Source organism: Periplaneta americana, chromosome 2, assembly GCF_040183065.1.
Source record: "Periplaneta americana isolate PAMFEO1 chromosome 2, P.americana_PAMFEO1_priV1, whole genome shotgun sequence".
Lineage (NCBI taxonomy): Eukaryota > Metazoa > Arthropoda > Insecta > Blattodea > Blattidae > Periplaneta > Periplaneta americana.
Window position 1 is genome coordinate 141,508,521 of NC_091118.1, and position 72,089 is coordinate 141,580,609.

The window sequence follows — 72,089 nt, forward strand, 5'->3', positions numbered from 1 at the left end:
GAGAAATAACGGTTCGGAACAGATTAAAATATGTTTACTATTTGTTTAGTTCAGTGTTGCGTTCCCTTTGGTTGGCAGTAGTGGTATAAGCAAGACAAGGGTAATTCCCTCCGGCCCCATCGTCCCGTTAAAATAAGAATCAAGAAAAGTTTAGCGGGTAATATAATTTACTAGGATTTAAAGATCAAATGCATGTCTACTGTATTTCTGGCGTGTATGAGTGCAGTTCAGCCAGCATTTGGAGAAGAGTTGAGTCATACATGTACAGTAGGGGCAAAAAAACCGGACTGACCCTTGTTGTCCATATCAGAGCCTTGTTCACTCCAGAGCACGATAGACTGGTAACTAAGACTTTCGTGGTTCGAATCCTGCTTGGGAAGGAAACTTTTTTTTGTTCCTTATTCAAATTTATTACCAATACCTTTCAATTGCTGGTAAAATTCATGTTCTGGGAATAATAAATTAATTAAGTAGTAAAATATCACTGCAATCGAAAAGTATTGGGAATAAATTTGAATAAGGAACAAAAAAAAGTTTCCTTCCCAAGCAGGATTCGAACCACGAAAGTCTTAGTTACCAGTCTATCGTGCTCTGGAGTGAACAAGACTACAAGGGTCGGTCCGGTTTTTTTTTATCTTGCCACTACTACACATTCTACTCAGAACTCAGTTCTCATTTTTATTTTTATTTTCACTGTGTTTCGGCTCAAGTGACAATCACGTAAGAAGCCGCAAAGTCTGCTGCAGTATCGAATGACACGAAAGATCACTAGGCCTACAAGTTCGAAGATGTGGAGATTATGAGGAACTGGTGGTTTAAAGAAGGAAACGGATATACCAACAAGAAAATCCGTGTCAATGCATTTTATATCAGATATTTTATTTGACTTGGCCGGGAGTTGATTGTAGATATCTAACGTGATAGCCCGATCTAGTAGTCGATTGGCTAATAGTGGAGAACTGGGCCTGTTATTCTAATAAAAATTTATCTCGTAGAAATAAAATGTTCTTACTGTGTTTAGGCAGTATAATATTATACCAGTTGTAGCAGCCGACATCTTCATAGAGTTATGTAAACAGAATAAAAAGAAGAGAAGAAATAAAAGGAACTTGTATCTTAAAGAATGTACTCCGGTTCAACACAAAGGCTGTTGGCCTCGACTATTTGTGCGGAACCTAAGATTCGCAGATACCTCATGTGAATAGGATGTACATCACAGTAATATCTCTATCAAACCGCACACGTCACTATTGAGAATTAAGTCTCCTGATATTTATCAAGAAATCAGGATGTTCAATCTTAGTGGCGGACGTTCATATTTTTATAATATTACCAAACATTTATGGATTTTACCTCATGGCCTTCATTCATCCATAGTGTTCTGCGCAAGAGCAGGTCTTTCACTGAAAAACCAGCATTTTCCAATCTTTCCCATTTTCTGTCTTCCTCTTTGTCTCCGCATATGATCCATATATTTTAATATCGTCTATCATCTGATATCTTCTTCTGCCCCGAACTCTCCTATTCACCATTCCTTCCAGTGCATCATTCAGAAAGCAGTTTCTTCTCAACCAGTGTCCCAGCCAATTCCTTTTCCTATTTCTGATCAGTTTCAGCATCATTCTTTCTTCACCCACACTTTCCAACACAGCTTCGTTTCTTATTTTGTCTGTCCATTTCACACGTTCCATCTTTCTCCATATCCACATTTCAAATGCTTCTAGTCGTTTCTCTTCACTTCGTCGTAATGTCCATGTTTCTGCCCCATACAATGCTACACTCCACACAAGGCAATTCACTAGTCTCTTCCTTAGTTCTTTCTCCAGAGGTCCGCAGAAGATGCTCCTTTTTCTATTAAAAGCTTCCTAGGCCATTGCTATCCTCCTTTTGACTTCTTGGCAGCAGCTTATGTTACTGCTTATAGTACACCCCAAGTATTTGAAGCTGTCAACTTGCTTTAGATGATAGAGAGCATCCTTTCATGGCTTTAAAGAATTCAAATGATATTATTTTAATTATTGTTTATAATAATCAATGGCACTGCATCTCTTTAAGGGCTCAGACCAACCAGCCGGCTGCTGGCCTGACGTCCACATGCCGACGCAGAGGTGGACGATCATCGAACGAGAATGGAGGTATAGTGTAGTTAGTACGATGATCCCCAGCATTTATAACCGGCTTTCGTAACTGGATTTTCTACCTAACGTAGCTTCCCAAATGCACCACAATGCTGTGTAGGCACCGGTACCATACATTGGCCGAAATTGCATGAGAAAATTTCTTCCCCCCTTCCCCTCCCTGACGATCCGAACCAGCTCGCATTCCGAAACGCGAGTCCTTGGCAGGATACTATAGATCACGCTTTCCACACTGGTCAAGGGAACCGAGTTCTTAGACTGAGCGAATGATGACCGAAGAAGCTAGTTGTCGTATAATTTCTGGCGACTCTTCGATTTTTATCTCGCTACCACCACTTCCATTGGAACTAAATAACCTAGCAATTGATACAGTGTCATTAAACAACCAAGTAAAAATGAAATAAGCTCACCCAAGTCTCCAAGAGGGCACCGATTTGTTGAGCACTAATTTGGAACATCACCGAATCTTTTGACGGGAAAATTATGTCGACTATTACCGTAAAGTTAAACAAAGCACTTAAGATTATTCTTCAATGAATGTAAGATTTTCTGAAGATATTTAACAAAGATCAAGTTTCATAAATCCCTAATTCTGTTAAGATATACTGACTAAGGATGATGTAATATTGAAAAATACAAAATAACTCAGGTCTATGTAGCAGTGCCAATTACTACGAGTAGGCTAAACGGAAATGATTTGATAGCTAGTGAGGCGATTTTCGTCCCATCAACTTCAGTTGTTCCGTCAAAGAATGTTTTGTTATTCGTATTAATTTTTTGTAGAGGGTAAAATAGTAATGAAATTAGGTCTTCTCAACTTAAAATTCCCGGAGAACACTCAATTTTAATACTAATTGCCGTATCCCTAAAATATGTTAAACAAATTGCGGCTTCTATCAAGGGAACCTTTAGTGTCACTAATAAGATATGGTAATATCAAAATGGCGGCAAATTAAAAACGTATATAGCATGGAAAACATCCCTCATTAGGATAGAATGTATCCGGATCTGCTTTTACGTTTCAAGAAAACGAGACATATCTCATGAAATTATCTCCAGACGACGTCCTCTGTCCAGATAGCTTCTTTTAAGACACTATTCCAGGTTTATAAAATAGGTTGCACGTATACAAAAAGTCCAATTTCTTGAGTACACCTTTTTTATTGTAAGTCGTTTTTTGTCGGTCGGACCGCGAGGGGACTGGGTCATTCGTCCCATCGCATCGGATCGCGTGCGTACGTGCCTCGGAGCTATCTGTCAGTGGTAGGGTCTCATTGCGTCAGCATCTTCCACCTCTAACTCCTTGCTCGAGGCCCAGTTTTTCTGTAGATGTCGGGTTCGGTATGTACTTAGTGTAACGCCCTTGTGTCTATTCGTTAAACTGATGAGTTATTTATTCCATCATGTATCATGAATTGTTTGGGCAGTGGGTACGGCCCTCTTTGGTACTATTAGCCCTGTAGGCCCACTCTTAGAGTTTCCTTCTTCATACTAGAGGGGAATTAAAGAAACTTGCTTGAAATTCGTACTGAAGTAAACAAATGCAGTTGTGGCAAAAATAACCGGACTGACCCTTGTAGCTGATTTCAGAGCCTTGTTCACTCGAGAGCACGATAGATTGGTAACTAAGACTTTCGTGGTTCGAATTCTGCATGAGAAGGAAACTTTTTTTTTGTTCATAATTCAAATTTATTCCCAATACTATTCGATTGCTCGTAAAATTCATGTTCTGGGAATAATAAGTTATTTACGTAGTAAAATATCGCTGCAATCGTAAAGTATTGGGAATAAATTTGAATAAGGAACAAAAAAAGTTTCCTTCCCAGGCAGGATTCCAGCCACGAAAGTCTTAGTTACCAGTCTATCGTGCTCTCGAGTGAACAAGACTCTGAAATCGGGCAGGGCATAGTTGCGCCCCACGGTCAGGTAAGATGCAGCAGATAAAAAAGGATCCCAGTTTTGTGGGCATACTTGCGCCCCGTTACCATCAGGTAGAGAAAAGGGGCATGGCACAGTTGCGCCCCGATGAAATAGGTAAAGAAATATACACTACAGAAACTCGAGCCCCGTAATCAACCAACCTTATTGATTTCTTATTCGATTTAATATTCATTATCGATACCGAACACCATTAAGTTGGCATTACTTTATTAACTGTTTTTCTACTGTTTATGCAGCGATTATCGATAGCCTACCGTAAAAATGAACATCATGAAGTTGGCAGTACTTCATCAACTGTTTTTCTACTGTTCATGCAGTGATTATTGATAGCCTACCGTAAAAATGAACATCATGAAGTTGGCAGTACTTCATCAACTGTTTTTCTACTGTTCATGCAGTGATTATTGATAGCCTACCGTAAAAATGAACATCATGACGTTGGCAGTACTTCATCAACTGTTTTTCTACTGTTCATGCAGTGATTATCAATAGTGAACACCATGAAGTTGGCAGTACTTTATTAACTGACATATTCAAACGAGTGAGCCGTTGGAATATGGGGCCTTAGCAGTTAGCAGTCTTGATATTTTATTAGTGATTTTCACACCGTCTGTGGCGTATAGTGAGGTTAATTTAAAATGAATGTTAAGTTTAGTGAAAAGGGTAAAGTGTTAATAATTCACAATGGTTCTAAGTTTCAATTTTCGAAACCCTGTACCGCAGGGTTAAGATATCGGTGTACAAACAAAAAAAGCAGTTCATTTATTGTGTATGATCGATAAAAAAGTGTTATTTTAAATAGAAAAATTGATCATACAGTATGCTAGGCCTACCTGATTTCAATGCAGCTACCATTAGGCCTATAATATTTTTAAATAATTTATTTATTTTGTGTACTATGTTCATCGGAGCGCAACTATGCCATGTCCATTCTGCTACCTTATTTCTTCGGGGCGCAACTATGCCATGCCTAGGCCTCCCAATTGACCGCGGGACGCAACTATGCTATACCGCTGAAATCAGCTACAAGGGTCGGTCCGTTTTTTTTTTGTCACTACTGTACATAAGACAAGAGTTTCACAGCTCACATAACTTGATCACCTACATATAATTCTTAAATTTGTACATTCTTTAATACGAAAAATTTTCGCTCTGCTGTAGCATGTATTTGCTTAAAGCGGTGGTTTCCAAGAGCCACGCATGTCCCGTCAGGTGATGCGGGAACGGAAATTCGTTTCCACGCAAAGACATCTCTTATGGACATTACGTTGTGATTATTTCTAATATACCGCTGCGACACTCAGTCTGCACAAGATTGCGTCACGGTTCACTTGAATAGCCGGCAACTGATCCGGTATCTGACGACGGAATTTTTTTACAAAAATGGGATCTGAGTTCAACAACGATATGGGTGCAAAATTGATAGATTTACATGTAGTACGGAATCATCCCATATTATACAATTTATCGAATAATAATTATAAAACTATGACATTAGAAGAGAATGTGTGGCAGATGATTGGGAAAACCTAGTACGTTTACTGTAACTTAATAATTCGTTTGTTATTACTATGTATTTTTATAGGTTATCCTAGTTTTTAATTTGGCACAAAACTAATATATATATATATATATATATATATATATATATATATATATATATATCCTCGGGCAGTCAGAAATAGTGATGATTAATTTAAAATAAAATATTAACCTCAGTTTGGATTTATGTCACATTGATTCTTCATTGATTTTTCTATTAAATCAGACATCACGATACATTTTATGCGAAATTATTTAATGCTAACTTAACTCCTTGAATTTCTAAAAGTTATTTCAAATACAACACACTATAGTGTTAAAAGAAATACATTTTATACGGGTATTTTGTTAGGTACTTTTCTCGTATAGATGTTTCATGCAATCACTGTCCCCTTTGAATGTTTATACTATACTCGGTGAGGAGTTGTTATTAACGGGCTGTATGCCCCTCGTCATACTTCTTAACTATGCTATCATACAGTAAATGTCTGCTGCAGACCACCAGTTGATAACCCAAGATTCATTTTGCTTCTCAGAAGCTACATACGATTTCAATGTCTGATGGTCTTCCTTCTATAGTAACTTTTTTGGGGTGGGGGGAGGAGAGTAAAAAGGGCAGCCTTTTTAATCACTTTAATAATCCATTGGCAGACGTTACACCAATCTGACATTCTTGAGTAAAATCTCTCTGTGACACGTTTATGTGGTATAAAGGTACAGAGGTGGTTGTCGGGTGGGACATGCACTACAGCCTAATTAAGTTTTTTATACACTCATGCTGAAATGAGTTGCGTGCCGACTGTGCTGAGTGGTTAAGCCTCTCCCAGCATCCGCCACACTACGCATTCCCTTTCATCCTTCTAATTCTTTTACCACACCTCTGGTATTTATCTGCAGTTCCTAATAGGTCAACATACGTACGTGTCGTCATATCCTCCCCTCCTCCAAGTTCTTATATAGACCTACTTTAATTCTGGAGGCTCATATCCCGTGGCAACATTCAACTTATTGGTGCAAAATTTCCCCATTTTCGTCACTGAGAGCACCAAGAATTTTGCTGAAAGGAATCCAAATCTGCTGTAAGAAGTGAATCTTAAATAAATACTGCACTCTATTATTTCAAACGCTGGCTGTCTCTTTTGAAGATTTTCTGATAGTTATTTCATTTATAATTTCCGAATGAATGCCTGTAAATGTTAAGTTCAGTATCTCTGTTCTATTATTTAAACTGACGCATTATTTATTAATCTATTTATAGCAAATTATTCGAGCCCTGTGTGGTACTAGTTTCTCCCCTAGGTCATTTTTAAAGTTGTCTTCATATTAGAAGAGGTGAAAAGTGTGTTTAAAATTTACAACAGAGCAAAACAAAGGCTGAGGTACTATGAATTCATCGTAGCTCTCATAATCTTATTTTATCATACACATAAGTCAATATTCAACTTGTACTTGTTCATACCTCAGCATTACTTAGGTTTCACTCGTGTCCGTTAATTTGCTATTCAAAGTGACGTAAGCATCGAGTAGCTTAATATTGGAGTAGTAATTTATTGCTATATCTTATTATTTTTCAGACCAAAGACATTACGTAAACTCGAGCCTCATAATCAACCAACCTTACTGATCTCTTATTCGATTTAATATTCATTATCGATACCGTTAAAATGAACATCATGAAATTGGCAGTACTTTATTGATTGTTTTTCTATTGTTTATGCAGTGATTATCGATAGCCTATCATTAAAATGAATACCATGAATTTGGCAGTACTTTATTAACCGTTTTTCTACTGTTTTTGCAGTGATTATCGATAGCCTACCGATATCGATAGGCTCCGTTTTTTAAACCACGAGGTCGAGGAATTCAGAAGCGGTAAAATAGACAGATGTTATAAAAATGCAGCTATCACTATAATATTTTAAAGTAATTTATTAATTTTATGACAATCACTTTCGTGTGTACTATGTCCATCGGGGCGCAACTATGTCATGTCCATTCTGCTACCTGATTTCTTCAGGGCGCAACTATGCCATGTCCATTCTGCTACCTGATTTCTTCAGGGCGCAACTATGCCATGCCTAGGCCTCCGAATTGACCGCGGGGCACAACTATGCCATACCGAACTTCGAGTAATTAATACAGAATACCTACTGCGTTTCGGATTTTCCACATTTATACTTCACCGTTGTTGCAATACTTAGTATCAAATCGTTTCATAGTAGTTTCTGCTGTTTCAAAGTTACGATACAGTGAATAGAAATTGCAACTACGACGCACGTATTAATAGAACTGGATTCTTATGGAAGGCATGGATTTGAAAGGAATGTGTCCTGAATTATGAAAGAGGGCTTGACGACAAGTTTACACACCTTCAAAGAAAGCTTTATGCTGTTTTCTCAGTTTACTCGTACAGTGAACTAAACTTTACAGCAGTGTTAATCTTCCTTTTCGGATTTTATAATTTTCTGATGAATGAACCGTCTGGTATCAGGCAAAGTAGGAGCAGCTGGTCTCCCTTCATCTTCGCCTCGCCACAGATAGGCTACCGGTAAAATTTACACTCCTTCTAATTGTTTAATTTATAATACTTTGTTAGCAAGTTCCCATAATGGAAATGGAGCCGAGACTGACCCTGGGCTTGTATAGTCTTTCTCCTTTTATCCCAACCCCAGTCTTTGACTTTGATTGATCTGCTGCTGAAGACAAAGAATTGCTTCCTCTCAACAGCGGATGTAGCATACTAGTTCTATAAAATATAAATAAACTTGCTATCAGATCAACCCTTAACGTATTATATTCTCAATACCGTTGCATGTTACATACTAAAGAGGGAGTGGGGGACTTTAAATTACTGATTTATATCAACTGAATGAAGACTCACGTTGTATGAACAAAACTTGTGTTTTTTCTGCAGAATCAGTGTACAGTGTTTCACCTTTTAACCTCAGAGTCGATTTAAAAAGTCGATTAGAGGCGTTAATTTATACAAGGGGAAATTTACACCATTATTTTGCTTTTTTATTATTATTGTTTAATAGCTCCTACCAGTTGGAGAAGCTTGTAGGCATTGTTTATTAACACTATCAGATATTTCTGTAATACGCAGGCGACTAGTTTTTTCTGAGTAAAGTTATTTTATTTTACTTGAACCTCTGGTTCATCTGATATTCGTAGACATCACAAGACCAGGAATACAGTAACGGGCAATAAACTTTCATCTCAAGAAAATAGGTGACGACTAGCACGTAGGGAGTTTAAGAAGCCTTAAATATGTTTCTACTGTAATTTATTACGATGAAATGAGCCTATTCTATACTAAGATTTTTTTCACACGTCTTGGTGGTATCATTAACAAATCACCTGGACAAGGAGGAATGATCGGGTACAGATTATTAAAATTGACACATTCGAAAACTTTTGAATTTTCGAACAGAAAGGGACATAAATATTGTAATCGTAAACAATTTGCTTTGTATATTTTTAGGGAAAGTGGCTTTTCGTTTGGCCTTAACAAAGTTTAGCAATAAGGTTATTGTAATAGTGAAAACGTAAGAAATCATAATTTAGAGGGGAGAGATTAAAATGCTTAAATTCTAATATAGACAACATGCTTTTTCAAACAAAAATGAAATCATATTTACATATAAGTACATTTGTGGTTTTTATCAGATAACAGGAAAATTCTCCAAGTTTCCAACGTCATATGCTACTTGTTTCTCAAAAGTTTTAAGACTTAGGCCGTTAGCAATTAAACAAAATGGTGACTGCCCAACATACAAAACTGGTCACTTGTTAAACAAAAGTGGTTGTTTCCTCATCTAGACGTTGATACTGGTGACTTCGTTTCCACTAAGACGGCGCCCAAATCCATTTTCATCAGTAAGTCCGTAAATTTATTAATAGAGTTCTCCCACATCGTTAGATCCGAAGCATCGGTGGTAGCTGGACACCTCTATCTCCGGACCTAACACTACGATTTATTCGTGTGGGGCTGTATTAAAGACGTTTTCTACATATCATTCCGATTCACAAATATTTAACAACTAAAAACCAGAATCGTAGAAGCTATGACATGAATAACAGGGGACATATTGGATCGTGTGTGGAACGAATTTAACTATCACCTGTATGTGTGTAATGTGACCTGAAATGGGAGTTCTGTGATATTAAATTTGGAGAGTTTCTCTGCAACTAATACAAACCACACACTGCCATCTAGGCAAATGTTCTTGTTATTAATGTTTGAAATGGGTATTTGTTTATGAATATTCTTTTACTGCAATATAAATTGGTTTCTTAAAAGTATCTTTTTTTTTAGACCTATCCATATAAATTAATTACAAGTAGAAGATGGACCGAATGCGTATTTAGGTAAATCATATCTCTAGAATTTAATTTTGACGTGATCGGAAAATAATTCGGAAATTTTTCCGGCAGCCTTCTGATTGATATTACAGGGTTCTTTTTGCATGTCATAAATCTACTATATGAGCCCTTAAGCTTTAAGAATTTTCACGCTTCTAGAAAGCTCAATCGGATTTCAACGTCGATCTTGGACCCAGCAATAGATAGCTATGGAAACCTAACAGTATAACCTGTACAGCATATATTTTTTCATACTTTCAACTTCAGTTTTCGACCATTAAATTATACATAGCTACTTGCAAAAAATTATCACATCAACTTTCTTCTTTCTCAGATAGAATTTAAAGGTTGTACGACCTTTAAAGCGACGTATACAGTATTAGTTTCTTATTTAGAAATGTAAGAAATCCATATTAAATCATTCATTAACCCTTAAACAAAAATAACTCTCTCAGTCACCTTCCATTTCTTAAACCGCGTTAGACTGCGAAGAAAATACTTCAGAAATTTAAATCCTTTGACATTCTAAGAAAAATTCATAACGGTTACAGTAATTCTCCCGTATCCGTGGGGGATACTTTCCGAAAACTACAACGTATACGCGAAACCGCGGATGATAGCAAATCCTATAAATATTCCGTTGGTAGGTTGCTACTGCAGCACGTGTCTCGACAGTGAAAATTAAATAGTGGGGGTAATGTCCCTAGGGACAGTGTTAGTGACTGGTATTACCACAGTCTTTGAATACAGAATGCGACAAAATTCTACATATTCTATCAAGCTCTTCACATTAAGACGCCAGACGCTAAAATAAATTAAAAAAAAAAATATTGCCGAGGTTAAAAGCGGATACAGATTCCGCGGATAAGGAGGGATTACTATATAGGCCTATTCATGCTACCAGAGGACTATGCGCCGACAAGTTGCAGTGTTTAGAGGAGCTAGGAATTGATGAAAAAGAAATAACAAATAAAACATCTGACAACGCTTATGTAACGAAGTAGCTCTTCTTGTTTTGCAATCATTTTGCGAAATCATTTATGTGGTATAATGTACGTAGTACGAGAAAACCGAACCTATACAACATGATGTCCATACGCCTATAGAACCAGGAGATATTGCACGTCAAGCATGCTCTGCTAAGGTCAATAACTTTCGGTATAAAATAGGAAAAACGACCTTAAAGAATATGCACTGCGGGTTGCTTACGCTAGGAATTATCTCGTAGGAGTTATAATGGGACATCTATGCTATACAATTTCTCATAATCTGCGTTCTATTTAAGTACTAATTTTTCAATTTAAAAAAATGTCATTATGATGTGCACGTTCTATTTAATGTAGGACTATTTATTTTTCTGTTTCCAAACAAAGTTTATTCTAATATGAGTTGTTCAGAGTTAAAGTGTATCAAGTAATAAATTTTTATAAATTGAGTTTAATTCATTTTTTGATTATATGAAGTTGGATCTTTTCCGAGCAGTAATGGATCAAGTCTTAATTCCAAGCATTCGCGGTAGATGACACCAGTCACTTTTGGCTCAGATCATTTGTTCACGATGTTCTGAGCCATAGTGGATTAAGTCACCAAAGCGTTGCATCAATTAACATCACAATTGTTTATATTTTATAAATGTAGAATTTTAGAATGGAGCAATAAAATTATTGGTAGTCAAATTAGATAATCCACTAGAGCAAGTTAACTATTATCTTAAAAACTATGTCTAATGGACTTGATCCACTTTAGCTCTGAACGCCTCATATGCTCGTATAATATGCACGAATGCGTTCCAATTAAAATTGTTTGGTATTCTTTGCCTCATTGTCATTTGTAATTGCATAAAATTTGGTTAAGTAAATATTATTCTAGAATTTTGCTCAAACTTCTCATTTCAACTTCAAACTACCAACTTCTTTTCTGTTTTTTTTTTTTTTTAAATTATAACATAAATTAAAATGTTTTACTTCGTAGGATATTTTGTGAATTTAAGCCTTAACAAGTTGCCACTTCTTTTGTCTCATACAAATGTTGTAATTATTGTGATTTAATACCAAAATATGTAAGTACCCATATATGACGGTGGATTCTTCTTGCGCAGATTTTGATACACAGAGCAACCGAGAAAAAGATATTGCTTGGAAGACGTTCTTTTGAAATTATTTAGTTTCTGTATGTATAAAATAGAATAAAATATATCGGAAATATTAAATAATTACACTAGTTACTATACTTCTGTTAACTGTAATAATAATTATAATTATGTAGTCTTCCAATACATGGAATATATGGTCAATTAAAATCTTTCTAAAACTCTGATAAACTACTGACCTGAATTATTTTCTGGAAGAAAAAAATTAATAATTCCTATGATAAGATACTAGAGAAAAGAACTGAATTTTGATAGCCTATTAATGGGGAAAATCAATATATTTTCCTGTTGATCTTTCATTCAGCTAAAAGTGTAATTGATTTATTTCATTTCCGGAGAAACCGATTCTGATGATCTATATTGAAATTAAAAATCCATCGCTCTGGCCTGGCTTAATTTTCGTCTAAGAGCGAGCATTGAGAAATATTCATAAATTAAAATTAATGAGAATACAGAAAGCAAACTAATCAATTATTAGAATACGTAGCGTCCTACCTTGTCTTCAGCCGAGCATCAACCCCAGCGAGAACCCTGAAAAATGAGAGAGTAACTATTAATCAGTGACGGCTCTTCCTAATGTACTCTGATGATTTTGTTCAAATATAACTTCTGCTATGAAAAAATCGTATATAGAGATATTCCATTCAGTTGGGGTGATCTTTCTGACTACTGCAACATTAACGCACTATAGGCATACGCATTTAAAAGGGTATTTTAATACAATTACATATAATTTTTATGTTATAAATTGCAGTATACATTCTTTTTTTATTTATGAGCTTCCACTGTTATTAAAATATTGTTTGGCCTTTAATAAAGATTTACCCTTGTACATAACTATGATTGATACTCATAATAAATCTTATGTAAACTAATACAATATCAGGATTAGACTTTCGTGTAATCAACCGTGTCGTGGAACTTGACATTTCCAATGTTTCGGAACTGCATCCAGGTTTCATCATCAGGGCAGATAAGTATGGCTAGCTAGAGCGTCTACTTTGGTTGTAATGAAGAGTCGGATTTCAACCTTGACTAGTTGCACGGGGTATTGTCAACACCACCCCCGTCACATATACAGAGCTGTTAACTACATATTGAGTACAGACCGATTATATAGTCCTGACAGCTCAGCGACGCGAAAGAGGGGAAATAATCGGAGTAGTGGGGAGAGTTCTGGAATAGAGATAGGAGCAAGCCGTCAATAAAGAAATGCAGTACAGCTTAACTGTACTGGAAACACAACGCTCTATCTCACGCGTGACATTCGATCGCTCTGAAAGCAAGAGACTGACTAACCTGAACACCCCTTGGCGTTACTTAATGGACTCGCCTGACCCAGGCGCACATTGTCGGCGACTGTCAGAACTAAATATTCGTACTGTAAGCCTGTATTTCTGAAACTTTCAGTACCTTTCTTAGAATTGTTAAGGCAACAATAACAGTAAACATGTTTGAAATCTGAATTCGCATACTCGAGATAATAACGGTTTAAGTGGTGTGGGGTGACGCCAACACCCCGCGCTCCTATTGTAAATAGTGGCAGTGACTAAACTGACCATATCTGTGGAACAAATAATAATAATGGATGTTAAGTAGAGACTGTGCGCACAGGAAATCAAGATAGTGGTCTGGAAAGGAAGATAAAAAATAAAATATGTTTAGGAGTGAATAGACGTTCGAATTTACATGTAAACCAATATTGAAATATTACCATCACTGTACATTAATTATAACATTGTCATAGGTATTATAGTATTTCAAATAGTTGTACAAATAAAAAAGAGCGATATTTGAATTGTTCACTAAACAGAATAGCCCATAAGAACTCATATTTGGGATGTGAGTAACACTACATGCGACTCTTAATGTTACAAAGTTAGGAGCGACTGCTTAAGGGTTAAGTCGTCTGTAATGATAAAACATACCGTAATTATTTTAGTTAGCTGATTACAAAGCTTTTACTGGGACTTACGTCGCTAATACTATATACGACCCTCTCACTTCGAGAGAGGAACGACATTAAGGGTGTTTGAGAATAAGGTTCTTAGGAAAATATTTGGGGCTAAGAGGGGTGACGTTACAGGAGAATGGAGAAAGTTACACAACGCAGAATTGCTCGCATTGTATTCTTCACCTGACATAATTAGGAATAATAAATCCAGACGTTTGAGATGGGCAGGGCATGTAGCACGTATGGGCGAATCCAGAAATGCATATAGAGTGTTAGTTAGTAGGCCGGAGGGAAAAAGACCTTTGGAGAGGCCGAGACGTAGGTGGGAGGATAAAAGAAATTGGATTTGAAGTAGGTGGGATATGATGGTAGAGACTGGATTAATTTTGCACAGATTAGGGACCAATGGCGGGTTTATGTGAGGGCGGCAATGAACCTGCGCGTTCCTTAAAAGCCATTTGTAAGTAACTAAGTAGGCCTAATACTATACACGACCACTTTCGATTAATAGTTTCTGTGTCAGGAATCTATACAACGTAATAGCTTCTTAGCCTAGGATATGGAAAGCAGTTACAAGGACGTGTTGCCCACAATGTGAGATTTGTGGGCCATCTTATTACACAGCAGCATAGAGGAAGATTATCACCATATGTTTGAAAACGTCAAACATTCTAGCTGTAACATATAATGAGACCTTTCTCTTGTGTGTTCCAATTTTATTGTACTACAACAAAATTGTGCATTGTTATTTTAACATCACTAACCTCATAAACAGAAATAAATTCAGTCCTAATACTGAAATTACTACCGTCTTAGCACAAAAACCAACTTTATATTAGCTAAACAGACGTATATTAGGTATAAGTTTATATTATTACACTTAATTTGATATTTTCGGCATCATTTTAGTGTTATTTATTCTGTACTCCTTGTATCTAACCTGGCGTCTAACTACTTTCACTTCCAAATCCGATTTCCATTTCGAATCCATGCTTCGGAACAAAGAGTTAAGTCCCTGGCTATAACAAGACAACCAGGTTCGTAATACGCTCGATAATGGAGGTCGGTGAAATACAGTGCTATCAGCGGTGGTGATTATCACCGGGAGCGAGAGATGCTGATGTTATTAATAAAAGGGACAGGTGGAGAGCACAAGCTCCCTGCATTGTCGTATAACTCAGTTAAGGGGACACTCAACTATATTTTGGAACTTTTTTCCTATTTGACCAATCTTTTTCAAATTTGGAGAAAAAGTTTAATATACACATGGAAAGTAACATGCAAAATCTCAGCTCATTAGATCCAATACTTTTCAAAACAAAAAATATTTCAATTTTTAATCAATCATTAATTGAAATATCACTTTTAATTATCATTTTTTATTTGTTGGCTTTGCGCATTTGGCTGTGACTTCTCAATGAATAGGGGAAGAATTCTGCGTATTGATTTAGTTCTGTCACGTAAATTAGTGTAGAAATTTAATTTTTCATTTTTATGACACTTTTTCTCCAATTTTTAAGTTGACTGTCCCCTTAAGATCATAATATGTCATATAATCTCATTTCATATAGGCCGATTTTACCAATTTATTTAATACATCCTCCTGTCATAACAGATGACCATAAAGGACCGGAAAACAATTAAAAAAATGCATATGCATGCAAAATGCATAAGTTGAATTGTGACCTAGCCACTGTCCCCACTTGGGCGGCCAATTTCGGACTCGCACTTAATCCAAGTAAGACTCAAGCTATAATTATTGGACATAAGCGTTTAGTTAACTCTCTTAATAACAGTAATCTTTCAGTTGTTACACTTAACAACACGCTAATCCCTTATTCATCTGTCGTAAAAAATCTTGGCTTCTTTTTCGATATTAATCTAAATTGGAATTTTCAAGTTAAAGAAACGATAACAAAAATCTGTTCCTCCATTCACTGTTTGAGTCGCTTAAGAAACTTCTTGCCCCAGCAACTAAAACTTACCCTAGTACAAACCCTAGTAATGCCGCACTTCGATTATTGTGACGTTTTGTTAAGTGACCTAAGTTCTGAACTGTCAGTCAAGTTACAGCGTGTTCAGAATATGTGCGTCAGATACGTGTGCAACATCCGACGATATGATCACATATCACCGTCCTTCGCAAGTCTCTCGTGGCTCCGACTTAAAGAACGTAGAACTTAAAACTCTTTGTCTTTGCTCTTTCGAATTCTGGACACTTCAACACCAAATTACCTTTCGTCTCGTTTCTCTTATCTATACTCTAACCACGACGTAAATACCAGATCACTTATCTGTGGCGCGTTAAGTATACCTCTTCATAGAACATCCCGTTATTCATCATCTTTTACAGTATCCACCTCGCGACAATGGAATTCCCTGTCACAAAGTATTAGAGGCTGCAAGACAATAAACACTTTTAAAAACAGCTTAAAAGATAACCTTCTTAGCATTTCACGCCAATCATACTGACTTAAACTATCACTGTCTACATTGTTACTCCTTCCTTTAGACATGCATCCTGATAGTCCTGTATTTTCAAAAATGTCTCATAATAATCTATTTCTATTATCTAACATTATTTGAAATATATTAACATTCTATGTATTTTAGCTTAATTCTGCTACATAGTTTGTTTTTCAGTGTTTAATTAGTAGTTCATAGTATTTTGTTGTTTAATTCGTGAATAACTCTTGTATACATGTAACTCTTACCTAAATCAAATTGTTGAATTCTTTGTAAGTTCATACGTATACTTTTTGCTGGTTGAGTGGAAGAGAAGTCCTTACGGCCTTAACTCTGCCAGCTAAAATAAATCATCATCATCATCATCATCATTATTATTATTATTATTATTATTATTATTATTATTACATTATTATTATTATTGTTATTATTATTATTATTATTATTATTATTATTATTATTATTATTATATAGAGTAGAGAAAAAAATCAATACAATAGGTAGCAATCATAGTACAATATGCAATTTAGAAGTTTAAAAATTAAATAATATATATATATATGATTATGTAAAATGTCTATGGATTTCTTTAAGATATTAAAACAAATATTTTTAATTCCTTGGGATGTCACAGCCTATCATGTTGTTTTAAAATGGCAATAGTATATTTATATGCTGACCCGCGAGCACCAAAAAGCAAACCCCTCACCTCCCATGTGTAATCAAATGTATTAACTTATACCTCTCACTTAAGTGAGGAACACATGAGCAGTAAATGACTTGTTTTTTTTAACAACCGCTAAGGCTTGAGATACATCCTTTTCGAACCGTACAGTTGGGTCCAATATTACTGTCTTTTTCGTTTGTCTATCAAGAGCAACTACATCCGCTCATCGGTTACTGCCATCCTCAGATATACTACTATTGAATCTCCACTTATATAGACCCAATAATCTTATTTAGGCATAGGCATGTTACGGATAGAGTTATTACATCAATGTTACGCGAGAAATACAGATAATACAGGTTAGAATAGGATAGTTGCATTAGCACTCAAGTTGGGAAATATGGAAATATTTCACAGTCCATTATATTACAGCCGCAAGAAAAATAAAGTAAATAAACTTGCGAATTCTAAACGACACAATAGAGCAAGTGAACAGCTTCATATACTTAGGATGTAGCCTACTATAAGCAGTAACATGAGCTGCTGCCAGGAAGTCAAAAGGAGCATAATAATGGCAAAGGAAGCTCTTAATAGAAAAAGGAGCATCTTCTGCGGACCTCTGGAGAAAGAACTAAGGAAGTGAGTGCTTTATGTGGAGTGTGGCATTATATGGGACCGAAACATGGACATTACGACAAAGTGAAGAGAAACGAATAGAAGCATTTGAAATGTGGATATGGAGAAAAATGGAGCCTGTGAAAAGGACAGACAGACTAAGAAATTAAGTTATGTTGGAAAGAGTGGGTAAAGGAAGAATGATGCTGAAATTGATCAGAAAAAGAAAAAGGAATTGATTGGGTTACTGACTAAGAAGAAACTGCCTAATGAAGGATGCACTGGAAGGATTGGTGAACCGGAGAAGAGTTCGGGGCAGAACAAGATATCAGATGATAGACGACATTAAGATATGTGGATGATATGCGGAGACTAAGAGGAAGGCAGAAAATAGGAAGAATGCTGGGTTTGCAGTGAAGGACCTGTCCATGGGCAGAACACTTATGTAGGCTATATATATTACAGTATGTATAATATTACATAACACTGCGACCTTTCAAGATCTATTGCGCTAACCACCAAGCTAGTCGCGTTCCTAAATCCGCACCCGCTGACTACACTAAGGTTCGCTGCATACACAGGCTTCGAGCAGGCAACCCCACTCGTCCCTAGGCCAGTCTCTCCGTGCGCTGCCAGTCGGCGTTTTGGGAAAGCTATGGAATGACGATATACGTATGCCACGTCATGACATTTGAAATAATATCATATCACAATAATTCCGTATCATAAATCATCACGTGTCACGTCTGAATATACAAAATCATACGTCATATATTATATATATTGTGCTATTAAGTTTTGTACTTTTGTGAACTAATATCAATAAATATATCACTATTATATATATTGTGTTAATAAAATGTCACGTATTTTTCATCCAAAAAGTGAAAGCCAATGCTCATTATTTTTGCCTACTTGCAGACTTTTAAATATTTAAATAAATTGTACTTTGTAAAATGAAGGGATATATTTTATCAAAACGAAATGATTTTAGATAATAATTATTGAAAGAATAATTGAAATTTGAATATTCACAATTAAAAATGGTTTAATATTGAAATATATAGATTTCGGCTTGGATGTTTCAGTCATTTAAAAATGTTTGTAGGTTGTTTTTGTCTCCATCTCTAATATCAGACTATAGAAATTGATTATGAATAGGCCTACTTGTTTTACATGTGAACGTTGTAAATGTACAGAATGCTTACAAATATCATCAGAAGAGTGAGAGTGGTAGAATACTGCAGTACCGTTACATTTTTCCACAGATTTAGATATAAAGTAACAATAATACAGTAAAGTACTGGTATGGCGAATTGAAATTTCACACGCTGCGTTGCGGTGCCCAGGCGGTGCCGTGTGCAAGGATCTGAAGTAGCGTATCAAATATAATACACGAAACCGCAAGATATTCCAATATTTTTCCCGTTAATTTTTCCTCAATTGTTAAACTTCGCTTGAACCCATACTACATTTTCCCGAAATAATTTGCATTCCTCCTTGGACACTCCGTATATAGGCCTAGGTAACATTATATTGAATAAAACAATAAATCTTGCCACATCATGCCATGCATCGTGTCGTATCAAAAACAAGCTATAGTGAACCTATAAAAGCGTTTGCATAAGTATTAAAATAATATTTATCGGCAGATGAGAGAGTTAACAGACTATTTTGAACAAAGCATATAAGCTATGCCATAAAAGGTACCGATTTGACACATTCAATTAACAACCTTGTTGATGAACTCTATGAGGTATGTTATTCTTTATATTGATGAGAGTAACAATGGAGGCCTATAAATGCACTGACAACTAATTCCACAGGACAGAAGACGTATGCATAAATTTCACTTCGCAAACAAATAACTTACTGTCACTCCATTTAGATTAAAATGATAAGTTGAAAGAAGTCTCGCACGTTATATAGGTCCACACTAACCAATTATCAGTAGATATTAGCATGCCAGTTCGTCCCTACTAGAAAATAATTAAAGTAGCCGGCGTCACGAAAATGACATACATTTTACCATAATACATTTTGCGCACGGGTACGTGCTTCTTAACGATAAAATTATTCTATAATTTTGCACGTAACATTACCATTTATAATTTATTTCCTTCAACTATATTACTGAAATGACACAATGAATTAAATATGTTCACCATTCATGCAGATAGGATATATTTTAGTTTTCTGGCTTTACACAGAGGTATTCTTTATAATATAAACATATAATATATGTAACTTAATTTAGAAATTATAGGTTTTAAGTAGATTAATTAATTAATTTTGCGTAATTCTATATAAAATAGGGAGCGAGATGGCTTAGTTGACAGAGCAAATCTTTATGGGCTGCAAGATACCAGATTCAGTCCTGGATAGTAGCAGAATTTATCTTCTTGTCAAGCTTTCAAAACTGTTCCGGGATACAATCGCCTGTGAAATTGAGTACCGGATCTTTCTCGGCGTAAGAAGGCGATCGGAGTGTGGTACAGTCCACATACTCATACTAGTGTCGAGATCCTGAAAGCATAGAACTCTACCTCCACATTGTTGCTGAAAAGTGTCCGTACCCCTTATTTATTTAGTATTGTCAATGAATATTCATGATTGTTTTACTAAGATTTCATTGCATCACGCCATGGCAGAAGTAAGCGGTCATATTTCGTAGTTACAGTACTGAAGAACGTTTATATCAAGCGCGTGGGTTCACGAACAACACACAGTGCAGACAATGAGACAAAATGATACATGACTTCCAATAAAGATTCACCTCGTAAGTAAATAATGCTTGACTGAGAAAAACGTACATTTATTTTAGGTAGGTTTAAAAACAGGCCGAAGAATGGCCGAAAGAAGACACGATTGGAAACATGCGCCGCAGTCCTTTCGATTAAACAATATTCATTGAAATCGACATAATATAAACGATTTGCTAAAACTGTGTACCGAGAACAATGCATGGCCATAAAAATATACTTCAAAGTCAGACTCTTTTGTCCGATGTTCGTCAATGAATTGTCGGAAGGAGATCTTGAATATCATGGAATTAAAGTAGCTCTCCAGCATCAGCAATTCAATTGAAATGGTTACCACGAAGCAATGACCTTGTCATGCTTGAAAATTCAATGTGTGGAATCAAGCCTATATATAGTCATCATCATTCTGTACACACATATCCAAACGTCTACACCTTCTTGATATATTTTGGAGCAGAAATGTTTTCTGTGGAAAAAGGTGTGTGTGACAATAATGCTATGTACGAAATGTCATTCGTTGATAAGGTTTATGGGTAAAGTTACAGTGGGCAAAATGTCAACCACGTATAGGCCTATAGTATATATGTGATACAGGGACTTATCAACCATCCTGTATGTCTTCCATACGGGATACATTTGAGGGATTCACAACCAGAGTGGACCAAGTCCATCTGGAATAGTTCTGAGATATTGAGTTTTAAAGTTCCTGGCTCACGCTTAGCAACCTTCACCTTCCATAGGAAATGCTGCCCTCTGTGGAGTAACAAATGAGTTATGGACTTTGTTTGAAATGGCAATGAATAGATCTAAGTTTTCTTCATCCGAGATTGTATTAATCCACACACTGATCACTGGTGGACTTGGTCCACTCTGGTTGTGAGCACCTCATTTATCTTCCCACGGTATGAAATGAAGGGAAGGTTACAATGAAATATAAGTCATACAGAAGATACTGGTTGATGAAGTTTGTGTATGTTGGGCAGTTGTATTTTGAACAACGCTTTCAACTACAGAATCGAAATTCAACGTGGCCGAGAAACGGTCGGAAAATTTTGCCTGAAGCCCCTACCAGTGAAAGTGCTTTTAAGTGCCGTAAATCTACTACAAGGAATTCACAACTTTTCTTCTCTACATAAGGAAGTCATGCTACGGATTTTATCACCATTTAAAATGCCCTACTCTCGGTTGAGACCATCCCGAGAACCTCACATCCAACGGTTAACACGATAACCTCCAGACCACTGAGGGCAAATCTTAGATGTATAGGGAAACGGAATAATCCAATTGTGTTTACCAGAGACATAATATCAATGAACGCCAAGGACATTTATAACTGGGAATATTAAACCTGAGCCAAACCTGCGTATAGGGAAAGGCTTTCTCCCTTCCTCCAGCAGCTACAAGGAGTATGATATCATAATTCTGTACTGCGCATAATAATATTTGACTTGGGTCTTACATTCCCAGCTGTACCTAGTCAAATCGAGTTTTGGTGCGGAGAAATTAAGGGAAGGAAAAGAAGTGGTTTAACTACGAAACCGTAATTATACAGGCCAGATGGTGCATCAACAACGCTTACTTCGCAATTTAGAATATTTAGATGAACATATTTCATAATTAAATATCATATAAAAATAAACAGTAACGACCATTTTGGTATTACATTGTTGAGGCGAACGTTTCTCTCTGACTAGATGAATTAGCACTATCATTCAACTTCATCTGCCTTTCAATTAAGTACAGAGTAATAAATGGCATATATTATTAGCTTATTACACAAGTTTTTACAGCTGTTTAATACGTAACTGAATTACCTGCACCAATGTTTAAGTCTGGATTACGGATTACAGATGAAGTACATATTGCCTAAAAAAATTACTCAAATAACACCACTACTAGAAATACAGAAAGTAGAGTTTGATGTATTGATATCTTCTTATGGTTTAAGTCTTTCATGGCGTTCAATAGGCAAGGTTCTTAGGTTTTTCACTATGTCATGGTTATACGAGTAGAAACAGCCAATGTTCCAGAGCTACGTATCGGTTCTATCATCAACTAGATCAAAGACACGAGAATGTATCCGATAAACAGGGCTAGAATTATGACAGAATTGTATAGCTTTTTTGTAAGCCAGAAATAATATTATAGCTGTTTCAATATTTACATGCTGCCGAAACAAGCGCTGTGCAGTCACGAAACTATCCTCATTTTTGTAATAAGCTTTGATGGCATAAGCACCACTCCAATTGTCCATCCGCCGCCATTTTCGTTCACCTTCCGTTTTACAAACACAGTTGAGCGTCGATAATCCGAACGTTAATAATCTGAACTTCTGAAAATCCGAACCCTAAATTTTTTTTTTGCGTTCTACGTGCTACAGCGATAATACAGTCTATGGATCAAGGCATTATTGAAAATATGAAAAAAAAAAAATAATAATAAAATTACTGAAAAAACCTTTTGCGTAGAATGTTGCTAGTAAGGCCTGACGATGAAAATGTTGTGAGCTTTACAAAAAAAAACTTAACTTGAAGGACTGTGTTTATATGGTTGGTGATGTCTGGGATAGTTTGACAGAAGAAAATTTAAAACATGGCTAGAAAAAGATTGTGGCCTGAAGGTATAGAAGCAGGAAAAAATTAGGAAGGGGAATATTATTATTATTATTATTATTATTATTATTATTACTATTATTATTTATACTGGCAGAGTTAAGGGCATAGGGCTTTCTCTTATACTCTATCAAGTCACAAAGTATACAAGCAGTGCAAGTTTAACAAAAGTTAAAGAACAGAATAGTAACATATTACAAAAATAATAATAATAATAATAATAATAATAATAATAATAATAATAATAGCATAACAAAATCGACTCTAAACAACATGAAAATAATACCATAATAGAAAAAAGAAAGTAAAATACATTGGAATATAATAAAAGCAACTCATTCAATATAAATAGTTAATATGGAAAATGTAAGGAAGAATATAACAAAATGGAATGTAATGAAATAATAATAAAAAGGAAGAAATGAAAGACAAAAATTAAATAAAATCCACAATAAAAAGGGTACTTACTTACTGGCTTTTAAGAAACCCGGAGGTTCATTGCCGCCCTCACAAAAGCCCACCATTGGTCTCTATCCTGAGCAAGATTAATCCAGTCTCTATCATCATATCCCACCTTCCTCAAATCCATTTTAATATTATCTTCCCATCTAGGTCTCGGCCTCCCCAAAGGTCTTTTTCCCTCCGGCCTCCCAACTAACACTCTATATACAATAAAACGAGTATGATAATAAATTCATCTGGTGATCAAGACAACAAAAAAGTAGAAAGGAAGAATAAGAAATATATATATTTTTTACAAAACTATCGAAGAGAAAAGGGCTTATAATTGAAAGAAATCTGAATTGAAAAAGTGCAATTTTAGTTTATTTTTTAAACTAGACAATGTCCGACATTCTGAAATGTTGTGGTAGAGAGTTCCAGAAATGAGCTGCACAGACGGTGAAAGATGAAGAGTAGAAGGATGTTCTGTGTTTGGGAATGGAGAGTGTGATATGGTGGTGTGAGCGAGTATCTATTTCGTGATATGAGGACAAATATTGAAAACGAGAAGCTAAGTAGCTAGGGCTAGAGTTCTGAAGAATATTGAAGAGTAATTATGCAAATCTAGTCTTTCAGGTAAGGCTCCCTGTAATTATTCATTGAAGAGTAAAGTGAGAGGGTGAATAGTTCTTCGCTCTTTGAGACGGACCCAGGACAGCATTATGTGAAAGCTGGCCCTATATATTGCTAAGATATAACTGAAGTTACGACTCTTTTTAATGCCATAACCGGCTTCGAAAATTGTGACAAGGACGATGCTAAAGAATGTTGAATCCTGACCAAAATGACTTCGATTACCAGATTTTGAACGATGACGAAATTCTGACTGCTGTAATAGATAACGAAGCTCCTGTAGGTGAAGATGACGACGTAACTGAAAACCTGGATGAAGAAAACATACGCTTAAACTTTCAATGCTCTAGAGACGACTATAAATTGGCTGGATAAAATGCCTTGTGTACGGTAACACAGCTTGCCTGTCTACGATAAGTTAGAAACTTGGCTGCAAAGAAACGAAGTTCAGTAAAATTTAAAAAACAATTAAAGATTTTTTAAAATCTGTTTAGTATTGTTTGTAGTATAATATGTAGGCTTATTGAAATTTTTAAAGTTAATACAGTATGTAGTTAAAATTATTTTTGAGCCGTTTTTGCTCTAAGTTCGAAAATCCGAACAAGGCTGAACATCAATAATTCCTATTATCGACGCTCTACTATAATTAAAAATTGTCTTACTGAAAACTTAAATAAATAATGTTAGTAGCTTCGTTCAGTACATAAATCCATTGTAAAATGTAAAGGAATTAAGTGGATGCCTTGAAGAATCAGTAATGAAGACAACAGAGCCAAACTGTATTTTTTCTCGAGTGGAGAAGGCGTCTGTTGAATCTGGAATTAACGCTTTAGGCTTTGAAATATAAAATGAAGAAATTACGTAAACCTTTTTATTGTCGTGTCGAATTGGACTATAGCTACAATTTCGCAGCTTAAATGATAGACTTTGAATTTGAATCCGCTTGGCCCTATATATTGCTAATAGCATACGTAGTTCAATTAATTACGAATACAGAATGTTTATCAAAAACACCTAATTGTTGATATAACTACATAATTACAAAGGACGTTGCTAGAAGAGATAGTAACCACATAGCTTTGCAAGAATATACCTACTAAAAGATTAATAACTTAAGGCTTCCCCCTCTTAAAACATTTCTTCATTTTATTTTACAACACAATCTTCCCGCCATCAAAGCTCTGTCGTAATTCCTAAGGCCTTATCCAGTGCCCCTTTACTCTCCGAGCCCCCTCGCCCCCCTCAAATAACATTACGGAAAAGTTCGTTGCACTGAGGCTGTGCATGTGAACACTAATAAATACAAGTTGTCGGGGGGGCTTTTATTCGGGCCGGCCAGCCAGCTAGCCGGCTGTCTGTCTGTCTACCAGTGTGTGTCTGTCTGTCTCGCTGGCAGCACGTCGGTCCAGGCAGCACTTTTAGCGCCCCGGGCTATCTCGGCCGAAGAAGAAGGCTGGAGCGAAGAGAAGAAGAAGATCTTTGATTAATGTGGAGTTAGGAGGACCAAACATGCAGGCTGGCAGCTTGCTGGTCGTTTGGGCTGCTGGGAAGATGCTCACTAGCTCTACTGCATCTGTTTTCAGTCTGCTATAGTGCTTGGAAATAAACGGTGGACCCAGAGCAAAGATACGAGTTTCTTATCTGGAAAATTATGATTTGAAATTTCAATGTGAAAACCATAGAAAACTCAAGAAACAAGATAGAATAGAGAACAGTAAATTACAGCGGATGTCATTGATAAGAAAAGTATAGGAAAATATCATCATCGTAATTATCAAATCATATTGCTCCCTCTGGAGTACAGGCCTTGGGTGAAACTCTTCCATCTGGTACGGTTTCTGCCAGTCTTTCACTTCTTTCCCACCTCAACGACTTCGTCTCCAACCGTCCTCTTCCAGGTACTCTTAGGGTGACCACGTTTCCTGGGACCTTGACGCTTCCAATCCAACGTCAACCTCAACAGTTCCATTCGGTTTCATTATAGTCAGTGCGTATCCGATCCAGTGCCACTTTCTCTCTTTTAGTCTGAATCCTAATCGGTTGTTCATTTGTATCTTGCCAAAGATCATCATTTGACACTGGCCACCCAGTTTTTAGGATAGGACTCAGACACTGATTGATAAAGATTTGAAGCTGTTTGTTAATCTCTTTCGCCACCTTCAATGTTTCTGGCCTGCATATTCACTTCTCTCCATGTTTTTTCCCAGTTCTTCGGCATAATCTTCTATTGTCCTTTTCCAGGTCTTCTTGGGGTGAACGCGCTTCCTGGCACCTTGAGATTTCCAAACCACGGCGTCATTTAAACGGCTCCGTCCGACTTTCCCAGTATGTGTCCGATCCAGCGCCATTTTCTCTCTTTAATCTGCACACTGATCGGTTGTTGATTTCTCTCCTTCCAAAGATCTTCATTTGTGCGTCAAAGAAGAAATAAAGCCCTAAAATTAGTATCTACTGAGAAATGAGCAAATGTTTACAATCACTATAAGAGCAGAATCTGTATATCTTCCACAGTGAGCTTTTTGGCAAGAAACAAATAATATCACGTCTGGACACTATTATTCAGAATATGACACAGGTATGAATGATAAAAACCTGAAGCTGGTTGTTAATCTGTTTTTTATCTTCCATGTTTCACATACATATTTAGGAAAACGGACTTCACATTGCTGTTGAAGAGGAGGTGTTTAGATTTTCTTGAAATTCTTCTGCTCTTCCAGGCGGGGTAGCTTACACATTTGCCGTAACAATGCGGCCTCAAACAACTTCCTCGGCACCTCCAGTTTTATGAACCTTGCGTCCTAGACACAAGAAAGATTCCACTTCTACGATAGCATTTCTATTTACGGTTAATCTAGTTGTGATACAAGTAATGGAGTTCATCCTAATCCCCTTGGTCTTGCAGGCGTTGAACAAGGCTTAGATTATGCTTCATTTTGTAATCTGATGCGTTTACCTCTATATCTGAAACCGTAGTACTACCAGGCACACAATATTATCTATAGGGGAATATATCGGACTAATATAACGTCAATATACAGTCAATAATATTATAACTTCCATGTTGATCGTGAACCTCCGAGAGAGATGGCACAAGAAGAAAAAGAATGTAACATAATGGTCATCGTTACCATTCTAGACACTGGATCCTAGATTCTACCAAGAGCGATTGACTTTTATTATCAATTAAACCATTGGCATAGTAAGTTATATTCTGGAAGGAAATACATCTGTAAGATCTAAGTCTCACATTTAAGACAAAAAATCTGCTTCTGGCAGAGGGCTCCAGCCACAACTCGTGGGCCATCTCCTTGCCAAAGTAAAAAAATGGAAGTAGCAAAGAAGGTCCACACCAGTGTTTTAAATACTCGTACGTTGTCCTCACCCACACACAGATCACACCATGACTCTCTAGTGTATGGTATATTTATGAAGACAGTGAAGTGAAGAATATAACAGAAATTGCAGTAAGCCTACAGTAAAATTAAGAATTGATTGCTGAGAAGAATATAGGAAGTAAAGAATGAATAAGAGTAGAATAGAGTACAGTAAAATGTAGACTAGATCGCTATGAAGAGTGGAGTGAAGAACAGAACAATGTACAATAAGAGTAGAATACAATACAATAAAATGTAGAGTAGATTGTTATGAAGAGGGAAGTGAAGAACAGAACAGAGTAGAATAAGAGTAAAATACAGTACAGTAAAATGTAGAGTAGATCGCTATGAAGAGTGAAGTGAAGAACAGAACAGAGTAGAATAAGAGTAAAATACAGTACAGTAAAATGTAGAGTAGATCGCTATGAAGAGTGAAGTGAAGAACAGAACAGAGTAGAATAAGAGTAAAGTACAGTACAGTAAAATGTAGAGTAGATCGCTATGGAGAGTGAAGTCAAGAACAGAACAGAGTATAATAAGAGTAAAATACAGTACAGTAAAATGTAGACTAGGTCGCTATGAAGAGTGAAGTCAAGAACAGAACAGAGTAGAATAAGAGTAAAATACAGTACAGTAAAATGTAGACTAGGTCGCTATGAAGAGTAAAGTCAAGAACAGAAAAGAGTAGAATAAGAGTAAAATACAGTACAGTAAAATGTAGACTAGGTCGCTATGAAGAGTGAAGTCAAGAACAGAACAGAGTAGAATAAGAGTAAAATACAGTACAGTAAAATGTAGACTAGGTCGCTATGAAGAGTGAAGTCAAGAACAGAACAGAGTAGAATAAGAGTAAAATACAGTACAGTAAAATGTAGACTAGGTCGCTATGAAGAGTGAAGTCAAGAACAGAACAGAGTAGAATAAGAGTAAAATACAGTACAGTAAAATGTAGACTAGGTCGCTATGAAGAGTAAAGTCAAGAACAGAAAAGAGTAGAATAAGAGTAAAATACAGTACAGTAAAATGTAGACTAGGTCGCTATGAAGAGTGAAGTCAAGAACAGAACAGAGTAGAATAAGAGTAAAATACAGTACAGTAAAATGTAGACTAGGTCGCTATGAAGAGTAAAGTCAAGAACAGAACAGAGTAGAATAAGAGTAAAATACAGTACAGTAAAATGTAGACTAGGTCGCTATGAAGAGTAAAGTCAAGAACAGAAAAGAGTAGAATAAGAGTAAAATACAGTACAGTAAAATGTAGACTAGGTCGCTATGAAGAGTGAAGTCAAGAACAGAACAGAGTAGAATAAGAGTAAAATACAGTACAGTAAAATGTAGACTAGGTCGCTATGAAGAGTGAAGTCAAGAACAGAACAGAGTAGAATAAGAGTAAAATACAGTACAGTAAAATGTACACTAGGTCGCTATGAAGAGTGAAGTCAAGAACAGAACAGAGTTCAGTAAGAGTAGAATACTATACGGTAAAATGCAGAGTGAACTTTTAAAAGAGTAATGTAAAGAATAGGCCACAAGAAGACTGATGTTCAAAATATAACAGAATATAACAATACGAAGTAGTAAAATGTAGAATAGATTACCAAAAAGATTGAAATAAAGAACAGCAAATAAGAGGAAGAGTAGAATGCAGTGTATAGTAAACAGTAGAATGCGAAAAAGAGTGAAGTGGAGAACAGATTGTAGAATAGAATAAGAGCAGAATACGGTAAAGTGAAATGCAAAGTAGGTTGCTTCAGAAGATTGAAGTGAAAGACAGAAGAGAACTGAGTAAAGTCAGCCTACATATTATCACATCTTATCAAATTATATCATAAGCTGCAATACCTCTAGTCATAACAAATCAAATGTAGTATATCAATGGTACTTTTAAGATTGCAGCCCTCTGTGAGATATCAACGAGGACAACATGTAGATAACGGTTATGTGGGTACTTTTCTTACACAGCACATCTCGGTTCTGTTCGAAATGAATGGTTTGTTGTAGAAATGTTAGTTAAAACTCTTTGGCATGTTGCATGATGTTGGAAACCGAATATTGAATTGGGTGGAGACAAATTATGTACTCGTAGGTGCAGAGGAATATTATATATTTCTTAATCTTTCCCATATATATCATGTGTACGACAAATTAAATGGTTTTAATTATTTTAAGAATATGTGTAGGATGAGGCTGATCTCGACTAAGTAGACTACAGTCCAGCTGGTGACTACGCCCCTGTTTCTCCTACTTTGAATAATTTCTCGTTTCTTTACGTTGAGTTGAGGAAGACGGAGATAAGTAGACCTGTCGATTAAACATTCTGTCCATATTAAACAGCGTTAGAATTTAATACCTATTAACTACTTCTGCATGCCGCGGTACGTAATCGTTTTAACAGAGTAAGTGAGCTGAGAGAAAAAGTTGGGAATTCATACTCTGTATATTATGTGTAATTACTTTTGTAATAATCTTAAAACTAAACGTTTTCTTACATTTCTTTTCATATTGAGCATTGACCTTGAGATCTTTTCTTATTTGTTTGAAACCCCTTGGGGCAAGATGATGGTAACCATCAATTGATAGTCGGCGTAAACGTAGCTTGTCATTACTCATAAATAAATTTAATAATAATAATAATAATAATAATAATAATAATAATAATAATAACAATAATAATAACAACAGCTATTGATGTAATATGTTTTCTTGGCTTTAGTTATCAGTTCACAAAATTCCTGAACATAAATCTTTCTTATTTATTTATTTTTTTTTTTTTTAAGTTTAGTTATACACGCTTTAACGTCTGTGGTCATATCGCGTGTTAGTATCTGTGGGTATAGGCCTTCTAATAGTTCGGGGTTACTATTGTTGAGTTCCTGTTTCTATTGTGTGTTGTAGATGGCTTGTGTTCATGTGACTCCGATTTTTTTTCATGTTTATGATATTGGTGATTGAGGCTTTGATGAATAATTCGTTCATAGTATTCTGCCCAAGGACAGGTCTTTCACTACAAACCCAGTATTCTCCAAACTTTTCTATTTTTTGCCTTTCTCTTAGTCTCCGCATATGATCCACATATCTTCATGTTGTCTATCATCTGATATCTTCTTCTGCCCCGAACTCTTCTCCGGTTCACCATTCTTTCCAGTGCATCCTTCAGTAGGCAGTTTCTTCTCAACCAGTGACCCAACCAATTCTTTTTCCTCTTCCTGATCAGTTTCATCATGATCCTTTCTTCATCCACTCTTTTTAACACAGCTTCGTTTCTTATTCTGTCTGTCCATTTCACACGCTCCATTCTTCTCCAAATCCACATTTCAAATGCTTCTATTCGCTTCTCTTCACTTCGTCGTAATGTCTATGTTTCTGCCCCATACAATACTACACTTCACACAAAGCACTTCATTAGTCTCTTTCTTAGTTATTTCTCCAGAGGTCCGCAGAAGATGCTCCTTTTCCTATTAAAAGCTTCCTTTGTCATTGCTATCCTCCTTTTGACTTATTGGCAGCAGTTCATGTTACTGCTTATAGTACACCCTACGTATGTGAAGCCGTCCACTTGCTCCACTGTCTGATTTAGAATTCGTAAGTTTGCCTTTTTTTACTTTTCTTCCTATGACCATGGTCATGGTATGTAAATTTTCAATCCGGCATTTGCTTTTGTGACTGAGGGAAACTATGAAAAACCGCAGTCAGATGGACGGCCACGAGGTTTGAACTCGGGAAAACCCGAATGCAAGTCCCAAATGATACCGTTTGAGACAACTCGGTCGGTTTACTCTTGTTGCAAAAACACTTTTAGAAGTAGAAATATGGTTGTGGGCTACCGTTGTTTTATCCGAAGGGACTGAATTCACGCACTGCTGTTTGTAATTCATCTTCTGAATTATTAAATATTACTTGGTTATCTGGAACAAAATAGTATTCAAAATAATAATAATAGTAATAATAATAATAATAATAATAATAATAATAATAATAATAATTACCGGTATCATTATCATCATGATCATCATTAATTCTTACGTTTACAGAGTCTATATTCTTCAATAATTTGAGTACATTAAGAAATGCAGTAGTACGTTATGGAATGCCTTTGAAATAGATTCAAATTTATTGGAATGATTATAAGAAAATTGTATTGTATTTGTATGACATCTTTTCAATGAAGAAATTCTTTGCTATATGTAAGTTACACGACTAATGTGAATAATAATAATAATAATAATAATAATAATAATAATAATAATAATAATAATAAATTGTGGCAAGTGACAACGAAATCTTACTAAATATAATTGAATTAACAGATGAAAAATTGATTAACTGCTACGTAATTAGTATCAGAAGATTAACTCTTGGAATAACTGTCTTAATTATTACAGTACAATACTCGCTCCTTGACAATTGAAGTAACAAAAATAAAATTTACCGAGTAAGATTTCCCTGACAAAGGCTTCAGCTGTAGGTTTAGTTATACGTGTATTCTGTACTAACCTCTATAGAGTAATTTAAGAGGCGTTGTCTGTTTCGCACTTTCCGACGTCATTAATTATTGACGCGTATCCGAAGCGCTTTTTAATTTGTGACGTGGCCGGTGTCGGGGCCGTTTCATGATAATATCGATGTGTGTAATTTGGGAGACGTGCACAACCCAAAGGTAAATTCGGCAAAACTTCAAACACAATAGTGCCTCAGGTGCTATCTATTGTAGATCACTGGCACATTATTATTAATAATAAGAATCTAGCTTTTAATATAGGTATTTGAATTAATTTCTCGTTTATGGGATTATGTTACACTCTCTGCATAACTTATATTTTGTGATATAATTGTAAATTTAAATTTATTTTACTAGCATAGACTACGTAGTGATGTTAACTATAAGCTAACGAAAGGGAAGTTACATGAAAGAATGTTGTATTTATTTTCAGTTTATCCGAATCTGAATCCTCGTGACGGGTTACATAAGCTGAGATTGTCTATGTTTTACAATTTCACAAAAAAGTCGGAGAGTCTATAAGTAATTTCTGAGACATCCCATACTGCAAATTCGAAGTGTTAAAATAGAAAAAGTTTTTCAGTTCTGTCATCTTTGAAGTTTAATAAAATAATTACCATCGTCACTGCACTTCTTCAACAACAACAACAATAATAATAATAATAATAATAATAATAATAATAATATAATAGACGAAATTAAAAGCAGAATTATTGAACTGCCGTCGCAAAAGCATGCAAATAAAGAAAATATATTTTATCGACAATTTTATCTGGTGTGTACTGCATTATGTTATAGTGAAAGTTGGAAAATTGCAATAAGCATATAACCGTTTAGAAGCCACAGAAACGTGTATCTGGCTGAGAAATATGTTGGAGAGAGAAAGTGTCAAATATAGGAATAAATGGAAACTGAACATTAATGAAGAAATTAAAGAAAAGAAAAAGAAAATTAAATGGCAATACAATCAGATATAACGCACTTGGCCATGAAAGAAGGTTTCTGAAAATGTACAAAAGCTGAATAGGGCGAAGTGAGTATTACTCGACCGAGGCGAGTGGAGCCGCGGGCGTAATGTGAACTATCGCGATGCGGTATTACGAACGCAGGAGCAGTAGCGCCACGGCTCCGGGCTGCAGGACTCCACTGGCCTTGGTCGAGTAATACGAGGAATTCTATTGTTTTTAGATCGTCATAGAAGTGAATGCTTTTAATGACTGTATATTTGTAATATAGAAAGTTAAGTTATGTTTTATTTAACGACGCTCGCAACTACAAAGGTTATATCAGCGTCGCCGGATGTGCCGGAGTTTTGTCCCGCAGGAGTTCTTTTACATGCCAGTAAATCTACTGACATGAGCCTGTCGCATTTAAGCACACTTAAATGCCATCGACCTGGCCCGGGATCGAACCCGCAACCTTGGGCATAGAAGGCCAGCGCTATACCAACTCGCCAACCAGGTCGACTGTAATATAGATGCTAGTTTTAAATTTTTTCGTGTTATTCTTGTCGATATATCAAAATATATCTTAATATTCTTATTTTGTTCTCTTCAGGACTTAGGCCATTTTGCTCTTATCTAAATCTTAAATGACTTAACCTATTATCCCATTTATTTTCTAACTTTTTGGTGAGGCACAAAATTTATATTTTTTAGAATATGACTCTGAGTCATGGAAACGTATAGTGTTCACGAAGGTAGATCGACTTCTGACATCTCTAGTAAATCACGTGGAAGGTACAAGGCGAGAGCGCGACATTGAAATTAACAGCATTCCCCATTTCCTCACACCGATGGTAGATAGATAATAAGCACGGAAGAAAAGTTAGGGAATATATCTATGCGGCAACGCCGTCGTGTCCACTTCGTGTGTGGCGAGTGACGTATCCAGTTCCTATTGGTTTACGTATCTGGTGAGCAGATGGAAAGGAGTTAAAAATGTGGACTCCGTTATGAAGCTGTCACAAGTTACTTCTTTTTCTGGGGGCTTTAGAGATAATATTTATTTTTAATTCAAAATTCACATTATCAATTAGACATTTTTTTCTGACATTAGAGGAAATTTTGTGTAGTATAAGTAGTAAGGTAGTAATATTTCATTTCACGATTATTTCAAATGCAGAAGTTTTGATAGGCGAAATTAATTGACGCTAAATAACCTAGTAGTTGATACAGCTTCGTTAAATAACCAACAAAAAAATAGACAGACGAAATTCAACATGGGCAATGATCCATAAATTTTATCTATCAGAGCTAGGCTTCTTTTGCATGCCGTAAATAAGGTAACCTATTAACCGATTAGGCGAACTTCCGACTTGGCTTTGTAGGTCAGGGAGCTGCAGTCGATCAGGTTACAGTCTGTGTTACGATACGATGACGTCACACCCTTGTTGCACATATTTTCCGCGTCGGAAGTTCGCTTTGCCGGGATCCACAATTTCAATTCTCTATCAAATGAAGCTACTTCAAGTGTTTTATCTCCTTTCAAGTCCACCCCTTTCGGCCGGATTTGAATTCTGAAATCTCTGATTCAACGTCTAGCCCTACCAGGGACGACAATTTTATTTAGGAAAGATACTAGCGAAAGACGTAATTGAAGCTAAGGCAATTTAAAGATATCGTATGATAATACGTGAGTATACTGCAAAGGAAGCTAGTGGCCAATTTGAAATAAAACACCTTCCTCCTCCGGACGTATTGACTCCATCTCACAAATAATGCAGTAGTATGAATATGGATAAGTTGTAAAATGAGACATAGCTTAACGCAATACTTAAATTTATGTTCCCCACCGGACACTTCAGACAAGTACACAGACTACATAATCGTATAATATTTCATTTCATCCACAGGTAGCAGTGATTATTGCCAATTTGGAAACCTTCGGCGACAATATCTTACAAACACGAGCTGTAATGGTTTTTATTTCCAGTTCATTGCATTTGAATTTAGTAGTCAGTCCATTAATTCCATTCTGTTTGAATTCAAATTACATTCCAACACATTATTTTAACAATAAGAACAGGACCAGTTTTCTGTTTAATATTATGATGACCATTTGACATTGCACAAGAAAAAAATGTATTACATGTAGAAGACAAAACTGAACAAGCAGCTACTAAAATCTGTTACATTTAGAATAATTGAAGGGTTCAGAACCATAGTGGGCCAAGCGCATTTACTAAAACCGTAGAAAACAAGGGTTAAAATTAAGTTATTACTTATTACCATAATTCAATGGGAACATATAGCAATTAATATAAAGTATACACATTAGAACTAAATGATATGTCAATCTTCATTAAACTATGGTATTCACTTAACTTTAACCCTACCTTTCTCCGTTTTTAATAAATGGCGCTTGGCCCACTATGGTTCTGAACCCTTCAATTCGTTGTCACTGAATATAAGAAACAAGATTGTACTTTCTGGCAAACTTCAAATGACATTTAAGCAGGCTTGTACGTGACTGCATGGAAAAATCATTACAAATATGCTAATATTTAAACTTTAGATGCACAAAAAGTTGTGATCGCAAAGTGTTGTTTTTTTACAGCGTTACGATATATTATTTAGGAATATTTTAAAAAGGGATAAGAAGTAACTTTCAGGTGCGTAGATATTGTACTCACTATTGCATATTATGTAAAGAAAAAAAAAATAATATTTTGAAATTTACATTCAGAGTGTCAGTAATATAGGCCTAACTCTGCAGATTTTAACAGCTTATTCCTTGGATAGGATGCAACAAAAAAAATCCCCACATCATATTATTCTCAAATCAATATTTTTATCAGAAAAGAAAAATAATAACTCGTAACTCTTTTACTCCACAGGCTAAGTGCTATCCGTGCGATTCTTATTTTTACTCTTATGATTAGAGAAACTTTGCAGTTTTAAAATAAAATTGACGATTTTCTTGCAAAATAAATAAAAAGATTAACACGTATAGTTATTTCCTGCCCTTAGGAAATCTAGCAACCCTACTGCAGTGACTAAGGGTCGGAATGCTGCTATTCAGACCTGAATTCGTGTGCATTCGTAGGTAATCAGGCGATGCGCTGTTGCCGAACTCTGTATACTTTCAACCTCATTTTCTAATTAACCATGCACTTAATTTAAAAAAAAACGCATAATCGGTTTCATTTATTTATTTTAATGTATTCTTTGCCCCCTTCAATGTACTCAGTTATGTACTTTCACCCTGTATATGAAGGTGAGTACACACATCTGGAAAAAAAAAAACTAATTATATTCATTCATCCATAGTGTTCTGCCTAAGGGCAGATCTTTCACTGCAAAACCAGAATTCTCCAGCCTTTCCTATTTTCTGCCTTCCTCTTACCTCCTTATATGATCCATATATCTTAATGTCGTCTATCATCTGATAACTTCTTCTGCCCCGAACTCTCCTCCCGTTCACCCTTAAGAGGGCAGCTTGTTCTCTACCAGTGATCCAGCCAATTCCATTTTCTCTTCCCGATCAGTTTCAGCATCATTCTTCCTTCATCCACTCTTTTCAACACAGCTTCGTTTCTTATTGTATGTTCACTTCACACGCGCCAGCCTTTTCCATATCCATATTTCAAATGCTTCTAGTCGCTTCTCTTCACTTCGTAGCAATGTCCATGTTTCTGTTCCATGCAATGCTACACTCCACACAAAGCACTCCACTAGTTTCTTCCTTAGTTCTTTCGCCAGACTTCCGCAGAAGATGCTCATTTTTCTATAAAAAGCTTCCTTTTCCATTGCTATTCTCCTTTTGACTTCTTGGCAGAAGTTCATGTTACTGCTTATAAGGAGCTTGAATTTTACTGGTACTTCTTACTAAGATAATACTGTACTTAAGGCGATGTTTCTGTAATTAACAATCTACAGTTTCTTCCTAATTATCAATTCATTATTAAAATTCATTAATGATAATAATAATAATAATAATAATAATAACAATACTCATAATCATCATCAACATCGTCTATTTTTGATCTATTCGAGTTTGGAAGTTTCAGCTTTCTGACATAGCTAATTTTATTTCGAGATGCGCGCACTATATTTATTTACACTTTGTTAATATTTATTTATTTATTTATTTATTTATTTATTTATTTATTTATTTATTTATTTATTTATTTATTTATTTATTTATTTATTTATTTATTTATTTATTTATTTATTTATTAAGATTTTATTCGTTCATTCTTACATTCGTCCATACAGCCATTCATCCATCCATCCATTAACATACATTCAAGATTAATTAGGCCTACTTAGAAATGAATAATACAAACACTAACATAGTTACCAAAATGCTAGCAAAATACCAGTATTCAAATATAAATGAAAATTACTGAAATAGATAACTGAAGTAAATTTATAACTTATAACTAGTAGAGGCTAATAAGGAAAGTAAAACTAGAAAATAATAATAGCCTACCTTCCGAATGAGCAGAGTTCGTGTTCGAAGATAAAGTAGAAAGAAAAAATCTATAGAACAGACGTGTTGTATAAAAAAGTAACAACTTTGTAAAAAATATCTTCATTTTTATCGTCAAATAAATATTAAACTAAAAATATATGTATATTAAAACTTAAACATATTTCTTCATATCGTATTTAACGTCGAGTAAAGGGAAAACTATGTACCTAACAGCTAGTGTCTCACCTTAATTTATTTTAAAAGTATCCGTCACAGAGCTATAGAACTGCATCAAATAACGGCTAACATTTTTGTATAACCTATTTTCAGTTTAAATATAAAAAAATTACAGTTATTTTTCTACGCGTTCATGTATCGGTTCTTTTAAAACGCTTATATAATATAATTATATTTCTTGTATTATCATTATCAGTAACTAATTACATAAAAAGACGAAAAATACACAACAATTACATTTAGTAGCATTGTACATATTATTGATAATGTTCAGAAGATTTTGTCGTCTGAAACAGTTTTATCAACATGTTATAGCTACTGCAAACTCTGAAAAGTCGTATATGTTAAAGACTGAATGAAGAAGATTGTAAATTTATTTAATATGTTTTAAAATTCTAGTACGTACACTCGTATATCAGCTGTTGGTAAGTAGATAGTACCACGGAGCTGAATGTTTTTCCTTTCATGTATTGTCCTCTGTTATCTCAGTAGCGGTTCTTTCGTCATGCTGACCGTACAGCCAAGGAGATCCGCAATGTGGGTGGCTAATATATGTTTCAAAATCACACAATGGGAATGGATAAGAGGCGACAATCTTGTAGAAACCCAGAAACAAAAAGACATGTATAACTCGACCGAGGCGAGTGGAGACGCGAGCGTAATGTGAACTATCGCGATGATGCTATACGAACACAGGAAAAGTACAAGTGGCGCTCCGGGCTGCAGAACTCCACTAGCCTCGGTCGAGTAATAACACTTTATTCAAATACCCTTTTAAATTGCAGATGATGTTTATGCTGATGAGGTTGTGATATAAAGGTAGAATCACCCGATTTCAGGACATGGAGGCGGGATGTTACGGCTCCATCTGAACAGTTAATCGACACTAGTAGTAATATAAATTGAGATCTACGTGCTCGCGTATTTACCCTCAAGAAAATAGCCTTAGTGCTCATTTCTGTTGAGGTTAAGTCAGCGGTCGGAAAATGTTGTACATTTAGTACTAGTAGAACGCGACTTCTCAACGCCCACATTCTAGTTCACCTGTATCGGCAGGCTCTACATACGAGGTGAATGAACTAGGTTAGTTTGCTGCGGTCACTCTAGAACGGCTGAAGGTATAAAATGTCGACCACTGGGTTCAGTAAATCCCAGTGTCAAAGCACGGCGGGAGGGATTGGATAAATTAAGAAAATTCATAACGCTGTCGGAAATCGAACACGCGACCTTCCGGGTTGCAGCTTTACGCCGAAATTGTGATATGCAATAAAGAAAATTTCTGAAAACCAAGAATTCTAAACAGTTATGTTCTAACTCACCAATAACCGAGATCTAGGGCTAATTCCTGCACATTCCAGCGTAGACTTCTGATTGGATCGTCAATTTGTAAGTACAAACGAAAGATACATGTATTTAGTCTGGTACTACCTCGAAGGGATTCTCTATAATTGATGAGTTTTCAACGCTTTTTCCTTTGTCACGAACAGAACTTTGTCTACCACATATCAGCAATCTAGAATTCATGTTATGACTTGTAATTTCAGCAACTAGTTTGTGCACATTCTTCAAGTTTTGGTAATTTACATCAACACGAATCCAAAGGCATAATGAGAATCGCTTATATTGGGCAGTAGGGGGAGCAGATGTTCGGTAGCAGCAGTCTCCCCCTCCCTTCCCGCACAATTCAGAAAATGTTTTCAAACTACGGGGCTCCTTTAAGGAAAAAGAAACAATGTATCATGTCTGTACAGCCAATCATGGTTAATGACTTGTATTAAAGGAAGAGCGTCATTGGTTCGTTGCACTGCGCTCTCGAGGATCCCGGTATTTCTATTGGTCCGTTGAAGATCGCCTAAAGAAGCTCGGCGTTTTATTCTAAAGAATATAACTTACGACATCAATGCTGCCTTCTTAATACTGTAGTGTGATTAGTCCCGAAACCTTTGTAGCAGCAGTCGAGGACTTCGGCTTGTGAGCGAATGCAGAAACTCTCGATGGATTCAAAAGCGTCTGTCCCAAGGAAAACTTGGTACTTATAATTCAGTTGTTCTTTATCCGCATACGTGCCGGACATTAAAAGACAATGTTTCAATTAATTATAGTCAACGTGTAATTTTTTCTTTTTCCTCATACGAAGATATTCGTTTGCTAGTTCTCTCTTCCCTTTCATACTTCTCTTTATTCTTTCTTTCTCAGTATCGCTGTCCACCATAGAAATCTGTAGTAGCTATCTGAAATTCGTATTGCATTGAGTCTACAATTGACCAGAACAAGGTTGTAGCTAGCAAATACGAAATTTTTCAAAAATGGGGAAAAACACATTGTACTGTACAGATCTCGGATTTTATCTCTGCCTCTGTGCAACGTCACATTTGCGGCGTGGAAGTGAGGGGATGGGACGAAGGTTCCAATATTTTTCAATACGCTGACGTCCACGTTGTAAGATAAGCCATTTGAAATTTAACGGCCACTGAAGGGCAGAGAGATAATCCGAGATCTGTACACACTTTTAATTTTTTAGAGCAAGGTTAACAATCAGACATGTGTGCTGATTTTAATACGAGTCCAAGCATTACACATAGTCCCTCATTAACAACCATTATTCACGAAAAAGTCTACTTATGAAAAATCAGGGTTACAATCTTGTTCTGGGCATCTTTTCAATTATACTGTACAATAGTAAAAAAAACACGTTTTGTTGTTTAGTCAGCAATCCAAAGACTTGTTGGAACATCATAGTGACACAGTGACGACTCTTGATATTTCTTGTATGTATGATATGAGATTGACGTCTGATGATTAAGACAGAAAATAATAATAATAATAATAATAATAATAATAATAATAATAATAATAATAATAATAATATATTAGTAATAATAGTAATAATAATAATAATAATAATAATAATAATAATAATAATAATAATAATAGAGCATGCAAAATCAATACAAGCAGGCTTATGTTAGTCTTTGACTCACCATTCTGGAACTGGAAATTTATTAGTAACGAAGTTCGATTCTCCTTCCCTTTTTAATTGCGAATATAGCTCCTAAGCCATTGTACTGCCCGACATTTTCCGATGCTCCGTCGTACGTTTGCGCAATTAATTTCTTGCTACAGTTAATTTCTTCTAAATGATCAAAAATACAAATTCAGATATTATTTCCTCTGTCCTGTCATATGAAAGTCCTGTTAATTCTTGTATTAAATTTATTATAGTTTATTTTATTTATTTTTATGTAATTTTGTTTTCTATTCATTTTGTTTTTTATTTTAAATTATTTATTATTTTGCTCATTCTATTCTTTTAAAATGACCAATGAACTGCATTTAAGGAGGCTATAAGGGTACTTGAAAATTCTTATTGTAGTCTCTGATAGGGTCTCGACCACCCAGAAAGAAGGTCGTAGTATTAGGATACGCGGTCATATCCTCAAACGCAGTTAAACTCAAACCGTACCCCACCCTCTGGACTCTCCCCTGTCCACTAACTTCACTGCTAGAAATACCGTTTGCTGTAAGATATTTGGATGGTTCCTCGGAAATTATTTCTGAGCTGTGCAGTGGCGAAAACTCACGACAGAAAGTGGAAGCTTAAAGGAAATTAATACGTCGGGACGCATTGAAAATTAAAATCTGTAATTAAAATGTTTTCTGTCCTTAGAGACACGAAATTAAACTGTAGGTTCATCCTCATATCCTTTATGGAAGAATCGTCACTGAAGTGACACCAATAAGACATCACTCATGAGGCAAATATGCCACGAGATAATGGATAAGTTGGCCAGTTCTTTTCCCCTCTATTGCATAGGTTACATCGCTTTACTTGAAAGCTAGATTTGCATAATTTATACGTTACTGTAGGTACATACATTAAAAGAAATACCTCAATTTCAAGTCCCACAGAGTTTGTGTGTACTCGATGTGGATTTCTGGCGCCTTGTCAGCCCACTCGAGTAATGTGGATACAAAGAGAAGAATTGAGACGTTGTCGGGTGAAGTTCCTGTGTAACTCAGTCGGTTAGAGCGTTGGTGTGTTCAGCCAAAGGTCCCGGGATCGATATCTGGCTCCGGAACATTTTTTTCCTTAAAATCATCCAAGTCTGCTTCACAGGGAGTTTTACCTGAAAGCTAGATTTGCATTCTGACATTTTGTCTGTTAGAGCGTAGGTTTTCTCCGGATAATTCCGTTTAATCTGCCATTACAGATGTCGAATGCTTAGGAAAAAGTCTGTTTACACGAATTAAGATTTTGAGATTAACCCCGATGGGTGGGAAAAATGCGCTTAGATTTTTCAAAACCTTTACCTTTTACTTCTAATCCATCTATTTTAGTGGTGTTTGAAGATCTTGACTACAGCAAGAATAGAAGGGTTTAAAGGTATGATAAAATTTAAATAAGATGAGGGGTGAACGACACAAGCGTAATATCGTAGCCTGTCACAATTCCTGAAGTGTCCGGGACTAGTTTTGATAATGATGCTTCTTAGTGGGAGGTCTGGGAAGCAAGCGGATTCAAATTGTGCAACTAGAGACACTGGAATGTTTTCTGCTATTAAATGCTAACGTTTTGGTCGGAGATTTTGAGATAAAAAACAAATATTATGCAAGTTGAAGACTACTTTAATCTTAGCTTCGCCCCATGCTGGTTAACTGGTTGCCAATTTGTCGTCAGTCGACTTATCTGCAGCTTCCATTCCCCCCTAGTGGGACTTCAAATTGTGTAAATAATTTCATCTTGTCTCATAGCAATCCCTTTATTAATTTAAGTGAATTTTCGTTTAAATTTATAACTAGAACTTCGTGACTTCAAGAAACTCTTACAATTAGTTACTTGTGTGCTTAAACGCGTTAGATTATGGTAACTAAAACCTTTACCATCAATAATGAAGGCTCTGCGTTTACATTTGTCCCGTACCACAGTGTGCAAAAACGAAAATCTACCTGGAAAAAATTAATAACTTCTCTGCATTCTAACGAATCGTTATGAAACTTTGTACAGATCTTATAGATGACATATACTTTTTGTGTACAACCTCTGATTACGTTTGTGCAATAAAACTATTCCTTTTTATGGGATGCTTTTAGACAAAATTAATAACTTCTCTCCTACGTAACAGCTTTTTATGGAACATTGTACGGAAGTTACAGGTAGCATATATTTTTTTTTTGCATACAAACTATATTTACGGTTCCATGAGAGAAACTACTCCTTTATAGGGGATGCATTTACACAAAATTAACTTCACTCCTATACAACAGATTTTTATGAAACATTTTACAGAAGTTACAGGTAGCATAGGCCTATATTTTTTCTGTACAAAGTCAGATTACATTTGTTTGCTACCTGTAGACCTAATTGTTTCATAAAACTTCATAAAAATACTTTATATAGGGGATAAGTTATTAATTTTGTCTAAATGAACCTCTATATAGGGGCAGTTCTTCTCATACAAACTAATCAAGCTTTGTAGACAAAACTATAATATTATATTTGTAACTTCGGTACAAAGTTTGATCAAAATCTGTTAGATAGGATAGAAGTTATTAATTTTGTTTAACTGCATCCACTGTAAGTGGATAATTTCTCTTATGGAACCGTAAATATAGTTTGTATACAAAAATGTATGCTATCTATAATTTCCATACAACGTTTAATAAAAATCTGTTAGGAGAGAAGTTTTTAATTCTGTCTAAATGTACCCGTTATAAAAGGGTAGTTTTCATGTGCATACGTAATCAGAGTTTGTACACAAAAAATATGTGCCAACTGTAAAGACTATACAAAGTTTCCTAACAATCCGATAGAATGCAGGGAAGTTATTAATTTTGTCCAGCTACTAGATTTGCGTTGTTTTAACCATTACGGAAAAGGGAAAAAGAGTTCATTCTTCTTCAGGAAATAATTTATATTTACAGAAGTATGCCTCTAACTTTACACCGCCATGGAGTAACTGTTAGCATATCTGACAGTGAAACTAGCGGGTCCGGGTTCAAATCCTGGTTGGGACAATTTACATGCTTGAAGTTGGGGCCTTCTATAGATGTCAAAGTGATATTAGGAGTGATTAAAATATATGATATTGATAACCATTTTGTACGTATTTGAGGAAAATTAGGTAAGTACATCTACTTAAACTGAATAATAAAGGTAAATACATAGTATCTCACCTTTAGGAATTAAAAGGAAATTACCTTTATATGAATTCGGTCGAATAAAGTTTAATTTCTCTCCTTAGGAAAAATTAACGTTTTTATTTACATATATGTCCTTCGATGGTAGTTTGAGACAAACACAATAAACAGTATTATTCCAAATACGAAGTAACTTAATTGTACTGACACACTCAAAATATAGATAGTAATGAGAAAGTATGTGTCAACTATGTGTCGTAAAATTTATTTATCTAAAAATGTATATTCATCCACAGAACTCAATTTCATTTCCACTGGTCCCTTTTTTAACTTGTTAGATTTAATGTTAATCGAAATAAAATAAGAATTTATGGTCAATAAACAGTTGAGAATTGTTTCTCTGATTAAGTCTTCTATAACAAAAAGGCCACCATCAATTAAGATCTTTATTTGGAAACGTGGCAATAACTCATCCGGACGAAAGGGCCTATCCAAATAAGGTTCCTTCTAAGTTTTTACTGGATTCTGATTAGGTGATCAACAGATGGCATGTTATTGTTTTCCTGGTTCAGTATTCGAGGAGGAATGCAAAGACACAACTCGTAGTTAATTTGAAGATCTGTAGATGATCAGTGGCAGACTGGCCGTATTCTGCAGAACACGAATAAAAAGGGTATATTTATTATATATGAATGTTTACAGAATAATTTATTAACTTTTATCACCTCAAATATCTTCATTTTTGACATACGTTCCATGGTATGAGGGATACGTTTTCAGTAATTAACAACTTCAAACTAGCAAGATAATATTCAGAATTAAAGTGGTACACGTAGATTGGCCGTGTCTGTGGCTCAGCATTGGTATTCTAGTTTTCCATCCAGATACGGCTCGGGTTCGACTCAGAGTCGACGATGGAATTTGTGGTGGACAAATGACACATTGTAAATCTATTTTCTCCAATAATTAAAAACAATATGGAGTGAATTCTATGGAGGAAGTACGGCTTCCCGATGCTAGATAGGTTCTAAGGGCTTAAATACCATGAATTCTCAGATCGCGCCTGAGGATGGATCAGGGCTGAGGCATGATGGTTCGCCTGTCAGCGTCGAATTCAGAATACCAAACAAGCCACACATAGACTCAGGAATAATAATCGCGTATATAGGAAGCCTCTGTGCGCTTATGCACAAAGATTTGAACATGGTCCGTGCCTCGAAAGCCAAGTGAAGACATATCTTAATCGTTAATATTATTACACATGAGGTTATAATGTATGCGATAAAAATACATTGTATCCCAAAACTTATCGTGGGGTTTCAAAAGATTATAGGCTTATCTATTAAACGGAACATGATATATACATTAAACAGTAGGGTCTAATTGAATTAAGAAACAACTGAAATTGTTTTTCTCACATATTTATCGAAATACTATGGGAACTCCATTAGTGGCTCTGCTAATAATATTCCATTCCCTGGTACAGTAAGTAAAGGCCATTAGGAGTGATAAATTTAACAGTTTCCCTTATTCGCTGTTTGAAGTTTTGATTATTGCAAATATGAACACTGCAGACGATTCTCTTTACATACACAAACAAAATAAATAAATAAATAAAAATGTAAAGGCGTCATGTCCGGACATCGTGGAGGCCACTGCTGCCATCAGCCCCTCCCAATCTTGTGCCGTTGAAATGTCTCATCAAGAAATTGCTTAACAATATTGACATAGTGCGGAGGAAGGCCAAATTGTTGGAAGATTACATTGCCATCAAATTAGGATATTGAAAAACAGATCCAATATGTCAACAATAGTGGATGGTCTCTCTGAACTCTATTCGTTTAGTAAGCTTCCCGTGTCTTTCAACTGTCTTTCCCAACGACGAATGTTTTGTTGTGTTGATCCTTCGTTAAACAACACTACGGTATTTATATCGAATTAGTATGTGAACTCAATTAGTGGCTCTGCAAATATCTAAATAGTGTTAGATTCCCTGCAACAGTAAGTTAGTAAGAGAAGGACATTAGAAGTCATAGATTCAACAGCTTGCCTTATTCCTTGTTTTAAGTTTTCAATATTGCAAATATGAACACCGTAGACACCAAAAATATAGGCTAATTAAATCTAAAGGCGTCATGTCCGGACAGCGTGGAGGCCATTGCTACCATCCGCTCCTCCCAATCTCGTACCGTTAAAATATCTCATCAAGAAATTCCTTAACAATATTGACATAGTGTGGAGAAACGCCAAATTGTTGGAAGATCACATTGCCATCAAATTAGGATATTGAAAAACAGATCCAACATGTCAATAATAATACATGATCTTTCTGAACTCTATTTGTCCAGTAAGCTTCCCGTGCCTTTCAACTGTCTATCCCAACGATGAATGTTCTTTCATGTTTTGTTGTGTTGATCTTCGTTAAACAACGCTACGGTATTCACGTAGCAGACGAGTTTTCCTGATACTTCTGCAACGTATTCTTCTGTATGTGAGTTACAGTACCACATCCTGTGGATTCTGTGCTGACCTGGAACTACTGAATGATAATAGATGAAGTTGAAATTTATGATGGCGCAATGAGTCCGAGATCCAACGTCAAACGTTACCCAGCAATTCTGCTTTAACTGGCTGTGGGAAAAACCTTGAGGGAAAAACCTAAACAGGTAACTTGTCACAACCAGAATTTGAACCCGGCCCGCTCGTTTCTCAGACAGACAAGCTAATCTTAACTACACAGCAGTGGATACAATTCTACAGGGCGATCCAAAAGTCGCGCACATCTTAATAATAGGTTCACATATATTTATAAAGATGAATTTATTACGTTTACTTACATAATTTTTCACATGAGTTACATAATTTTTCACAACATTTGCTGAAAATAGCAGCCCCCTTTCAGTAATGCATGTACGAACTATTTTTACCATGTTTGCGGCCACGTTTTTGTGCACGCGTACACTGATATTGTTAATCTCCGTTGTTATGTTCCTTTTTAGTTCCTCCAGAGTGTTCGGCCTGTTTCTGTATACCCTTCCTTTAAGATAACCCCACAGGAAGAAATCTGGGGACGTCAAATCGGGGGAACGTGGAGGCCATTATCTTTGAGAAATTATACGCTCACCAAAAAACTCGCGCAAAAAACTGCATGGTTTAAGTAGATGTGTGACATGTGGCACTGTCCTGCTGGAACCAACAATCACGCTCATCATAATCAAGAAGCGCTGATCCACATTCCTTAAAACGGGCGATTAATCTCGTTATGGTCGAATTGTTAGGCACTGCTATATCCGGATAATTCCTACGAAATTCGTCTACAACACGTGCATAAGAATGACTGGAAAAATAATGTTCAACAATGAAAACTCGTTGCTCTTGGGAAAACGACATGTTTTGCCGAGCAATAAACAAAGGACTATTGTAAGCGTCAGTGTATGCATACACATTACAATGACGTCTAGGTTTGTTGCTGTTAAAACTCATGTTGCTGTCTAGCGGTAGCCGATAGCACTTTCCAACTGCACTACTCAATATATTTGAAAATGGTACATATGAGTAAATACCCTAAATGAGCATATGCTCGTGCTCGGGTACAGTCCAGTAGAGTCTACATAAATTTTACAGACATCAATAATAATGTTGATGATAGAAATAATAGTAACAACAACAACAACAACAACAATAATAATAATAATAATAATAATAATAATAATAATAATAGAATAACCGTGACGGAGATAATACAAAGATAGTAATACAAATTAATTAATTAATTAATAATAATAAAACAAAAATATTAACAATAATAAAATAAATACTAGGACGGATAAAATAAAATATAAAACCACTTAGTGAGAGTTAACACAGCTTATATAAGCATATTATAATAACCAGAAAAATAAAATTACGAACTCGAAAATCAACAAAAAAGTTCGTTGTATCGCAGACGACAGCAACCGCCGTATTGATATTATGTTATGCATTATTGGTAGGAGGGGGGAGCATATAGAAACTATAATTTTAATGTACGCGACTTTTGGATCATTCTGTATTTAGAAGGTAGACAATTTGTATAATATACAATATAATATAATATATGATACAAGTATCGTTAAATAATATATCAAAACCGAGATTTAACAAAATCATTGTTGTCCAGTGTTATTAGTCTATGTTCATCACAAAATTTAAATTCTGAATGCCGGCAGTTAAAAAAAAGGGGGGGAAGTAAGGTTGATTTGGATATATTTCATGGAAGGAAATTAAAATCAAGCTTTTTTTTTATTTTAATACTGATATTAGAATTTCTTTATGCTTCTTGCCATGACAAACCTCTGAAAATAACTACAGTATTATCTGTATGTGAATACATAGACATCGAACCTAATTTCTTTTAGTTGAGATGCCGGAAAGAATACAAGAAGAACGATTCCATACGCTTTGCTATGGGATGCACTAAGGAACTGAGAACACGTATATAAATGATAGAGGGACAGTGGATGGGGTGTAGAGATACGAGTCGGCTTCTTCTCTCCCTCCGCCTCATTATTTTCTATGTCAGGCCGCCACCAGTAATTGCACGGATGGGATATACTATTCAGGCCAATCACTTAAGTCTATTAACCACAGGGTGGAATCTAGATTACTCCTCCGCCATCAGCCATGCGTTGAGAATTTCCTAAGGGAACAACTAACTATTCTTTCCACACGCTAAATTGTCTTTATAATTAAGAATCCGTATAAGATTACCGTTCTATCGGCGCATTGAAGTCTCCGAACACGTGAGGTAAATCTCTACTAGTTTCGACACTAGTTTCATAGTTAATTTCAAGTGGCGTTATTAGGCCCTAACTTCATAGCAATCTCACGGTACGACGAGAGAATACCTCAGCTATCTCTGAATTTTAGCTTATTATTGGATTTAAATAAAACCGCTCGTGGAAAAAAAAAAAAAAAAAAAAAAAAAACATGACAAAACAAGTTTATCTTATTATTAAAATTCTTCAAATAGTTAGGCCTAATGTCTGGGATAGTTTCAGCCGTACTGTATGGAAGTAGGCTATAGGAAATTACAGTCCGCGTCACCGTTTTTGGCGTGTGAAATAAGTAATGGGAACGTTGTGCTAGTGTCTTACCTTTACCGTAGTCAGTCATACAACTGTGTTTGGCAAAGGTTGATGTGACGTGTATAGGAAGTGGTACCATTCTCAGCTGCACTAGCAACGTGCTTACAAACTGGACACTATACTTTAGGACACAAGCCAAAAATGCTGGCGCCAGCTGTACTAGGTTATTATTCTACTGTAGGATACCCGTAAAAGATATAAAGTTCTTCTCTAAAAGCGCGAGAAGACATGGCACACTTTCATAACTTCGGCATTAGAATTAGGTAGCAAGAACAGCACTAGAAATGTATAACGAGCGAGATTAGAAGACTAACAGCGCCCGCAAAGCCGAAAACCCGCACGACAGTATTGCCTAGTCATTGACTGCTTCTAAGCAAACGTTCAAAACATCGGGACTTCGGGAGTGATCAATTCTCGAACGTCAAACAGCCTTGAATCGTCACAGTTGTTTATACCAGACTGAACTTTTATCTGTTTTGGCAACTTATATGTATAAACAATCAAATAGCATAATATGAAACATCGTTCCCCAATCTTTATTTAATTACTAGGCCCTTATTCAAAGACTAGGATTTTTTATTCGTATGTTTGAGATGAAGTATACAATCTCAAGCAAAAAAAAACCGCTTTATTTAACGCTATGTCTTAAGTTTATTAGACATTCAAATTTATTTGAGATTTTTTTATTTATATAAGTAACCATAGGTAATATCTGATAGTAAAACCGGAACATTTTTGTAACTATGATACTGTTTTCTTTTGTCTTTTGGTATCAATTAAACATCTCTAATGTTATTTATTTCAATTATGTATGTTATTCCAAGGTGCGAAATCTTTCCACGGCGATCAAATGCTGTTTCGAGAATGATGAGCGAGACTCGAAGCGCACGAGAGTTACGAGACGAGACTCGAAAGACAAGTGCAAGGAACACAGGGAGAGAGAGCGGCAGTTAGTTTTGTTCATCTCTAATCAAACTATGCACTGACTGTCTTTATACCCTTGGGAAACAGTCGGTGCTCAATTTGACATGAGGCTGTGTGGATCCCAATTTTTTTCTGAAATTTCGAAGATGAGAAAAATTTCGCCATCAACTTGCATAGGGCATGGGAGTTTGCAGTCCATTAACTTAGCTATCGGGAGTACAGGATATGTCATGGCTTTATTCCAAAGGTGGAACTAGTCAGTTTATTCCGAAACCTTGGAAATGGTATATTTCTACGAAAGCAAAAATTACATCGAAATAAGTTTTCATAATTTGTTATTTTAATTTGTGCTACAGCTTGACCTAGTGTAAATAAATAATAAGATAGATATTCGCCACTGATTTCTGTTTTCCCTTTCACCATCTGACAATTTCTTCGTAACATTACACATATGACAAGCGCATATGGCGTTTGTAAATTAAACTGACAACCTTCGGGACCGGATAGATAACCTTTTTTAAAATAACTTTTGTTAAAGAACAAATGGGCTGCAGTGTACTAGTTTCGGACTGCCAATTTAACACTGTAGTAAGTGTTTTTACTTTCCTTTTTGTTTGTTTTGTTTGTGTTTTCTATATTTTTGGGTCAAATAAAGACCTGTAACATTAATGATTCGTTTAGTAATTAATCAGTTTTTTAATAACAAATTATCTCACTCTCGTCCTGTGAGATCGCCCAATTAATGACATGAAATCTTGTTACACTGAAACTAAAAGTGATAGCCCATTTGTTCCCCCATAAAATTATTAAAAAAGTTATTTATCGGATCTCAATGTTCGATCTAAATTAGAGACACCCTGTATAATACGAAAATATTACGCTGTAACATGGTCTCAGGATATACTCATGAGGAATTCCTACAATGAATTCGGAAGAGTTATATGTTAGATTTTATTAATTTAAAAGTTTAAATACGGAATTATCACGACGTTTCCTAGGTTTGAATCATCTTTAGCTTCAATGAAACAAGAGGAGTTGAAGAGTGTTTCATATTCGTTGGGATTCACATCAATAGTTAAATCTAACATGACTGATCGGGAACAGAAGGCGATGTGTAGTCTCAGTCACTGATATGATATGATATATGATATATGATACGATACGATACGATATGATATATGATATATGATATGGTATGGTATGGCATGATATGATATGATATGATATGATATGATATGATATGATATGATATGATATGATATGATATATGATATATTTACTTGTCAGCCAGCTTTACAATTCACAGTTATGATGGACTTTCACCAGTCACTAATAAATCACGTGCATTTAGTCATTTTTAATAAATCCAAGGTGTAGAATAGCGGTTCAACTCAGTCTTTATCTGAATACGAAGTAGATGCAACATTCTATACGAAATATTTTTTCGTATTTTATAAACAACGGAAAAAGTCCAATAATATAGTAGGCACTCTCGTTGAAGGCATATCTAGATTACAGTAGGAGAGACTAAATAAATAGACCCCTCTTAGCGGAACCTATAGGAATCTGTATTTGGAGACACTCCGTGTCGAGGCAGCGTTATGATTGGATGAAGCTTGTCTCCGCAACTTTCCTTTTGTGACCTTGATTTCTCATTAAATTCAGTACTCATTATAACTAGCCCCACTTATAAATCCACTACTGTTTAGTCCTTCATCCAGAACGATCCTAAAGGACAAGTAACCAAGCATGATTTAGATATCTGAGGAACTCTAAATTATAGACACTCGTCAGAATTGTATCTATATATTTTCAGAAGAGACTTCTATGTCCTGAAACGTAACGTCCATTATCACGGCAAGTACAATAAGTACGATCTGAAGAATCACCTACTGTGCTGGGCTCGTTATGTCTGGTTACTCCAAGCAAATGAGCCCCAGACATAAAATAATAATGTAACAGAGTAGACGACTCTTCAAGTCTTACCTATTTGTCTCGATAATGGAATTTGTATGCAGTTCCGAAACGTTGATAATGTTAAATTCCAGGATACGGTGGTATAACCAAAGTCTACTTCTGAACATATTTACCATCAAAAGCTAAATTCTCATGTAAGTACATGTTTTGTTTCGTAATGTTGGATTTTCTTATTCTTCGTCTTCTTCTTCAGGCGCTGCCAACGTTTCAGAATATAATTCTGGCCTTCTCAACAAGTTTCCTAGACTCTTCACTATCCTGAATTGCTGCTATTCAATTTTTAACTTTTGATTCTATAAGACCTAAGGCTGGTTTCCCCAAGTATTGTTAGAACATTTAATGAATGTTAAATTCTAAACAGTTTGTTAAATATAATTTTTTCATATCTTCAACACAAGTTTAGCTTAAGGGGTTGGGTACAGCTTACAGCTGTAAAATTTTTGGAAACATTCAACATTTTTTCTCCACTATTATACCTTGTACAATAATGAAAATTGGTATGTGTAAAACACTGTCTTTCCACTAAATGAAAAAAAAACTTTTTCACGATTAAAAAATATATATATATATTTATTTTTTTCAAAATTCAAAATATGCAGTTCACTGTGCAGCGATGAAGCGTTTCCCTTATAACTCATAAACTTGTTAACTTTTTCATGTTCTCCCTCTTTTATTTAATTGCTGAAACTCATGTTTACAATACACATTCCTTAATAAATAATATATTTTTATTTTGTGTTAGAAGAAAATGCTGATATTTGACCATTTTGTAAAATGAATTTATTTTTTATCATACAATCTATCAAAGATAGAGAAGTGATCTTACATCATAGTGTAGATATGACATGCATTAATACACACAAGAAATTTCATCACAGAATGTTGGATAGTTTTTTAGTAATGTGAGAAACACTTCATCACTGCACAGTGAACTGAATTTTGAAAAAAAAAAAATGTAAATAATTTTTTTAAATTGTAAAAATATTTTTTCATATAGCAGGACAGTGATTTACACACACTAATTTTCATTATTGTACAAGATACAGTAATGGAGGAAGAAATGTTGAATATTTCCAAAATTTTACTGCTGTAAGCTGTACCTAACCCCTTAAAAGATTGTTAAGTGTTTCTTAACTTTAAATGTAGGATTTTAGGCAGTTAATTAATTTCACAGATAGTTAAATGACACGGAAGACACCACAGCTGTTCAACAGAAGTTGTGAAAATAATATTTTATGTCTCTAAGGAATGTTTCGTGAATGACTAATAACATTTAAAAGATACATTGGAAAGATAATATAGGGAAGATAATTTTCAAATGTAAACTGATTATCGTATTGGCTGCTTATTTTGATAATGGGCTGTTATATATTGAATATTTAGAAAATGTGGGATCTCAACGTGGCAAGGTAACTAGGAATGATGGTTTATATACTATGCATGATACTCAATTTGTGACAATATAGATTTTCAAAACAAGTAGGCCGCAAAATTTTACAAGAAATTTAAACCAGACTTGAATATCCTACAATCAGAAATAGATCACTTATTCCAATTCAGCATCTATTATTTATTCTTGATTCTATGATACTGGCTCTTTTCAACTAACTATAGCCAATGTCAATAGTATTTCAAAATACACAGTGAGTATTATATTAAAAATGTTTCAGCAAAAATTGCTTCTTTGAGAAGTCATATAATTAATAGCATTGGTATTATAACCTGTCGTGTTTGTTTCACCTTGTTATAAAATATTCGCTGTCCTCCACTCATGCTTTAATCGCTGAAGGATTTTAATACAGATTTTGTTATTAGTTTTTCATGTAAAATAAGATGAAGTTTTTAATCTCTTGGTTGTCTCTCTCATGTTCGAACATTGCAGGCCATTAGTAGGAAAATATTTATTTATTCAAGGACTGTGTCATATTATTATTTATTCGTGGACTGTGTCATATTACGGAAGTAATAACTGTATGAAGTATCAACAAAGGAAGATGCTAAAATGAGAAAGGTAGGAAAGACTGAAATGCTCGGAAGAAATTTAATCTAAAGCAGTCTTGTCCAAGAAAATCCTGTCATAATACAGTGAAACTTCCCTTAACGGACACTTTCCAATAGCGGACATTTTAAAATTCCCCTGCAAAATAACATTGGCCCTTATGATAAAATTCTTCCAAATAGCGGACATTCTCAATAACGGACGCGGACACTGAAATGTATCTCCCAACAGCAATTAAAAATTCCAAATAACGGACAACGTGATAGAAAAAAAAAAACAAAAATACGGTTGTAAATTAAACGGAATTCTAACGCAATTCTTTGCAACAATCATTATTGTGCATTTGAACGTCTTGTACTTTATTGAAGGTAAGCAGCACAGTATTGTTAGTTGTGATACTGTACGTGAGCAGTCCGTACTTTCTTAGTTTATCAAGTTGAGTGTTCGGAAGTACAGTCACATTAAATATGTCACAAAAAAGTAAATGTTTGTCACCAAATGAGAAAATGGATATTGTAAAGCATAGTGAGAAGGAGAAATTAAGTGTTCGTGAGCTGGCCACAAAGTTTATGTGAGAAAAACTCAGGTTAGTTAAATTTTGAAAAACAAGGATGTTATTTTAAAATCATACACTGAGAATGCAATTCTAGATTTATTTGTGTAAGGTGAAGTGATACAGTGACTCTTGTTGATTTCATTTACAAAATATTTACTGGTACGATTTCTCTCTGGATAAATACTGCAAACAATCTCACTGTCTACTGTACTGTACTGTAAAATATAGTGTTGAATATGTATGAGAAATTTTAATGTAGGCCTACTGTATACATACTAACGATTTTCTAAATAACGGACACTTCTCAATAACGGACATTTAATTTTTCCCCGGCGGTGTCCGCTATTGGGAAGTTTCACTGTATAACGAAAATCCAGGGTATCCTTCTTTAGTGAAAAACATTAATCGATCTACAACTAAGTTCCTGAAGAACAGAAACAGAAAAGAAAACTACAAAAACTAACTGGTCAGTTTATGAATTTATGAGACATATATGGATTTAGATTCTACACTGTTACTGCAGATGTACTTATTTCTAAGCTGACGTAAGATTTCGATTCGAGGTAAATATGTTTCGAAACGGTAGTACGATTTTATAATAGGGCCAGCCGAATAAACCGATGAATATGTATAAATAGGAAAAAGAAAAAAAAGAGAGTAGTAAAAAGAATCAAAATAAAAAAGACAAAAGAAGGCACGTGCCTCGTACGTCTACCCATCTTAAAACCAAGTTATGTTCTTCCCATTCCATGGTCCCCTCTGTTCCCCCACTAACTCCGAAAGTCCATCTCCCTCTCTTTTTCACTCCTGGCGGGCGTTTTTTAACCCCTTCTTTTTCTGAAGTGGCCAGCCAGCCAGGCAGCCAGCCAAAGCCTCCTGCAGAAAACACATTTGCAGGTGTTCGGCCTCCTACTAGGCCCCTACTGCGTGTTAAATCAAGCACCCAACCTCTCTTTTCCTTCTCAAATGAGATACCAACTTGACAATAATTTGAATACCAAAATTTCCCCTAGTATTCATTACTAGAGGCAGTACCATCTCACTTTTCCTAAATTCAACTGTGTATAATTGTGATGCACGAAGCGGGATTTTTTTCTCTCTCCCACGTAGAGGCATCATTATACAACAAAAATTCCATTAGATTTAAGTATAGTTTGAAGCACGACGATTCTAGTTCTCGAGAAAGAGCAAAAGGAAAAATCAGAAATTCTGTCTGGAAGCTTTACATGAATCAGTAATTCTGTAAAGGTCTCATGTATATGTATAGAAATAAAACATAATGAAACATACAAAAGTTGGATCTAGCAGAGGTTCAGCGAATTAAAAGTGGGATTATTATTAGCGTTAATTGACAACTACCTCACAATCAAACAAAATGTGCTCAGATATTTCACCAAAATTCCAACAGGAACAACAAAAATCACTACCAGTTATATCCATATCTTACATCTGATAAGCAAACATTCTCGTGGGGCCAGATAAAAAAAGTTTTTTTTCTTCCACCATGTTAATAATGTCTAAACAATGCTTGTACAAATTTTGACCACTCAAGCGCAATTACGATTGTCGTAAATAATAAGTTTTTCTGGAGCCGTTTACAGAAAGAAAACATAATTTCATTGGAAAAATTTATTGAAACAGATACAACTATTGATCCATTTTTCAACATATTCTCCACCTGAATTGAGACATTTCTCATACAATGGGATGGACAGAAAGATGCAGACGGCTGTCACACACTGGTTCCGATCCCAGGCGGCAGACTTTACGACACAGGGATACGAAAGTTGATCCCACTGTATGACAAATATCTCAATTCCGGTGGGGAATATGTTGAAGAATAGCTCAACAATTGCTGTATCTGTTCCAATAAATATTTCTATGAAATTGTGTTTGCTTTCTTTAAACGTCCCATAGGAAACCTATTTCTTACGGCTCTCATAATTGTGCTCGAGTGGTCAAAATTTGTATAAGCACTTGTTTTTGACATTAACATGGTGCAAGAAAAAAAATAACTTTTTTATTTATCCCCATTAGAATGTTCACTTGTGAGTCGTCTATTTTCAGCGGATATGAATAATTATATTAAAACAATTAGAAAATAAAACAATTCTGATAATATAAAATTTGATTTTCACCATGCTATGCCCTTTTTGATTGCTGGTCAACTTGGCTTATATGAAAGTTTACTCATTCTAACGCCTGCGGTGGCTGAGTGATCAGACTTCCGACCTATTACGCAGGCGGCTTGGTCAGGTGTGTGATTTTTCATTAGTGTGGCGGACAAGGTCGCAGTTGGGGTTATTCTCGGGGTATTCCCATTTTCCCCTATTACGTCAAGATTTCTCCATTTCGTCATTCCATAGAATTCCACCATCGCCGGCTGGCAACGAACGGAGGGGGCTGGCCTAGGGACGAGAGGGTTTGCCTGCTCGAAACCTGGGTAAGTTACGCAGCACCTTAGTGTGGGTTTGGGAATGCGACTAGCTTGAGGGTTAGCATAATAGATTGTAACAGGTCGCAGTGCTGGACCATAGTGCCCCCCTCCCAAAAATTCCATTCCATTCCAACCTGTAAGCTTAATCATATGTATGTGAAATACACTGACGGATCTCGTCTTCTTAAAGAAAAATCAACTTTCGTAGGACGTGTCTACGTTCTTTATTATGAAGACAAGGAAATATTCTGCAACTCTTTCAAATTATCGTTTTGTAGTAATGTGTTTCAAGCTAAATTGTATGCTATTAAATTTGCTGTGCAGTGATATCTAGTTCAAAATTATAGTGCGCGAATATTCAAGGACTCACAGGTTGCTCTCAAGTCATTTAACGATAGATTTAATTTGGATCCAATTTCCATTGACATCCGAAATTTTATTAAGGATCGTGAAATCTTCATGTTACATTTGGTACGTTGGCAATCTATAACAGTGGAAAATGAACGTACGGATCAACTTGAAAAATTGGCATATTCTTAAAGCTCAAATTAATCAGATATTAAATGTCCAGCATCCTACATTAAGCGAAAAATACGGAAATGCATTATTGTAAACGCTTAAATTTGGTTAAATGTCTAATTGTGTGATAGAGGGACGAGCTATGTAAATCCATGGCCCTTTTCTTTAGAACTAACATCAATGTTTGATTTAGCTTCTCAGGAAAACCATGGAAAAACTGCAGGTAAGGCAAGAAGTCACAGTTCAGGAGACTAGCTTATTGGCTGTGACTAATAAAATATGGTTCAATTGACTGTGAGGGTAAAATAGAAGGAAGGGTCAGCCAGGTGGCAGAGTCCAACTCCATCATCCATTCCCGAAATAAAGAATTGGTTAGGGGCATATAGTAGGATAGGAATCCTGGTTTGTGTACGTGATAGAGAGAGAGAGACAGAGAGAGAGAGAGACAGAGGGAAAAATATAGGAAGTTATATAAAAAGAGAGATAGAGATATACAGAGCGATAGAGAGAGATACAGAGATATTCAGAGAGACACACACACAAACATATATATATATATATATATATATATATATATATATATATATATATATATATATATATAGAGAGAGAGAGAGAGAGAGAGAGACAGACATACACAGAGAGAAAGAGAGATAGAGAGAAATATATAGAAAGATATATAGAAAGAGAGATAGGGACATACGGAGCGATAGAGAGAGATACAGAGATATTCGGAGACACACAGATACTGTATATATAAAATTTTAATTTGAACTGGTAATGGAAATTACGGGAAAACGGCTGAACGGATTTTAATAAATGACCCCTCATTTTGAAGCTTGGAACCCAAAGTTTTTCAGAAAAAGAGTAGTTTTCAGTGAAATGTCAATTTTTCAACATAATTTTCCTATTTTCTAAAATCCATCTGTCGTCACTAATTACATTTCAGAATAAAACAAAATACACACTACAGTCTTCTTATTGGAGCTCGTGGTGTGATTCCCAAGTTCTTTGAAAGTTTCAGGAAGACTTTTGAACTACCACAGATACTTACTGCTGACATAACTTCAGTTCTGAAACGCTCTTGCCAAATTCTGAGTCATCATATTCACTATGTTTAATTTTTTTTCTTCACTTTATAATTCATATATGTTTATTTCAATTTTCTTTCTACAAAATTTATGTAAATATTTAATATTGTAAAATTCATGTAGGAGAGTATACTGAGTCCTTCTGGGCTACCTCCAATGGGAGGCAGTTATTATTATTATTATTATTATTATTATTATTATTATTATTATTATTATTATTCGGCTTCTAGTCGTCATGAAGAGCAGTCGACTTTTTGTGTAGCTCCGCTGTTTTCACAGTGTTTAGTTATTACTACATTCGTCTGTGTCCTCATTTAAGGCGCTTAGTTAACTGCGTACAATGCCGCCTACTAAAGATACATGTTCTAAATGTAGCGCTGCTTTCTTCGGCAGACAAAAGTTCCTAAAGTGTGTTGGGCATTGTGGCCTAAGATTTCATCTTGATTGTTTAAATATGAGTGAAGTGGAATACGATTTTTTCATGAAGGGAAACATTTCCTCCTTCAAGTGTGATGAGTGTACCAGTGCTGCGAAGGCGGTTCATGGTGATAACACTCCTGTGAAACCGACCAAGAAGACCGATAAGAAGATCATCTCGCCTACTAGAGAACTTGAACTACCTAATTTACAAAGTAAGGAATCTCTCTCTGTACAAATAGAGACGGTACGATTGAATAGTGAATCCATTCTAGATACTTTAACAGTTATTCTGGAGCATGTTAACAATCTTGAAAAAGAAATGGGTGAATTAAAGAGCGAGAATACTGCCCTCAAATTACAAATGGCCGAGATTTTAGTAAAAAATTCCTGTCCTTGTAAGCCTGATCAGATTGTCCCAAAATTGGGTCAACAGTCCACTGTTCACCCGGTTACTAAATCCTACAGTAGTGTTTTGTCTGACACTGTTAATTCTCGCAATCATGCGAAGTCAGCACCGAGTACTTCATTTGCTCTTACTCATCATAACAGTAATGAGGTAATCTCTGCTGTCGTACGCACAGACGATAGCACTGTTGCGTTATCAAATAACGTAGACTCCGATGGTTTTCAAACTGTCACTCGCAAAAAATTTAAGAAACGAGATCCTAAAGTTGGCACTCTAACTAATAGCAACTTAGAAATGGCTCCAGAGAGAATCAGAACCAAATCTCTTTTTGTTTCTAGATTTAGTCCTAATGTAAACGAGAATAATATTAAGGATTCAATCTTTCATCAACGTAAATTAAGGTCTCTCGAAATAACTAAATTGAAAACAAAATACCAGTCGTATTCCTCTTTTCATATCTCAGTTGATGAGAGGGATTTCGAGTTAATTAATAATTCTGATGTTTGGCCTGCGGGATGCCTCATTGCACCCTTTTTTGGTAAACTTAAACCTGAGCAGCATTTTGTTCCACCAGGTACTTCAGTTGATTCTAGGGTTAATGCCTCTTAATATTATTCTCTAACTCTCAATGCACAGTTCTAATAATCATCTTGAGATATTTTACCAAAATGTTCGTGGTCTTAATACAAAAATTGATGAAATTTTTCAAAATGTAGTAAGTAATAATGATATCATTATCTGTCTTACTGAAACATGGTTATCTGAATCAGTATTAAATACAAACTTATTCCCTAACAATTATACTGTGTTTCGAGCAGACAGAACGTATGGGGACACCAATAAAAAGAGGTGGGGGTGTCCTAACAGCGATTAACAACCAGTTATCTTTTACCTGTCGGCGATATGATTTAGAAATTATTAATGAATGTGTTTGGATTGAAATTAAAATGGCTGATGGTATTAATTTATTAATTGGAAATCATTACTTCCCACCTGATTTCGGTCATAATCACTTAAAAATCTTACCTCAATTTTCTTGAAAAAAACCTTGATACTCATAATTTTAGAATAGTAATTATTGGTGATTTCAATTGTCCTGGTATGGATTGGTCAACTGGTTTTAATCTTAATGATATTCATTACTACTCTAAAATTAAGTCCAGTGATTTATATTCCTCGTCTTGCCTTCTGGAATTAAACCAAATTAATTTTACTGTCTCAAAAATCTACTTGATCTTGTCTTTACTAATATTATTAATAGTACAATAAAACTAGCCAATCATTCTCTAGTTTTGGAGGATTCTTATCATCCATCTATCTCCATTAATCTTGAAGTGTATTTGTCGCTACCTGATCACTGCCAATCTAGTACCTTCATAAATTATTCTCAAGGTGATTACTTGAAACTCTATTCCACTCTATACAATCATGATTGGAATTCCATATATCAAACTACTGATGTTAACGTTGCTGCTAACGCGTTATCCCAGATTATGAACAAAGCTATTTCTCTTGCTGTTCCTGTCACTTTCGTAAAAAAATCGCACTATCCTAAATGGTTTTCAAATACCTTGCGTATACTTATTAGGAAAAAGAACAAAGCACATAGAAATTTTAAGAAATTCAAAACTGATCACCATTATCAAATTTTTTCCAATTACAGAAAACAAGTTAAAGCTATGATTAAATCTGACAAATTTAAATGGTTACAATCCATTGATGAAAATTTGAAGAATGAACCTAAGAAATTTTGGAAATACGTAGAATCTTTTCGTAAATCCAATAATTATCCCACCGAATTATTAATAAATGGGATTCACATTACTGATCAGCAAGAAATTGCTAATGTATTTGCTAATCAATTCAAATCGATTCAAAAACAGCCTAATTCTAATCTCTGTTTGTTGGAGTATAATTCTACTGATTTCTTATCCTTAACTAAAATTACAGTTGAAGACGTTTCATTAGCCATAAAAAAGCTTAAACCTAATAAATCAAAGGGCACTGATGGCATTCCTAATTTTATTATTAAGGGATGTTCTAATATTCTAATACCCATTTTAACCTTTATATTTAATTTAAGTTTATTAACCGGTACATACCCTATGCTTTGGAAAGAAGCATCCGTTATTCCTATCTTTAAGAATGGTAAAAAAAATGTTGTTTCCAATTATAGACCTATTTCAATATTAAACAATTTCTCAAAAATTTTTGAAAAAATAATCCACAAACATGTTTCATTTTATGTTAAGAATAAAATTAATTCAGCACAACATGGTTTTACTAAAGGTAAATCAACAACTACAAACTTAGTATCCTACCTTAATCTTGTTATGCCTGTTGTTGAAACCCAAGGTCAAATTGACTCAATTTATATCGACTTTAGCAAAGCGTTCGATGTTGTACCTCACAATATTCTGATAAATAAATTAAAAAACTTTGGTCTCTCTTCTAACTACGTGAGCTGGTTTGAAAACTATTTAACTAATAGACAATGTTGTGTTCGTCTTGGTGATTCTCTCTCGGACCCATTTAATTGTTTATGTGGAGTTCCCCAAGGACCTACATTGGGCCCTCTATTATTTTTATTATTTATTGATGACATATGTAAAAGAATAAGTTCAAACTACCTGTTATTTGCTGATGATCTCAAAATCTTTCGCTCAATAAATAGTTCTGCCGATTGCCAAACTCTTCAAAATGATATTAACTCCATTGAACTTTGGTCTGACATTAATGGAATGAAAATTAATGAAACAAAAACTTTTGTCATTTCGTACTCTCGAAAAACTACTTCCATAAAATTTAATTATTCTCTTAATAACGCCTGTATTATTAGGAAAAATTCTATAAAAGATCTTGGTGTACTACTCGATTCTAAATTATACTTTCACGATCATGTTCAATATATTTATAATCATTCAATAAGAATGCTTGGTTTAATAAGGTCTATAACTTATTCTTTTTCGCTCCTGAGTCACTATTAATTCTATACTTTACTTTGGTTCGCTCTAAACTTGAATATGCATCTGTAGCCTGGAATTCCATTACTTCAACCGATTCGGTTAAATTGGAAAATATTCAAAGAAAATTTATTTCCTTATGTGCTTTTCGATATATACCCAATTCCACTGACTTTAACTATGATATTACCTGTAAATATTTTAACTGTTGTAGCCTTCATGCTAGACGTCTAAATCTTGATTATCAATTTTTTTGCAAAGTTATCAAGGGTGATATTGATTGTGAGTCTATCATAAACAATATCAGCCTTCGTATTCCTACAAAAGGTTTAAGATTTCAAAAAAATTTTTATAACCGAAATTCAAAATCACTTTCTCCAGTCTGTAGATGCATAAAATATGCCAATTTGCATGGGCACAATTTAGATCCTTTTAAGGTTTAGTTTCGTTTTGATTATTAGTTTTTACTGTTTGTACTCAATTGTATTCATGTATGTTTTTGTTATTTATGATATTATTTATTTTTGTTTTGCACCTTTGTATCTTCTGTTTGTGTATTGTGCTGAACTATAATTGGCCTCTGGCTGTTGTTCAGCACAAAAATATTAATAATAAATAAATTAATAATAAATAATAAATAAATAAATTATTATTATTATATATCATTATTACACGAAGGCCATGATCTGCAAGAATGCTAACATATTTAGAGCTCAAATTAAATTGGTTATTAAAATCTTCGAGACTTACTAAAAATAATTTACAGGTCGGATTCAGTGGTGTTTAATTTTCTGAGTACAGCTGTGTATTGGATATTAAAATCTACAAAACTTGAAGTGGTTTGATGGCATTATCACCATTAGAAATGAAAAATTATTATAGTTAATGCTACGCTGTGACTATTTTTCATTAATTATACATATTAATGCTAATATTGATGATATGAAAGCGAAACGTTTTGGAGTTATATAAGTAGATATAGAGAATATCTTAAATTAGATCTTGATTTCTATAATTTACTGAGTGGCGGCTATATAGTATATGTTACTGAAAACTATCAAACTTACGCAAGATAATAATATTGTTATTAAAAATCAAATATTTTATAGTTATTAATCAAGTGGGGTTGGGTCTTTTTCATATATGTAATGGCGGTGTGGTGTAGATATTTATATGCGTGATTTTCTTCAGTATTGGCTCGAGAGAGCGCAAAAATTAGAGTTCCTAAGGAAAGACCAAAAGGCATTACTTACTGATAAAATAAGAGGCCTACAAGATTTTGTAGTCTCCCGATCATTTCAGCAAGATCTCTTAGCAGGATAAAATGATTTTACCCTCTACATTTCAAGGTAGTTTACGAAACATGCAGCAGCTATACCAAGATGTTATGTTTATTGTTCGAAAGCATAGCAAATCTGACATTTTTTTAACTTTCACCTACAATCCGCAATGACCTGAAATAGCCACTGCTTTACTCCCACATGAAAAACCCATTTTCGCGTTCAAACTAAAAAACTGAAGATGTATAGGTTTAAGAAAAATTATTTGGTATTAAGAAAGCCCATTCAAAGGGAGTATGTTTCATTATTTTGGAAATAAATAGCTTTCAGAATGTCTGGTATTCTTCATTGAAAACAAATCTGAAAAATGTTTATTTGAACGTCTAATGAACTTAGTTTGCAGCATGTGCTGGACAATCCACTGGTATGTATGTATGTATGTATATATATTATATATATATATATATATATATATATATATATATATATATATTGTGATGTAGTTTATGCTGTGGGCAATTTTATTTTTTATGGTAGCTGTACTGTTTACTTTATTTTTCCTGAACGTACCCTGATCTTCTCCTCCGCTGATTGGAGGAACGACATGCATCGCGGGTCTCGGCTTGGAGACCGAGCGAACGTTTAGTTGGTGAGACAATTCGATGCAGTTACGACTTCAAGAGAGAAACGGGTAGTCTCCCGTCTCTGCTGAGATAGTCAACTCATCGTATTACGTGGTTCCGGTGGTCAAGGTGACCCCGCTGATTTGGATAGCTGGGACTATCGTCTGTGTGGTATAATTCATCGGTGGAACATCGTTTGGATATCATTGCTTTACAGACTAAGGGATGGTCTGTTTCATTCTCAGCATTCCTGATTTTCATATTCTATACGACGAGGGATCATCGACGTTCATAAGCCTCTGGGACCGTTACGCCATTAACGTATATAACGGCTTACTTGGTTACCGTGTGCGTTCCATGGATTTGAACTTTGGTTCAGCTAAAGGTTGGAGACTACAACTTTATATGTCTTATTTGGGCCGAGTTTATTCAGACTGTATTTTCAATGAGTGTTCAGTTTACTCTGTTATACATCGCCTTTCTTACATTCATTTTGATGGCAGACATTAATTTTCTCTCTTTCATTTTCTCACTATTTTATATTGTTATTAGATCTATAATTCTTTGCTTTGGTATGTTTTACTTTAATTTATCTCTCTCAGTTTGTTAATATTAAATTGTTATAATTATTATGGTACTTATATTATTTGCGAAAGGCAACCAAAAATACCTAAAGTTACGATCCTTTCCTCTTTCCTGGGTTTTACTCAGGCACGCTGATACAACAATATATGTATATATATATATATATATATATATATATATATATATATACATATACATATACATATATACATATTCGGTGTAAGCAAATCCGTTACGCTGGATGCCAGGCCAGCCAGGCGTCAGAGTCCAGTTCCGTTTTCCAATTCCAAAATAAATTATTACTTAGGACTTACAGTAAGATAGGATGATTTGTGTGTGAGTGAGTTTTTAATAGCCCGGAACACAGTTCATCAAGGGGCAGGGAAATAGAATAATGTCACAAGTGAAGCTGCGTCAGTTCAAATCTCACCGTATTCAAGTGGGATTTGTGGTTGGAGAATCAAGCATTGGCACATGTCTCCCCCCTGTCGTCGCTTTACGGATTCTCCATATCCTATCCGCTATCCCATTAAATGCCATGAAAGTCCATATGGTAGTGGAAGGTTAAGGCCCCCATCTTTACACTTAGTAGTAGTATATATAAGTATCATAACTGAACTGCACCCGAGCACGAGTTTCTGCTCCTTCGGGTGTACTAATTTTCTACGTCATCTTTATAATCAAAAGAAAATAAATTATTGTAATTTATTATTATACTTTTTAGTAACAGAGATGCTGAAAGGAATATTTCCGTGAAAAGTTAAAACTCTATTTTAGTGACGTTATAATAATCTCTCTACATACTTCGTGTCTTGAGAAAGTAAAAATTAATTGAACATCAGAATGCAGTCTTGAGTGATGCCGTATAAAATAATTAAGTCCAGTTCTTAACAAAGACGAAGATAGCGCAATTAGTATTCGCATTGTAATATCTTCGAGTAAGAAACAAAGCCATGTTCTTTTATACCGTCATAGTGAAATGTGAGTGACCGAATGAAGTCTAAAATATTTACGACTTGCTGACTGCAAGCCCCGGCTATTTAGGCAGACAACGAACTTGATCGTTAGGTTTCATCACGCTACAAAAAAGTCTGGCCTTGCAACAGATCTAATTGCAGTTAACGAGCGGCATAGAAATGCATGCGGTGCACTGACAATTCTTTGAATTCCCAAACTGTTGTAATAATACGTCGCTACCTTCAAAAGATGCACATAAGAAAAATGGTTCATGCACTTGCATAAAATATTACTTCTGTCTTTCATCGTGTAACGCAGCAGAACTCGTAAAATTAAGAACTGTGTAGATATAGCCGCATATATTTTTGTGCCTTCTCTTCGCAGCTGAGAATTAGGACGTATACTTTTATGGATATTTCTCGGCGTTACTAATTTTGGTGCACGTGTTCAAGACATCTATTTCTTTTGGGTTAGGAATAAAAGCAGAAAGTCCAAAACTTCTGCTGGTCACTTAATTTGATTTTAATGAACGATTAAGAAGTTAACGCTTCAACTCGTATCATGGATAGTCATTTATGTGATGTCCGTTTTTCTGCCCATTTAAAGATATTACTAAGAATTTTGTCAGAGTAATGAAAATAAAGGCACATCTCCTTAACTTAAAGGATAGAGCTGCTTTTCTGAACATTTTTACGCTTGAAATGCACTTACTTACTTATGGCTTTTAAGGAACCAGAGGTCCCGGGATCGATACCCGGCCCCGGAAAATTTTTCCCTTGAAATTATTCTAACACTCTATATCAGTGGTTGCCAAACACCACGAAATTGTGACGTAATAGAAATGCAACCCGCACACCACTATCGCACGGAGAGGGGTGGAGTGGGTATCTCCTCAGGTAATGCAGTAAATAACAGTGCAGAGACGGACTGTGACCAAAAAACAAAAGTAATATAATATTCTTCTGCTTATTAACTATACACACTTTTTTCCACGTTAATGTTTTATCTTCCTATTCATTATTTTTGTGTTATTAATAAACTAAAATAAATTTATTTTCTTATTTACCATCAAAAGAACGTGTACTTTACATCAGCAGATATTTAAAATTAGAAAAACGTACAAGACTGGTCATGAAGTTGTAAATTACACTACATACTTTAAAAAAAGTCGAAGTATTTTACTCCGATTAAAACATAGAAGCCGATACTTTATATTGATGAAATATTCAAGTTACAGGTAAGGGCGTGATAGTATTCATAAGAAGAAGAATAATGACAACGTACATTGTTATTTTATACCCTATTTAAAATTTTACAACAAATTAAGTATCTCATATTTTTGCCATCTGCACAAAATAAATACTCCTTGAAATTAAGTTTTTGCTTATTATCTGTTTTCGAAAAGACATCGAAACATATTATACTACACACTTGTAACATTACATACGTACGTCCGCTGCTGATAAATGTCTTTACTTATAGCGAAGTGATGGCTGTAAACAGAGGGTGGGGGTATGATGCCATGGTTACGCTTGAGTGGAGGCAGGGGCATGTGTCGCGACACAGCTTTTGGCGATCACTGCTATATATGATTTTCTGGATTCACCCATAAATGTTACATGCCCTACCAAGCCTTTAACGTCTGGATTTAATAGTCCTAATTATGTCAGGTGAAGAATAGATTACAATGCGTGCAGTTGTGCGTTGTATAACTTTCTCCATTCTCCTGTATCTTCATTCTTCTTACAAGAAAACATTCTGATGGGGGCAGATAAAAAAGTTGTTTCTTTTCTTCTACCATGTTAATAATGTCAAAAGAAGTGCTTATACAAATTTTTGCCAGTCGATCGCAATTACGAGGGCCGTAAAAATGAGTTCGCCAGGGACCGTTAACATAAAAAACACAATTCCATTGGAAAAATTTATTGGAACAGACACAGCAATTGTTGAGCTATTTTTCAACATATTCCCCACAGGAAATGAGACATTTGTCATATTTTTTTTATTTTATTGGTTATTTTACGACGCTGTATCAACATCTAGGTTATTTAGCGTCTGAATGATATGAAGGTGATAATGCCGGTGAAATGAGTCCGGGGTCCAACACCGAAAGTTACCCAGCATTTGCTCGTATTGGGTTGAGGGAAAACCCCGGAAAAAACCTCAACCAGATAACTTGCCCCGACCGGGATTCGAACCCGGGCCACCTGGTTTCGCGGCCAGACGCGCTGACTATTACTCCACAGGTGTGGACCATTTGTCATATCATGGGATCGACAGAGAGATGCAAACAGCTGTCAAACGCTGGTTCCGATCCAAGGCGGATGACTTCTACGACACAAGGATACAAATATTGGTCCCATGGTATGACAAATGTCTCATTTCCAGTGGAGGATACGTTGACAAATAGCTCAAAAATTGCTGTAGACCTATTTGTTTAAATAAATCATTCCATGCAATTGTCATTTTTTTCTGTAAACGGTCCCAGGGAAAATCACTTTCTGGACGGTCCCGTAATTGCGGTCGAGTGGCCAAAATTTGTATAAGCACTTCTTTTGACATTATTAATATGGTGGAAGGAAAAATTTTAACTTTTTTATCAGAATGTTTGCTTGTTAGCTCCAAACATTTTCCTAAGCATCTTACTCTCGAACACTCTTAACCTCTGTTCCTCTCTCAAAGTTTCACAACCAGAACAATCGGTAATACATATAACTTCTTCCTCTTCCTCTTCTCCTTTTTCTTCTTCTTCTTCTTCTTCTTCTTCTTCTTCTCCAAGCTTTAAGCCTTTTAAGACTTGTTGCGGCTCCAAATTAGTTGCACTCATTGATTGAGCCATCTTTTCTTAGGTCTACGAATGTTTCTCCTCCCTTTAGGTATATAATGCATAATTTGTTTAGGATATCTATCCTCGCCCATTCTCTCTACGTGTTCCAGCCATTTTTTGTCTACAATTTACTATCTGTTCATTTACATTATAAATTTGTAATTGGTTTCTTATATTTTCATTTCTAAGTCTGTCTCTTCTTGTTACTCCCAGTACCGACCTCAGAAACCTCATCTCTGTTGCCTGTAATCTACTTTTATCTCTAGATGAAATAATTGTCCATGTCTCACTGTCATATAGCGCTCCCGGGATTGCCATAGTTTTATAGAACTTTATCATTGTGCCTTTTCTGACTTTGTTCCTCAGTGTCCTCTTAATTGTACCACACATTCTCGAAAAATTTTCAATTTTATTTTCTGTATCTACTTTCTTAATGTATGATAGCGAGCAACCCAAGAACTTAAATTTATTTACTTGTTCTATTGACATATTATTTAATACAAATTTACATCTTATAGGTTGAAGTCCCTAAAACACCATCGCCTTACTTTTACTTATGAAGATGTCAAAATTATAATTCTGTATTATTTTGTGGAGTTCAAACAAGGCTCTCTGCATAATATCTTCATTATCCGATATTATGAACTGATCATCCGCATATAAGTTTAATAAATTCTAACTTTCAGTTTTTTCGAGAGCAGGCTAGATGATAAAAGCCTCTCAACCGAATAATAGCAGGCATTTCCCATATTTATTCTGCGTTCTCTCTAGTGTCATTTATATTTGTTACTGTTGCTCAAAAGTACTTGAATTTTTATACCTTTTCAAAGGATAAAATCTCATAAACTTATTCCTTTGCTGTCGTCTCGCCAAAGAATCAGTTCTATTCCGAGGCTTATTTTAGGATTTCGCAACAAAGTCTTTTTTTACGGTGATGGGTTTTTAGTCCATCGCCCAATCCTAAAGCTGGAGGACCACTCCAGATCGGCTGTCCACGATTGCTTGACCCGGAAAAATTATTATGCCAATATAACAAATTCATGACTTCATCGGGAGAAGAACACGCGACCTTCCGGCTTGTTACGCAAAGCCTCAACCATGACATCACCGCGCTCTTTGTAAGGGGAAGAACATTATGAGATAACTTATAATTCTGAAGTATTATAGATGACTTAAAATAATTAAGAATTTGATACCATCGGTAGTCTTCGTTTGTCTCACATAGTTATTTCAAAGCTAGCGGCGTTCTTGTCTTCATTTCTTCGTACTTTATGGAGTGCGCTACTCCACTAATGCCACTGTGCTCACAATGTATGTTGCTCGTGCCTGAGATATAATGAAAAGGTCGTAAGTCTATCAACACTAGAGTCATAAAGGGGGGTTCTTGTAGGTCCGCTGATGTGAAGGCATTGTTTATGAGAACGCACAAAACAGCTGCCGTAAAGAGTTGCCAGTAGTCCTGAAGAATAATCGGTGCAGGCGTAATTCACGAGGCACGGGGTTCTTGTGATGCCTTTTAAGTAAAGAGTGTGAACCTTATTTCACGCGCTGTAGAGACTTGAAATTCAGGGCGCTAGAGAAAGACGCAATCGTTAAAATATTAATGCAAAGTTATGGTTTTCAGTTGTTTACAATTCGTATGTTAGGGGCTGAAAACGTACAGGCCTAAATGTCACACTGTTTTACAGTCTTCTGCGACGTTTATGAAGTGGAAAAGTTATTGCGACCTAAACAAATGCTATTAATATTTTACTGTAATATGGGCCTCCTTAGACAACACTTCATGAAGGCTAATAGAAATTATTTCTCCGAATTCAATTTAATATTGTACACATGGTATCAGACTTATAATTAGGGACCGGATTTTTATGTAATATCAAGGTGTGAAATATGTACAAATTTATGTAAGAAAAATAAGCTGAATATGTACCAAATACGTAAAATCATGAAAATATGTAATATCAATATCTGGCAGGTATAGGATAGGTAAGACTCTCCAGTTGTGATTTCATAGAGCACCCGACTGTTTTACCGCACACTTGACACATTACTATTTTTCCATCTGTAGTGAAAGCTTTGTCCATCGCAATCCATGATTTTATTTTTGTCGTTAGGGTTGAAGATACAGGGGCCAATTTAGTTAGTTAAAAGTACTTTATATTGTAATTGAAGACCTCCCTCGAATAATGGTGTAACATCAAATTTTGCTTAAGTGGGATTGTAGTGGAAACAGTACTCAACATCGATGTGTTATGTGATGCTGCGATCTGCAGATCATATTCGTAATATTAAATGAGCTAGAGACAATTGAAAGTAGCGGTCCGTGGAATAGAGATGTAACATCGGTCAAGATGGCAGCCAACTGCTCTGTTGTGATAACTCCAGTGTATAAAAAAAACTATAAATAAAGGACGTAAACGCAAGATTAACATTGACGAATGGAAGGATGTCAAAAAGAAATCATTAAAGGAGCATGGGAAGGAGTATATAATAAGAAATGGTATAGTGAAACGTGCAAAATAACCTCCAAATTGTGTAAGTTGAATAAAGATGTAACATCATTACATAGTCTTTATTTATGTTTAATACCCGCATTGTATACAAAAGTTTCCGATGTCATTGCTAACATACAGACAAATGCATAATGTAGTCATTATTCTACTCATTATTATTACAATACAAAAAATTAGTTCTATAGGTTAGACGTAATGTTTTTGAGATTGAAATGTTAATGCATTTCATCGTATAAATTTAAGTGAAAATGAAATAAATTTTTCTTAATTAATACATATATTGAAAAGTTTAAGTTTGTATGGTCTATTTGATATTTCAGGAAACTGTTTGCAAATGTAAATATGCAAGATGCAGAATTCTCGACCATGACACAAAACTACGCTTGTTTATGTATTATTATAATAAGACATACGATGAGCAGTCATCATTTCTTGTTCACCAGTGCATTGAATTGTGTGACATTGGAAGACGTTACAGAGAAGAAAATCTCTCACGTAGGCAATGTAGTTTTAAGTATTTTCTGTTCATTCGAAGTAAGAGAGTGCAAGTGTGTTTAAAGACTCTTCTTCAGGTATATGCTATCAGCTCGAAACGCATACAAATATTGCAAGTCAAAATGAAAAACAATGGACCATTAACGGATCAAAGCGGCAAGCATATGAATCGGCCTCATCGTACTACAAATGAAACTATAGACTTGATTGTTCAACATATTCAGTCATTTCCTACTCAGGAAAGTCACTATAGCAGAAAAAAACTATATACAGTTACCTTCCACCAACATGTATCAACAATGCATTCAATGTTTGAGGAAAAGTATCCAGACACACTTGTATCACTTCACCAATATAGAGATGTGTTTAGATCTAGATTAAATTTAAAATTTGGGCTTCCACGATCAGACACGTCAAAAATGTGACAGATATTTTGTACGAC